Here is a 72089-nt window from a genome sequence, read left to right on the forward strand (position 1 = left end):
GAAACTATGGGAAAAACAGAAGAGAAATACATACAATCAATGTATGACACAAACAATGAAATAACTAAGTTGCAGATGGCAATAAGTCCATGCTAACCAGCGATGCTGCTTGTAGGGGATGTAAGTTTAGTCCATCAACACGTGCTGCCAATATGATAGCTGGTTTCCTCTCTCTCAGAATTAAGATGAAGTTTGAAATCCCAGGATGCACCTGTTTCCTTTTCTTAGAATGCTTAGAATGAGGGATGATGGGAGTTCCTAAAGTCAAAGTCTCTGACTTCTGCAAACAGAAAATTTATTCTGGACTCCATGTAAAATTTAATATTGCAGGCAGGACAACATGATGAATTTCCCTGCTGAGGGCAGAACAATTACAGAAGTTGGGGTGCTAAATCTGAACTCCACTGAAGTCAATAGGAGCTGAATGTTAAAAATCAGTTCTGATAATTTTCTAGGTTTATAGGCAAGAAATTGTGAAACACATGACCGGGGGGGGGGGGGGGGTGTTGGGGCTGCCCTGGGCAACATGTACTACAGAAAAAAAATTGTAAAAGAGTTATGTTTGGCAGGGAGCCGCAATTTTAATAATGCTGAAAGTGAAAAATTGAAAGGACAATGTGGCAAAGTGGCGCATCTGTACAATGTATACAGCTTACTGCAGAAAAATAAAAAAAAATGCTGCTTAAATTGCCTGGGGTTGACTGCTCAGCTCCTTTATGTATACTTATCATTAATATTAACAACCCCCAAAAAAGCCAACAGTGTAAATTCATCGTCAATCATGTCTTCCAGTGATTCAAATCAATGTCACTCAAGATAAACAAGACTTGATGGCACCCAAAGAAAAAACAAAGAGTTTGTAGAGTATGTTCATGTGATGTCACCCAGGAGACCACCAAGAGGCCCCTATTCTCATCAATGTGGGAACAAGATTCTTTAATGGGGGGGTCTCCCCTGACAAGGTAACCCCCCATGTTATTTTTTACATGGGGGCTTATTATGAATTATGAGGGTAACCCCTCACTGAGTTTTCTTAACTATGCCAGCCGATTTGTTTACATGGCCGAGGATTTCATTCCAGTAAATAAATGCTAAGGACATGGCAGGAGCTGCCACCTACTGCTTCCTTACCAACCTTGACCGAGGAGAAAGGAAGCTGTCATGTAAAGCAACGGTACGCAAAATCCATTACTATATATGATGTTCAGCTCCTGTGGAATGGGCTGAAAGTGTGGCGCATGGACAAACATTCAAAGAAGCAACCATATCTGCCTGAAACTGGTGTGTTAGCTAACCACTGCAATTCTGCAATCTGGTTGCAAGATTCAGCCGATTGACAATTGTTCTTGTAAAAAAATGTCTGAACATGTCAATTTTTCTATGTAACAAAAATATACAGCATAGGTTTATCTTGCTTTTAGAGATTCATCTACAGTATATTCTCATTATCTTCTTCTGCTGATCTACTCTACCACCCTCCAACATCAAAAGGAATATTAACTTTCTACTCCTTCAGTTATAGGGTACTTATACAATAATATTTTTGATTTCCACCCAAAGATCATTGGCTTGGCTGCAATTGGCTGCAATGACAAAATAGAATACTGTTGCACCAAGAGGCCCCTAAAAAAAGCCTAATAACATATCTATAATAGATATTTCAATTAAAGAGACAAAATACATTTCCGGTATATTGAATTTTATATTATTGCAATAAATTATGTGTTAGTATTCATAATTGCTGACAAAAATGAATGCAATTTAAGGCATATAGAAGAATCCAGAGTTATTGGCAGAAATATAGTTTAATGAAGGCATATCCTTTTTCTTTTTGGTTACAGAGACGCTGAGACTTTATAATGTTATTTGTGTGCAATTGTGACTTTGGATTTGTACTAATGACAGAGATGATAAATATCCTGATTTTATCACATATGAGTAAACCATTGAAGATACTCTGAATAAAATAATTCAATCTGAAAAAATCGAAAAATTGGGTATTTCTAACATATTTGTTATATTTCATATATTTTTATACTAGTGTGTATGTGTGTGACATAAAGCTATGCTCATCCTTCTTATCGGTAGCTGTTATCTTTGAACTTTATCAAAAGGCAAATCTTTTTTTTTTACATTTTGGATAGAGAAGGGTTAAACTCTTGTTGGGTTTATTTTTGCCATCTGTGCCTCATTAAAGTGGAACTTTACTCAGATAAGTAAGTCCTGCTCCATCACTTTATGCTGAACCTTTTTCAGGTATAGCTCAGAGATGGTAGAAAAAAATTAAGACCTACTCTCATGGAGAAACTGCAGCTTAAAAGAGAACCCCTGCCTGCAGTGAATACCAAGTGCCTGGAGTATTTTCATAATGGGTTTGAATTACCTTAGTACACATGTTCCTGGAAATCCAGAGAGGACTTGTTCCTTTCAGTCTGCAGGAGGCATTCCTTGTAGTAGACATGCAACTGCACAAAACCTTCCTGTGTAAGCCCATAAAGGTTGCATTTTGAGAGAGCCCTATGGATCCTGTCAAATTCAAGTCTCTCAATATTCAACCCAGTAGCTAACTCCTGAAACAGTGCTGTTACAGAGTACTGCAAGTCCACAATAGTTTCTTGTAGCCCCGCAAATGCAGATTGGATCTGTGGTCACTGTTTTCAGAGTCCTCAAGCTGAAAAAGTAGGGATATGTTAATTTGGTGCAGTCTATCTATTTCATCCTCATGGCCATCTATAACTGTATTTATATCATTACAGTGATGTTCAAATAACAATGTCCTTTTAACAACATCATAAATTTCATTAATAAGCTGAGAAGTGCTTGGTATGGAGACCTTGTCTAGAGCCTGGTTCAGGGTACTTTCAAACTGTGCCATGAGAGCAGCCAAATCTACTGATTCAGGTTGTGAGGGAGAGACGTCATCACCTAGAGTAGTGGTCTCCAAACTGCAGCCTGGGGGCCAGATGCAGCCCTTTGCTTGCCTCTATTTGACCCTTGGGGCACTAGTCCTCCCACTGGTAGGAGACATTATTCCTCCCACTGACACCAAATGTCAGGGCTCCCGGGTGTGACCAGAGGTATGTGACTGACGCAGGGAAACGCAGACTTCAGATATGTTATAAACAATATAATTTATTAACACTAACAATACAAACATAAACGCAGTGCAAACAAACCAAACCAACCACCCACAGATAACAGTACATACAATGCAAGCGTCGTCAGGCAGGCCGGGTCAATATCAATTGGGCAGGTAGGTACAGGGGGAGCAAGTGGAGAATGGTCGGGGTCACAGGCCAGGTTCAGCAGGTAGCGGGCAGCGTGGTACAGAGGGTCAGGCAGAGGGATGGTCACGGTCACAAGCCAGGGATCAGAACAGGAGAAGTCAGCAGAGGTCAGAATCAAGCAGGGTCAGCAACAAGACAGGAACAGGAACAGGAACGCAGGTTTACAAGATACAGGGCCCAGGAAAAACACACCAAGGCAGAGTCTGCAGGTCTGAATGTCCCTTAAATACACCAGTATAATTAGTTCCAGGTGTTTGACTGGCTGCAAGGTTGAGTCTCTGATTGCTGGGAGCACCCGCTGGCCAGCCCTGGTACTGCAGCTCATAAGGCAGGTGAGTCCCACTATTGCTGGCCAGTCCATTCCTGACAGTACCCCCCCTCCTCAAGGAGCGGCCTCAGGACGCTCCAAACCGTCCTAGCTGGGCAAAATGTTCCACCGCCCGGGTCTGGTAACTGGCGGGATATCAAAGACTGGCACACTGGGCAGGACTCCGGGCAGCGGCACACCGGGCAGGACTCCAGGCAGCGGCACACCGGGCAGGGGCACACCGGGCAGAGGCACACCGGGAAGAGGCACACCGGGCAGAGGCACATCGGACTGGACTCCGGGCAGAGGCACATCGGGCTGGACTCCGGGCAGAGGCACATCGGGCTGGACTCCGGGCAGAGGCACATCGGGCTGGACTCCGGGCAGAGGCACTCTGGGCAGCGGCACACCGGGCAGAGGCACTCCGGGCAGAGGCACATCGGGCTGGACTCCGGGCAGAGGCACATCGGGCTGGACTCCGGGCAGAGGCACATCGGGCTGGACTCCGGGCAGAGGCACATCGGGCTGGACTCCGGGCAGAGGCACATCGGGCTGGACTCCGGGCAGAGGCACATCGGATTACCAGGCGAAGCAGCAGGCACCGGGCCACCGGGCGGAGCAGCAGGCACCGGGCCATTGGGCGGAGCAGCAGGCACCGGGCCACCGGGCGGAGCAGCAGGCACCGGGCCACCGGGCGGAGCAGCAGGCACCGGGCCACCGGGCGGAGCAGCAGGAAGCGGGCCACCAGGCGGAGCAGCAGGCAGCGGGCCCCCCGGCGGGGTGACAGGCATCGGGCCCCCAGGCGGGGCGACAGGCACCGGGCCCCCCGGCGGGGCGACAGGCACCGGGCCCCCCGGCGGGGCGACAGGCATCGGGCCCCCAAGCGGAGCGGCGGGCGCCGGGCCCCCAGGAGGGGCGACAGGCATCGGGCCCCCAGGCGGGGTGACAGGCATCGGGCCCCCCGGCGGGGTGACGGGCATCGGGCCCCCAAGCGGAGCGGTGGGCGCCGGGCCCCCAAGCAGAGCGGCGGGCGCCGGGCCCCCAAGCGGAGGGGCGACAGGCATCGGGCCCCCAAGCGGAGGGGCGACAGGCATCGGGCCCCCAGGCGGGGCGACAGGCATCGGGCCCCCAGGAGGGGCGACAGGCATCGGGCCCCCAGGAGGGGTGACAGGCATCGGGCCCCCAGGCGGGGCGACAGGCATCGGGCCCCCAGGCGGGGCAACAGGCATCGGGCCCCCAGGCGGAGTGACAGGTCTTGGGCCCCCAGGCGGAGCGGCGGCGCCGGACCCCCAGGCGGAGCGACAGGTCTTGGGCCCCCAGGCGGAGCGGCGGGCGCCGGACCCCCAGGTGGAGCGACAGGTCTCGGGCCCCCAGGTGGAGCGGCGGACGCCGGACCCCCAGGCGGAGCGACGGGCACCGAGTCACCAGGCACGACAGTGGGCTCCGAGTCAACTGGCAAGACTGCGGGCACCGAGCCAACTGGCGGAACAGCGGGCTTCGAGTCGTCTGGCAAGACTGCGGGCACCGAGTCGTCTGGCAAGACTGCGGGCACCGAGTCGTCTGGCAAGACTGCGGGCACCGAGTCAACTGGCGGAACAGCGGGCATCGAGTCAACTGGCGGAACAGCGGGCTTCGAGTCGTCTGGCAAGACTGCGGGCATCGAGTCGTCTGGCAAGACTGCGGGCACCGAGTCGTCTGGCAAGACTGCGGGCACCGAGTCGTCTGGCGGAACAGCGGGCTTCAAGTCGTCTGGCAAGACTGCGGGCACCGAGTCGTCTGGCAAGACTGCGGGCACCGAGTCGTCTGGCAAGACTGCGGGCACCGAGTCGTCTGGCAAGACTGCGGGCACCGAGTCGTCTGGCGGAACAGCGGGCATCGAGTCAACTGGCAGAACAGCGGGCACCGAGTCGTCTGGCAAGACTGCGGGCACCGAGTCATCTGGCAAGACTGCGGGCACCGAGTCGTCTGGCAAGACTGTGGGCACCGAGTCGTCTGGCAAGACTGCGGGCACCGAGTCACCTGGCGGAACAGCGGGCATCGAGTCAACTGGCGGAACAGCGGGCACCGAGTCGTCTGGCAAGACTGCGGGCACCGAATCACCAGGCACGACAGTGGGCTCTGACTCAATTGGCACGACAGCGGGCACCGGGTCATCAGGTACCGGATTGTCTGGCTCGACAGCGGGCATCGGGTCACCAGGTATGACAGCGGGCACTGGGTCACCAGGCATCAGGTCATTTGGCTTGCCAGCGGGCACCGCGTCATCTGGCAAGGCAGTGGGCAACGGATCATCAGGTACCGGATTGTCTGGCTCGACAGCGGGCATCGGGTCACCAGGCCTAATAGGATCGTCAGGCTGGATCAGTTCATCATGCTGGGTAGAGGCATCAGGCTGAATGCAGGCATCCGGCTGAGTAAAGGCATCAGGCTGAGTAGAGGCATCAGGCTGAGTAGAGGCATCAGGCTGAGCAGAGGCATCAGGCTGAGTAGAGGCTTCAGGCTGAGTAGAGGCTTCAGGCTGACTAGAGGCTTCAGGCTGAGTAGAGGCATCAGGCTGAGTAGAGGCTTCAGGCTGAGTAGAGGCTTCAGGCTGAGTAGAGGCATCAGGCTGAATAGAGGCATCAGGCTGAATAGAGGCATCAGGCCGAGTAGAGGCTTCAGGCCGAGAAGAGGCTTCAGGCCGAGTAGAGGCATCAGGCTGAGTAGAGGCATCAGGCTGAGTAGAGGCTTCAGGCTGAGTAGAGGCTTCAGGCTGAGTAGAGGCATCAGGCTGAATAGAGGCATCAGGCTGAATAGAGGCATCAGGCTGAGTAGAGGCATCAGGCTGAAGAGAGGCATCAGGCTGAGTAGAGGATTCAGGCTGAGTAGAGGATTCAGGCTGAGTAGAGGATTCAGGCTGAGCCACGGAAGGCAGGTTCACCGGTTTGGATACTGGCAGGATGGTATTGGTTGGAAAGAATTTTCGCTTTTTTCTGGTTTTAACTACTGGAGCACTGCAAGTAAACTCAGGTCTGCAAACGAATGGAGCAGCTGGAGACAGAGAAGAGCTGGAGGATGGAACAGAGGAGGGAGCAGTTGCTACAGAGGGCTTTTTTACAGGGTTAAAGGCAGGATAGGTGCAGCGAGTGGGAACAGGGTACTGACATGCGGTAGATAGCAGGGCAGGAGGAGCTGTTGGGAATGCAGGAATAGAGCTTTGAGGAAATAGATTAGAAGCAGGACTGGGTTTTTGTAAGCTGACTGAGGCTGGGTGCAACAAGTCTGTCCATGTCTGCAGTATGGGTTGAACAAAGCTGAGCTTACACAAAGCCTGTCTGGTCAATGACTGCACTGCGTTTATACAATCTCTTAGTATCTGTGGTGAACATGCAGAATAACGCTCCAAGAAGCAATCCACATCATCCTCTAATAACCATACCAGGGACTCTACCTGGTCGGCACTAAATGGCGGCAAAAATTCATCCCTGCATTCGGGGGTACCAGATGAAACCAACTCCGCACAAACCTGAATCAATGGCTGCACCTCAGAGAATTCTGTGCCCTGATCTACTAGAACATGAGCGAGCCGTATACATTCTAGCAGTTCATCCCGGGGATACTCCTTCAGAGTTTGATAAGCATACTCTCTGTCATCAAACACTAGCAGATATAAATACACAACCTCATCAAGATCCATCCTTCCCATCAACAAACCAAGATGGCTTCCCTGTGCAGCCACTTCTGGTCAGGATTGGCCTTGGTGTAATGTCAGGGCTCCCGGGTATGACCAGAGGTGTGTGACTGACGCAGGGAAACGCAGACTTCAGATATGTTATAAACAATATAATTTATTAACACTAACAATACAAACATAAACGCAGTGCAATACTAAAACATAACACAGTGCAAACAAACCAAACCAACCACCCACAGATAACAGTACATACAATGCAAGCGTCGTCAGGCAGGCCGGGTCAATATCAATCGGGCAGGTAGGTACAGGGGGAGCAAGCGGAGAATGGTCGGGGTCACAGGCTAGGTTCAGCAGGTAGCGGGCAGCGTGGTACAGAGGGTCAGGCAGAGGGATGGTCAGGGTCACAAGCCAGGGATCAGAACAGGAGAAGTCAGCAGAGGTCAGAATCAAGCAGGGTCAGCAACAAGACAGGAACAGGAACAGGAACAGGAACGCAGGTTTACAAGATACAGGGCCCAGGAAAAACACACCAAGGCAGAGTCTGCAGGTCTGAATGTCCCTTAAATACACCAGTATAATTAGTTCCAGGTGTTTGACTGGCTGCAAGGTTGAGTCTCTGATTGCTGGGAGCACCCGCTGGCCAGCCCTGGTACTGCAGCTCATAAGGCAGGTGAGTCCCACTATTGCTGGCCAGTCCATTCCTGACACCAACAATGAGATATAATTCCTACCAATGGCACCAACAATAGGGCACTATTCCTTCCCCTAATATCAAAGGACCATTATTACCCCCACTGGCCACAGTCCAGCCCTCCTAAAGTCTGAAGGACAGTAAATTGGCCCTTTGTTTAGAAAGTTAGGACCCTTGACCTATAGGAATAAAGACATTCTTTGCTTCCAGGATGTCTTCTTGTGTCGAGGCAGCTACCTTTGCCATCTTGTGAGATGCTCTGCCCAGGGCTCCCCTTAGTGTGGACTGGCTGGATTTGGACTTTTCCACAGTGTCGGATGCACCATGATTGCCCCAGGGGGATCCTGGAGTGTTAGCAGTTCTGATCCAGATGCAAAGTGGGAGCAAGACTTTCTGTTAGAGGACAGTAAGACTATTCATATCCCGATCTGGTCCGGAGCTGCCCAGGAAGTGTCTATACTCTGTAGCTGTATGCATGAGCCTCACAATCCAGGCTTTCAAAATATCACATGGTCACTAAATTGTATCCAAACTCAAAATAAAAAAGTAACATATTACAGTTTACCAGTTGTTAGATTTGGTGGTTTCAATATTTTTCATTTTTCAAGATCTTTGTCCCTTTATTTTCACCTAGTGATCCGGCCAGTAAAATATTAGAAAGCTACAATGAATCAAAACTGACTTGTTATGTTATTTTTACTGTCACACAAAACATATGAAAAGCTAAAACTCTAAACTCCAAAAATCCAAACACAATACATTTTGATTATTTTAATAACTAAAAAGCAATGTGAATAATCTATGCAGAATTAAATTTATGTTTCTTTGACTAAAGCATTTGCTGTAGTTGATAACAGGTTTCATGCTGTAGGCTAAACTATTTGATTTGCAAATCAGCCTAATATTTTTATTTTAATAAGAAGAACCCTCAGGTAATGTGAAAAATATCCTTTGATCGTCATTTTTAAACCTTTACCTTTGATAGTGTGAGGAAACGTAGCTATACTGCGGCATTACTGTTTTCATACGAAAGCTAAACCCAAAACAGATGTTTCAGGAATGTTCATATTTTAAACAACTGGATTCTTTGTACAGCATTCCGGACATTATTCTTATTGACACAACTTCACTTTTTGTTATACTAAAATTACTTTTAAAATCTTTGGCTTCTTTTATATTTTGCCTGTTTTCAGTTAGACTATTATTTACTAACCATTCATTCCTATATTACATTGCATATACTCAGTACTAGGTTAGGGTGTTTGATCAGAAGTTAGTCCAACAGATGTATTGATAGTTTGAATTAAATTAAACAAATTGACTAAATTAATTTGGTAACTGAAGATGTTATTTGGATGGAGTTTCAGAATTAATTATTCTCATCTGGCAACAGATCAGCTTTTTTTTTTAAAACCAAGCTTTCGTATAGTCTTGCGGTGGTATGAATGATGTCAGATGGGTGATTTTAGTTCCTGATCAACATCAGTTCACTAATTTCTAACTGTTTCTCCTTGTAAAACATTGAATCTGCCAAAATGGGATCATGTGATATTTTGTTTACTCGGTGTTAAAGTATTGTGTTTCACTATAGTGATAGCCTTAAACTGCCCATACACTGTGACAAGGCCATGCAAAATGCCACCTAAGGGGTATGTGTAGTTTGGAATGAAATTGCAGCACGGACCCCTGCTGCTCTACTGCTGCAAAATAACAGATCTCTGCCTGGCTGCTGTTTGTAAACAAGCCAGCCAGGGATCCTGAGCGATGTTATTAGCGAAATGTGATCATGACCATGCTTGGTCAATGACATTACTCGGGATCTTGGTCCAGTTTGTTTACAAACAGGATCTGTCATTTGATTGTAATGCACCAGAGGTCTGTGCTGTGGGAATTGCAGCAGGACAACATAATCAGGTGGGGGGATTGTCATGGCAGAGGGTCATTGTTATTTTGCTTGATGATGTATATCCATCATGGACATTATGTACTTTTTTAATAAGGGAATTTCCTATGGTGTGTTGTGTGCCTGTGTGGTTTTCAACTTGGGTCCTTCTGCTTCTGTGATGCAGCTATTTTCACTCTGCCACTGGAGGATCTGAATCTTTGCAGCACATACAGTATCCTGCTTAGTGCTTCTGTCCCTGGGTTTCTCTGGTTTCCAGCTGCAGTCAATCTGCAATCAGCTCAGCTTGTAAATTGGAAGACTTCTGGAGCTTTGGACTTTTGCCTGATGATTCTGCATTACTCTGCCAGTCTCTGTATGACTCTTGCCTGCCTCTGACTACTCTTTTGGATTCTGATTTTATACAGTGCAGCTAAGACTTGTTGCTGACCTGGCCTGCCTGACTACGTTGATGCCTCAACCCTCAGTCAAAGCTCCACTTTGGACTAAACCTTACAATAGGTACCTTACATCGTGTGTGCTATTTACATTTTCAAATTTGGGGGGAATAAGATAGAAGGAGGGGCAGATATCTAGGAGGCCCTTTTTTATAAAATGGAAGCTTTCAGATTTCCCCCTACAAGATGGCCAAAATGCCCACATTATTTTTGGAGGGCAGAATGTGTGGATAAGCTCTTTGTACTGTTAACATGGGGACAAGGTGCCCTCCACGGGGGAAGCTTTGCTGTCCCCCTTCCAAGTACCATTCCAATGTTGAAAGACTTGTGGCTTGGTAGATTAAAAAAAGTAGGGAAGGGTAAATTAAATATTTAATAATAATAATAATAATAATTATTCATTATCATTGAATTTCACATTCGGCAAAATAAAAACAACTATCAAGAAGGAAAACAAGGGGTCTGCTACTGTTGAAATGCTGGTTGCCTGTTTGTCATGCTCATCTACTGGGTTTACTGTTTTCTGTGGCAAGTATCACCAAAACAGTATGCAAATGGCACGTTATACCTTCACTGGCATGTTTGTTCCAAATCTTTTATCTCATGTTAAAACCTACTGATACTTAGCATTTAGATCAATGACAACCCCTGCATTGCTCTTGGGATAAGTTTACTTTCAATTCATGGAACGAATATGAGGAAAGATATATATTTTTTCTATGTTCAGAAAAAATGGGTTCTATTCAATTAGGACTTTAATAAAGCTATCCATAATAAAATGTTGTTTTGGGTAATTTGCACTGTTGACTTTCTGGTGTGTTTTCTCTGTGTTCAGTTGAACGATGAGTTACTTTTATATAATTTTCTAACAAATGTTTAGTGGTTCCTTAGAAACCTCAAGGCTTTCTAGTTCTGTATCAAGAAAATGCCAGAAGATATATGCTATAAAAAGCAATCAGAGGTTCTCCACTTAATAATCCTGAAACAATCCCAGTAAAAAGTACTTCTCAGTTTACAGAGTACTCTTCCAGAAGTTGTGACAGACACCAATACATTCTGGGGAGCTGTCGTGTTCTAGTCCAGCACCTGTGTGATCAGATGTTTGTATGAAGCTGTCTGGTTAAGTATACCCTTTCAAGCCTGATGGCTTGGTGGGAGGGGGGGATGCAGCAAGTGATGCAAACTATTGCTATTGTGTCCTTTAAGTGCTGTTGCTGAGCTAGCTTCATGTATTTTTTATGCTTCTTTCCCCCCAGTTTTATAAATAGCTTACTTGAAATCAAAAATATAGTCCTATTTTAATTGTCATTTTTAAATGTTATAATACAGAGGACTTCTAGTACTTTTCTTACACGGAAGAATCTATTTGAATATGGAAGCTTTCATTGCTGCGGTAGTTGGACAGAGAAGCTTTGACTCCAGTTTCCACCTGGAATGGAAAACTAAGGATACCTTAATTTTGGGAAGCCAAAAGATGGAAAATATTGTAACAATGGAAGTCAGCAGAAAATATTGCTATTTGCGTTTCTAACAAAAATATGATGATAGAGCAGAAAGCTACATAGCACTCATGACATTACTCTGCACCTGGACACTACTGGCTAGTTCTCACTTGGGATGTATGGACAAAACCCAGGTCCGAACTGAACATTCTGGGTTCAGATGATTTGGATTCCATCTGAACCTTTGGGACGTTAGGCAGGAATTGCCCAGTCACATTTCCCATAAAGCTTAGCAAAAAGAAATCATTGGTCAAAGACTTGTACCTGACCTTTGGTCATGGCCATATCCCAGCCCGCACACTAAAAGATGTTATTTTCAGCAGCCCTTTGTCAATGTGTTGGAGTTTGGTGTGAGAGAAGAACAGCTGACAGTATTGCAGGAAGAGAGAAGTTTATAGTGCAGTGTGCTACCACAGAGCTATATATGGAGAGTGTGCTCTATACAGTGCTTTATTCATATGTTTGTGGGGCTAGGGAGAGTGGAGTGTAAGCCAGTCCTTTGTAGAACTACTTTTTTTTTTTTTTTGTTTTGCGACAACTTCTGTTGCTGTTCCCATCTTTTTTCTTTAGAGGTCTTTTTGTTGGTTTTCTTTTTAAAAACAGTTTACTTTGCATGTTTTTTTGCCTAAGTTTTACGCTTATTGAAAAAAGAAGGTGGGGGATTTATTTTGCCTTTATTGTTTTAGGGTTGATTTTTTTTTTAGTTATGTAATTTATTTTGGGTTATTTTTACTCTTTTTTTTCTTATTTTGTTAGCATCCTTCAATTTTTTTATGGGGTCAACAGCATAAGCCTAAAGGCACTACACAGACAAAATTTGTTTTTTTAACAACATAAATGGTGCACCTCCGCATCATGGTTGCAGGGCAATTGCTCCATGGCATAGTATTGTGGCCATGGCATGTGTACACCCCTCATAAAGTAATACAATACAAATAATAAAAATGTGAAAAATTATATATTAAAGTTCAACAAAAGTCCCAATTTAAAGTTTAATGTCTCAAAAATGTGTGAAAAAAATTAAATAGAACTGTAACTCAAACTTCATAAATTTTCCAGCATGCTCATATCTTCAGTGAAAAAAAAATTTGATCCACACCCACCAAATACTGTGAATTCTTGAGCTAATATAGCTTTAAGAGACAAAAAGACAAGCCTGCAGGTGGGGTGTGGTATCCTCAGACGTTGTAATACTCTTAAGCGATCTCTCACTGACTCTCCTTCCCAGATATTTCCACATATAGTGATATAAAACATAAAAGAAAATATGCCAATGGTATATTACTGTATACCGATAAAAAAAAAAAAAAAAAAAAAATATATATATATATATATATATATAAAGTGCCAAGAAAAAAGCTTCCTTACACTCACTAAACACCAATTTTCATGAAATCATGCCTCCCAAATAACAGATGATGATCCATCCTTAATCCATGAGAATGAATTCGGGGTAAAGTAAGGAGGAATCATTAGCGAAGGCTTGAGAGTTGCAAGCTGGTCACAAATTACCCTTATCCATCCATCCGTCCATCCATGAGTGAGAGCTGGGAGGAAGTTAAGGATGGATCATCTGTTATTTGGGAGGCATATGATTCCATGAAAATTGGTGTTTAACCACCTTATGTGAGTGTAAAGAAACTTTTTTGTTGGCACTTTTTATATATATATATATATATATATATATATACTGTATATATATATTTTATCGGTATACAGTAATATACCATTGGCATCTTTTCTTTTATGTTTTATATCGCTATATGTGGAAATATCTGGGAATGAGAGTCAGTGAGAAATTGCTTAAGAGTATTACAACTTCTGAGGATACCACACCCCACCTGCAGGCTTGTCTTTTTATCTCCTAAAGCTATATTAGCTCAAGATTTCACAGTATTTGGTGAGTGTGGATCAAATGTTTTTTTTTCACTTCAGATGTGAACATGCTGGAAAATTTATGAAGTTTGAGTTACAGTTCTATTTAATTTTTTTCACAAATTTTGGGGACATTGGACTTTAAATTGGGACTTTTGTTCAACTTTAATATAAAATATTTCACATTTTTATTATTTGTATTATCTGCGCTGTATTACTTTATGAGTATATTTTGATGTTTAGTCAATTTCTGAACAGCAGCATTTATTTTAATTTGTCTATTCCTTTGGCGCGAGTTTTCTATAGTTTCCTAGATTGTAAGCTCCAAGGAGCAGGGCCCTCAAATCCCTCTTGTATTGACCTGTATTGTTGCTGTATTGTCTCCCGTTATATTGTAAAGTGCTGAGCAAACTGTTGGCGCTATATAAATCCTGTGTAATAATAATAATATATTTTTTATGTGTACACCCCTGTCTACTGCCTTTGCAGCTTATGGGGGAGCTGTTTAGTGGGGTGTAAAAACATGGCTCAAGCACATGTTTTTACTGCCCCCCAGCCGGAAGTGTAATGAGCTCTAATAGTGGTGTACAGTCCCTCCGTTCTCCTCTTTAAGCAGAATGTGGATCAAATTCCCAGGATGGTCAGGCCTCCCTAGGCCCTCCTGCTGACCAGTTAGGGTCTGGATCCACTAGACCTGCATTGAACATGATTATAAAAAAAATGCAACTGCCAGCGATCTGAAGAGAAGGGCCTTTAGGGGACAGCATGTGGGAAGCCTGCTGGAGAGAGGAATTATATTGTAAAGCACTTTGCAAACTGTTGGGACTGTATAAATCTTGTATAAGAACAATAATGAGGTAAATAATCCCTGTTACTCCTCTACCCCTAGAATTATTGAGCATTTTACTCTTGCAATGCATTGCCTCTCTGCAATTTTTTTTTTAACAGAGTTCAGCTTTAAGGCAGCCCCTTTCATTTACATTAATCTCTGTAAGTCTTCTCCATCAAATAATGTGTTTTTCTCATTTAAATATAGCAGATGATCATCTATGTATTTTCTCCTTTTTGCCATGCAAAAAGAATATCCCGGTGTACATGTATCAACATTCTAGTTGTGTTTGTTAGCACTTGTTAACATGTTTGCTCACAAATGTCATTTTGATAGCATAATCATCCATAAAAATGGAAAACCAAATGACTCAGATCAAAAATGTGCAGTCCCAGCTTTTCTACTGTGCAGCGTGTTATGAGTCTCATAAATTACTATGTGACTTGATGTTAAAATATATCAATCACTTTGTGATTGGATGATGCAGGCAGCATTTAAGAAACCATAGGTTAGGTGATCTATGGGTAAGAGCTGAATGAAAACATTACTTGAACCAAATCTGGATTTCGTCTCTTCTGAAGACGGTTGTTTTATCCATTCCAACCCAGAAATAGCTTCCAGGTGGTGCAACAATCCTGTAAAAACAACATCCATGATTTGCATTGCCAGCAGTAGGATTTGTGTTTACTTTAGATGTGGTTGATGTTTCTAGATTATAAAATTTAATATAATATTATAGATTGATTCAGGGAGGAGAACACGCTGATGGGTCAAGTATTGTTAAAGCAAGCAGGTATTGAAAGTAATCTAGAAATGACAAGGGAACACATGTTTTTGCGTATCATAAATGATTACCCATAACATAATTTCTTTTTAGCCATGTCTACGGTATCGAGTGTCTCTGTGATACATATCTGGAAATCAAAGCAATGTATGATTTGTTTTTTGATTTACAGTACAGATTATTACAGTAAGAACCATATTGTTATTTGTTGAGGTTTAGTAATACATTTTCTACAAAATGATTTTGATACCTAGAAGGAACAGATGTAATGCTGTCAATTCAAAACTACTACTAGTACTACTAGGCCAAGTACTGATTGACAAATGACTGGCTCTTGAATCAGCAATGTCAATGCTGATAGCAGGGGTGGACTGACAACTCATGGGGCCCCCGGGCAATAGGGGATCATGGGGCCCCCGTGTCCTTGCCCAAAGCCTATGAAAAAGGTACCAGGGGCATCTCATGGGGCCCCCTACGGACCCCGGGCCCTCGGGCAGTGCCCGAGTTTCCAAATCGTCAGTCCGCCCCTGGCTGATAGCCACACCCACCTGTAATGCAAGGGGGGCAAAGCCTTTATAAAGGTGGCAATGCTGCTCTAAATATGTGAACAGTGCAATAGTGTCACCCAGCCACTAGAAACTTCATGATGTGGACTTCACTGGCTGGGTCAACAAATATTTTGCATATTGAGGTTTTGCAGGTTGATCAAGAAAAAATTGTAAGTGCAAATACAGTTACAATTAGGTGATTCAGCCTATATTTTGTAATGGAAGACCAGAGTTCTGCCTTCATTAAACCAAAATATTGCATATGTGTTTTAATCTAGTAACCTTAAAGCAAAATTGTCATGTCCTTAGCAAATTGCTGTTAGGGATAAAATATGCTTGCAGCAGCTGCTCAATTCCTTGTGCTTAGGTTTGAATCCCTGGTAAGTTGAAGCTTGCCCACTTCACGCCCATTCCTATAGGCCAGTGATGCAGTCCATCACAGGCATGCGTGAGAGGTAAAAGGCAGAGAGAAGACAAGCAACAGCACTATTAGGGTGTGTGTAATCTGGCTTTTGTTTGCTTCAAATGGGTTATAGGTTTTGTATTCCTTTACAAGTCTATGGGAAGGCGAAAAACACTTCAAGCAAGTTAACCACCTCAATACTGTTATTTTTATATATATATATATATATATATATATATATATAGCTCAGCATAAATGAGTAAACCACAACAGATTAGATTTGTCAGAATACCTTTACTTTCCTCTCAGAATCAATATTTTCTAGGAGACACTATACTACAAAATACTTCCACAAATGCCGGCAATTGATTGTGAACAAGATTTGATCATTTGCACACATAAAAAAGTATTTTTCCTAACAAATTCTTTCAAGACCATGTTGCAAAAATGAATACACCCCAATGAAAGTCTTGGGAGCAAAACTACATTTTATACATCAAAAACCTAATCAACAAGAATTCAACTACAGGTAAGTCTAATTATTCATTAAACAGGTGTCTAATTATTCATTAAACAGGTGTCCAGCATACAGCTGATTATAAAAGGGCATTACTTAACAAAGAAAACTCCTTCCAATTTCATGCTGTCAGCAATGTCACCACATGGAAGAGAAATGTCACAAGGCCTGAGAAAGAACATAATTTCTTTATACAAGAAAGGTGAAGGCTACAAGAAGATCAGCAAATATTTACTTATCAGTCAGAATACTGTAGCAAAAGTGATACAAAAATGTAATAAACTGCAACCATCTCACAGAGACGTCCAGTCCATCCATGGTAGTTAACACCTCTACAGGAGCATCTTCTGATGAGAAGGGTTGAAGAAAATAGCTGTGCAAGTTCACTGCAGTTAGTTAAAGAAATAGAAAGCCAAACTGGGATGATTGTTTCCCATGACACAATATGGCATACACTGTAGAGGAATGGCATGCATGAGTGTCATCTACAAAGAAAGCCTCTTCTAAGGCCCATGCACAAAGAAAGCCCACCTAGAATTTGCCAGGACCCATGCTGAAAAAGAAGACTACTGGGACTCTGTACTCTGGAGTGATGAGACCAAGATAAATGTTTTTGGAACTGGTGGCTTCAAAACTGTATGGGGGCAAAGGTGAGGAGTACAAAGAAAAATGCAAGGTGCCTACAGTGAAACATTGTGGTGGCAGTGTCCTTCTGTAAGGCTGTATTAGTGCTGCTGGTGTCATGGATCTGCATTTCATTGATGGTATCATGAATTCATGGATGTACTGCCCTATATTGAAAGAGAAGATGCTACCATCACTCTATGCCCTTGGTCGCCGTGCACTTTTCCAACATGGCAATGATCCCAAACACACATCTAAGGCCACTGTTACATTTCTGAAGAAGAACAGGGTGAAAGTGATTCAGTGGCCAAGTATGTCTCCTGATTTTGTCAAAATGTTTTGTGAAATTGTTGGAAATTGTTCTTGTGATCATTGAGATATTGATTCAAATCTTACTTTTCAAAAGGGGTGAAGTGCGTGCTGAGCAGTGTGTGTGTATGTGTGTATATATATATATATATATAATGGGCAGCACAGTGGCTAAATGGTTAGCACTTCCGCCTGGCAGTACTAGAGTCGTTGGTTTGAATCACAGCCATGGCACCACCTGCCTGGAGTTTGCATGTTCTCCCTGTGCCTGCGTGTGTTTCCTCCGGGTACTCTGGTTTCCTCCCAAACTCCAAAGACATGCTGGTATAGGTTAATTGGATCCTGTCTAAATTGACCCTAGTATGTGTATGTATGAATGTAAGTTAGGGACCTTAGATTGTACACCTCTTGAGGGTTAGGGACTGATGTGAATGTACAATATATATGTGTAAAGCCCTGCGTAAAATTGACGGCGCTATATAAGTACCTGAAATAAATAAATAATAGAAAAAAGAAAGAAAAGAAAGTTCATGTTCAACTTGCCAGCCAGCTTGCCAACAACTGAATTAACCTGTCTAACAGTATGCATTAAGAACAAGGGTTTAGTTAGCACACATTTTCAAATACATACGTAAGACACAGAGCCACGTCACGGCACCAAGATATTCTGCAGTCGTAACTTTACAAATTTTGAGAGCCCCCATAGTAGAGACACATGTATTTAATGGATACATCAAGGGCAGGTGGACCTGAGGGAGCCCATCCCTCTTAAAGGCACAGGACCGCACTGGACACCCAGCATGTAGCTTTTCTATTCTTCAGGCTTATGAATGGTTTGCACCTTGTGGTGAACCCTCTGTATTTGTTCTTGTGAAGTCTTCTCTTGATTGTAGACTTTGACAATGATAAGCCCACATCCTGGAGAGTGTCCTTCACTTGTCTGGATGTTGTGAATGGGTTTTTCTTTACCATAGAGAGGATCCTGCGATCATCCACCACTGTTGTCTTCCGTGGACATCCATGCCTCGTTATGTTGCTGAGCTCACCAGTGCGATCTTCTTTCCTCAGAATATACCAAACTGTTGATTTGACCACTCCTAATGTTGCTGCTATCTCTCTGATGGATTTGTTTAGTTTTTGAAGCCTTACAATAGCCTGTTTCACTTGCATGGACAGCTCCTTTGAACGTATGATGTAGGTTCACAGCAATAGATTCCAAATGCAAATACCACACTTAGAATCAACTCTAGACCTTTTACCTGCTTAATTAGTGAAGAAACATTGAAGTAGCCCACACCTGGCCATGAAACAGCTTTTGATTCAATTGTCCAATTACTTTTGGTCCCTTGAAAGAGGGGGGATGGCTACTCTTAAGAGCTGTAATTCCTAAACCCTTCCTCCAATTTGGATGTACATAGCCTCAAATAAAACCTGAGAGTGTGCACTTTCAGCCCATATCCATTATAGAACTATAGCTTGAATATGTTTTGGTAAATACCTGAAAAAAAAACTAAAATTATGCCTGTGTTTAAATATATATGGACCTAACTGTATACACAGTATAGCCTCATATTGAGATGGCTTTATCAGGATTATGGTTGAGACTACAACCATGATCATAGTCCCATTTTTCTCTTTTGAGTAAAATTGAGCCGAGTGGCTATACAGCTGCTCAATCATTTTTACAGGGAGTGAAAGGGGCCGCCGCTTCTGTCACCTCTGCCTTTCCTGGACTCTCCCTTCCCACTGGGAAGCCCTGGACAGATCCACCCAGTGGCATCGGCTTCCCTGCACACAGTGAGAGGAACTTCTGATTTCGTCACTTCTGATTTCAGTTTGTTTACAAGCTGTTACTGGCTTGTAAAGCATTTGATCAAACCAATGGACCTGTTGCTGCCCATGTTATCACAAGAGATTTTGCTCATCCCTTGTGATAGCAATAAAGTTGACCAAAAAAATGAAGGGTGCAGTGTAAAAAAAATACATTTAAATAAAATAAATAATATAATTTAAAAAAATGTGACCCTTCTCCACCATGCTCACGCCCGTGTAGGCCCCACACGCATATGTAAATGTAGATGGCACAACTTGCATGTGAGATATCACCATGCATCTCAGAGAAAGAGCAATAATTCTAGCACCAGACCTCTGGTGTAACTCTAAACTGGTAACCTGTTAAGCCTCGCATATGGAGATTTTTAGGTTATGTCGTTTGTTGCCATTCCATAGACGTATGCAAAAAAAAGTGTATTATATTGTGTTTGTGCAATAAAAGTCATTAAAGTGTAATTTTCAAAAAACAAAATGTACTTGATAAACTGCAACAACCATTGTATTCTCCAGGACCTTTGCTTAAAAATATGTAATGTTTAGGGTTTCTAAGTAATTTCCTAGCAAAAAATGCTGATTTTTACATGTATGTGAAAAATGTCAGAATTGGCCTGGGATTCAAGTGGTTAAACGCTGGTCAGAAGGGTTTCAACTGCAATCTGTCAATGAATTATGAATGGTCTTAGAAGTATCCATGTATGGCTTTTTTTAGACCAAAAGGCAGATAGATAAGCCTTTTTGAGGTCAGTTGCATAACCATTCTCCTTCAGAAAACACAGACTTCCTTTTCTTCTTTATATAAGAAATGTCAGACTTTTGTCAGTAGATGTAAACCAGTGTGGGCATATGCACATGCTCATAATGCTATCCATACCCATACCTCTTTGCATAAGATCAATGCTGAATGTGCATTAGTGAGTAGACGCACTCTTTAAAGTATGTGCTTAGCACTGGTATTGGGGCACAGTGGCCTGTATAAACTGAAGCACTGCATAAAGAAGTTGCTCAGTGGTCTTTAGTTTGTCCTTGTTCACCTGAGACCTGACCTACTAGTTCTGCCTCACTGTGTAGGACCTGAATTGCCTCTCAACCTACCTTTGGATTTTCTCCTCTCTGTGACCTCAGACTGCTTTCTGACTCTACCTTTGCCTCCTGATTTGATACCATGCTGCCCGGCTGTTACTGATCTGGGTTTGTTTTCTGGACCCTGTCTTTGCCTACTCGTTTGATACCACACTGTTCTTGTGCCTAGATCTTGCTTTGTAATCCAACTCTACATATCTGACAACAAAGCAGCTCTGGTTCGGCTTGCAAACTCTCACGCTCGGGCCACTCTGTACATGCCATCACACTCTGTAAAGCACACCTTCAGGACTGTTGGGCAGAAGGTAAAAGAGCAGCCTCCTCATCCACTCAGTTTCCATCAAGTTTGTGATTTATTTTGTGATTTAATAATTTTTTCTTAATCTATGTCTAGCTAAGTAATTGTAGACTGTTGGCAACTGGACTGTGGCCTATCAGTGGTCTGTGATGTAATGGTTTAGAAACACTTGTAAGAAAATCCTAGCTACACAACCTAAAACACACAATGTACACTTGGCATACAATCTAATTCCCATGTCATATGATATGTAAAGTGAAAAATGTTTAGTTACAAACAAACAACTGCAATTCAATCCCGGTTTAAAAATATCTTAACACAATTTATTTATTTATTTATTTTTAGTGCTATATTAAACCATTTGCAGGAAGAACTAATTAGTGTAGCTTTTTTATTGTACATTTGTAGAACATACTATGAAATAGAAGAGCCGAAACAAAGTCTTTGAGACTGCATACTATAAACATCCATGAATTTACAATTAAGGATAATTTTGTCCAGAATGGTGAATTAAGTGTTCATTTTGGTTATATGCAGCTCTCATAATTGATAACATTCACAAATATTGTTTAGAACATATTCTTATATTTAATAGTAAAAGAATAGGCAAGAACGTTATGTGCCATCTGAAGAAATTGTTTTCCATTTTTAGAACCTACCATTTATAAATGCTGCTCAGATTTTTTTTAAACTAAAAAATGTTAAATTAAAAAAGTTAGGTTGGTGCATTTATTCGGGCAAATAGGAACCTAAAAATAGATTGTGTGTACTGCCAAAAGAGCATATCTTCTAATATTTTCTCATCACTGCCAAAAGGACATTGTAAGCTCCTCTGGAGAGATTGGTTTGAATGGCTTTATCTATTCCATAAACATACTTTAATATATCAGAAGAAATAAATATAAGCATACTACTATATATGTCACAACTTATGATGACTAAGTCGTAAAACAGGTCACATAATGAGGCCAAGGTTTACCTACATAGCTGTAATGCTCCAGACACGTCCACCTTAGGACATGATGTCTGACAAAAGATCGGCTTCAGATAATTTATAGTTGATGGTTTTTAGGGCCGACTGCATAGTAATGGGAAGGAGGCCCAACATAGACTACAATCTTCCTCTATATATTCTTCCTATTTTACTTGTTCACGCAAGCTATTCTGGCTGATAACTATCCTGAGACTTGTACTCCTTAGAGGTCAATGTTCTAGTTTTAACTTGATAGCAGTTTGTAAACTTTGCTTTCAGTCTGTGGGTTGTACAAAAAAATCCTTCACAGATTCCTTCATTAATACTATACAGCACAGGTGGACAAATTTCCACTGTGCCACAGCAAGTGGCTGTCAGAATACACAGTGGTTGAAGCCTCTGTTCGACCAAAATTCTTTCAGGCAGCTCCTTCAGTTTGTTAAAAGATGTGTCACATCAGCCCCCAGTTCCTCCTAGCAGGCTCTTGTCATTCCCAGGATGCACAGAAGCTCATTTTCCTCTTCCTCTGTGATCCTGGGTGGTGGGTGGGGCTTACCACTTGCTGTCCAGGCCAATTTTGACATTTATCATGTATACAGTATTTTAAAATCTTTCTTTGCTTAAAAATGACTTATAATCCCCAAACATTAGATATCTTCTAAAAGCAAAGGCCCTGGAGAATAACATGCTGGTTGTTGCAATTTATGTCGTACAGAATTTGCACAGCCCTGCAAATAAAAATTATACTTAAATGTTTTAGTGCATACAAAACACAATATAGTACCCAATTTTTAATAAAATATAAAAGATGATGTTACGCTAAGTAAATAGGCACCAAGCATGTCAAGATTTAAAATTATACCCACCACTGAAATGGTGTCAAACTACAGTACCTAAAAATCACTATAGGCGATGTTTAAAAGCCTTTACAGGTTACTCGTTTAGAGTTGAACATAAACTCTGGCACTAGAATTATTGCTTTCAATCTGATGCTTGCATTAATACCTCACGTGTGGTACAACCACTGTTTACATGTGCATGTGGGACCTACATACATGCTTGCATTTGCATTTACACAAGGGGATGGGGGAACTTATTCTTTTTCTATGTAACTTTATTGCTATCACAAAAGTTGAACGACATCCCATGTGATAGCTGGGGCAGTGGGAGGCACTTTTATGAGCGATCCAGGGTCTATTAGACCCAAAAGTATTGGGACAACCCTCCAAATCATTGGATTCAGGTGTTCCAATCACCTCCATGGCCACAGGTGTATACAATCAAGCACTTAGGGATGCAGACTGATTCTACAAACACTTGTGAAAGAATGGGTCACTCTCTGGAGCTCAGTGAATTCAAGCATGGTACCGTGATGGGTTGCCACCCAGGGGCGGACTGACCATTCGGGCACTCGGGCACTGCCTGAGGGCTCAGGGTCAGTAGGGGGCCTCATGAAATGCCCCTGGTACCTTTTTTTATAGGCTTTTTTGAGCATGGGCAAGGACACAGAGGCCCCATGATCCCCTATTGCCCAGGGGCCCCATGAGTTGTCAGTCCGCCCCTGTTGCCACCTGTGCAATAAGTCCATCCATGAAATTTCCTTGCTATTAAATATTCCATGGTCAACGGTTAGTGGTATTATAACAAAGTGGAAGGAACTGGGAACAACAGCAACTCAGCCACAAAGTGGTAGGCCAAGTAAAATGACAGAGCAGGGTCAGTGCATGCTAAAGTGCACAGTGCGCAGAAGTCACCAACTGTCTGCACATGTCTGCACAATCAATAGCTAAAGACCTCCAAACTTTGTGTGGCCTTCAGATTAGCACAACAGTGTATAGAGAGCTTTATGGAATGGGTTTCCATGGCTGAGCATCTGCATCCAAGCCTTACATAACCAAGTGCAATGAAAAGTGTCAGATGCAGTGGTGTAAAGCACACCGCCACTGGACTCTAGAGCAGTGGAGTTGTGTTCTCCACTTACCTGTGTTAAGTGTAACGTTTGGTGGAGGGGGATTATGGTGTGGGGTTGTTTTTCAGGGGTTGGGGTTGGCTCCTTAGTTCCAGAGAAAAGAACTCTTAAGGCATCAGCATACCAAGACATTTTGGACAATTTCATGCTCCTAACTTTGTGGAAATAGTTTGGGGATGGCCCCTTCCTGTTCCAACATGACTGCGCACCAATGCACAAAGCAAGGTCCATAAAGACATGGATGAGCGAGTTTGGGGTGGAGGAACTTGACTGGCCTGCACAACCCAATCAACCCGCTCAGAACCCCGAGTCCTGACCTCCACCCGATTACAACACTTTTGAGATGAATTAGCGGGAGACTGTGAGCCAGGCCTTCTCGTCCGACATCAGTGCCTGACCTCACAAATGCGCTTCTTGAAGAATGGTCAAACATTCTCATAGACACACTCCTAAATCTTGTGGACAGCCTTCCCAGAAGAGTTGAAGCTGTTATAGCTGCAAAGGGTGGGCCAACTCAATATTGAACCCTACGGACTAAGACTGGGATGTCATTAAAGTTCATTTGCATGTAAAGGCAGACATCCCAATACTTTTGACAATATAGTGTATAAGAGTGGAAAAGACAATGAATAACATACGTTACCTAATGGCAACAGACGACAATACGTTGCCCAATGCAAATTCTTTTGACAATCTTGAATAAGAATTAAACAGTCTATGTTGACTGAAAAATGACAATAGAAGACCTTCAACAGGGAAAAAAATCTATTGGCTAGGTTAGAAATGTTTAGCCAGTTTGGTCAGCAGACTTGTTTTTTTCTATCAGATAAAATACATCAGATCACAGCATTTCACAGCATATTTATACATACCAAGCGTGCATACGTGTATAATGATTATTGTAGTTTTTTTTTATGTTGCTGACTGTATCTCATTGGGTTGATTTCTGATCCTTTCTTGTCCCATAGATCCAACAGAAAGAGGAAATTTCCCCAAAGTGAGGAGAAATCACCTATTAGACAGTTGTCACTTGAACTTATTGAAAAATGTCCCTTCTTCTCCTGTTTTGACAATTTTTTCTAATTCTGGATTTTCCTCCAATTTCAATCCTATTGACAGTGGAAAAATTGATAGGGTGGATCTCTCCAATGGGGAAAACCTGCAACAGGGTTTTTTAATTCTCTACACTATTTAGTACTAGACAAAAAAGACGTTTAAAGTATATGTAAACCCAATATTTCATGTTCCTGATATGTGCCTACTGTACCATGTACTTGTATGAAAAAGAATTCTGTTCTCTTTGTGTTGCATCCTTTGTGTGAAATCCCTGGTGTTCCTGCCAGTCCCTCTGTTTTTCTAATAATAACTAACCACAATAGACATGAGAGTACAGCGTGTTCAGCTCCCTAGCTATGCTGGAACTCAGCCTGCTCTTCTCCAATGATTAGACTTCTACTGACATGTCCCCATGCAAAGCCATTCACTGGTTCAGTGCAATGCTGTTTCTCCTCCCCCCATCTCCTTATGCAGCTGAGAACAAAGGGTATGTGATCACTTATAAAACAGGGGAAAAAGGTATTTATATAGTTTTTTTATATCTATGTACAAACGTTTTGCCTTTTGTTTCTATTTTAAACTGAATGGGTTGTTTTACAAAGTGAGGGTTTCCATATACTTTAACTATAGATACACTTTATGTGACTTGATCTGTGCTCAATCTAGAGAAAACAGTAGACAATACTTGTACTATGGTGATTTTGTCCATTGTGATTTAGCTTTTTTTTCTCATCTGGATTAGCAAAAGACAGCTGTCATTTGACTGGTTGCTATAGACAACACATATACTTTTGTTTCTAATAATTTCAAAAAAATGTCTTCAAATCTAAATGAATCCCTCCAGTTATAAGAAAGAAAAATAGAGTAAAAGAATTTGCCAAATGTGAGATTATGGAACTGATACCACTGAGACTGCAGTATGATAAGCCAAGAAGGTGTTTAAGATTGGCTTGCTATTTGTGATTAAACAAATGTTTGGAGCCATAACAATTCCTTTCTTTAGTTTCTCCAGTCTATATAAACCTTCCCAAGCCTTACTTGGACCATTTCTGTTAAAAAAAAAAATAGGAAGTTTCTTTTTTTTGCAAGACAGCTAAAAAAGCTACATTCCAAGGCATCGAATGAAGGGAATAGACAGGATGGCCTTTTCAGTAAGGCTAATATGATATAGCATAAAAGTGATTACTAATGTATGTCACGTCATGACAACTTCAGAATCTTAGACTAACTTGGGATTTTCTCTTGTTTTCTTAACATTAGTGGACTTGAGCACAGTACTGTAAGTATTTTGCGGTCACAATTCCTTATGCAAACAATGAGATAGCAGCAATTAGGAATGGGACAGTAAAAAAGAGACTAGGCTGTCCTAATAACAGTTAGCTGACAGCTAGCTAACAAAACTGACAGAAGCTGCATTGTGTTTCATTTCAAAACTGAATTTATTTCTGTGAATAGTTCTGTAAAGCTGCAATACTTTCACATAAACTGAAACTACAATATTTTTGTAAACATCTATTACAAATGCATACAAAGAACACATTTCTTCTCCAAGTCAGAGGCGGTCATGGCTGTGCGGGGTTGGTAAGCAGTGCTCCTGCCCGTGTTCAGGTCTCATTTATTTCTATCTTTCCCTGGTGCTAGTGGGTGCCTGGAGAGCAATGCTGCCCTCCAGGCTGCTGTTTTCTGGTCTGAATTAGTCTCTGGAATACAGCTTTGGCAGCAAATTTAAACAGCTATCAGAGCTGTTTTCTTTGGTAAATCCTGTGGGCTGAATGAGGCACCTTCCCCAAGAGCTGTGGTCCACTGTGAGGGTCAGTACCTGTCCCTCCTGCCCCCCCCCCCCCGGTGGTCTCCTGGGATTTTGCATGTCGTTTTTTTTTTGGTTGCCTTCGCAGCTGACCCAGCATGGATGTGTCACCGCCTCCTTGTGGCTAACCCTGTAGGTACGGACAGAGGGCTGTAGCCCCCTTGATCCCCCACTGGCGCTTTTCTCTGGTTTTTAACTATCCCTCATTCTGTGTCTTTTTATTTCCCTCTCTCTCAGTCCTTCTAGGTCTGATTGCCACTATACAGTACACATTGACGGAAGTGCATCTGGGTCTTGGTGCCATCACTTGTCTTCTAAATCCAGACACAGGTCTCCTTCCAGCTCCAGGCGTCATAGGAGAAGGGGGTGCAATTCTCAGGTTCCTGATGACAGGTCATTATGTGACTCCTGTTTTGCATGGGCAATCAACAAGAGAGAAAGTGCCAACCAACAGGTAGAGGCTTTGGTCAGACAGGTCGTCCAAGAGTCCCTGAAAGAAATTGGGACTAGTCGCACCCAAAAACCATTGGTCGGGGTGTGCTCCCCTCCTAAAGATCCCCAAGAGGGATTGGAACCTTCACAACCTAGCCACCTGTCACCCGGAGCCTTTGACAGTGAGCTTCGATTTCGCCTTGGTCTCGCCCCTAGTCACAGCGGTCAAAGAGGCCCTGAAGTGGGAAGAAGCCGTGGAGTCTCCCCCCTAAACACAGGAAATTCTTTAAACTTCTAAGGAAGGATCATCCAAACTTTCTGTTCCTGGAGGAAACTTTCACAGAGGAGTAGAGCAATGTCGGTAAGAGGGCCTCCTTGCTGAATAAAGCAGCCAAGCTTTATCCGTTGAAATCAGAGGTCGTCAAACATCTAGAATTGGCCTCTCTGGTGGATGCGGACTTGATGAGACTAGCCAAGCATGTTACTCTCCCTCTCGAAGATTCGATGTCCTTCAAGGAAAACCTGGAAAGGAGAATCAATTCTGATCTCAAGTTGAATCTACACTATGGCTGGGATGTCTTGCAAAAGCTATGGAAGTGTGGATGTATAATGTGGATGTGGCCCTCAGAGGAGTTCCGGAAGAGGTGGCCATGAATTCAGGTATTCGGGAGCTGAGGTTGGCATCTGCCTTTCTGGGGGAGGCCTCGATCAACCTTACCCATTTGCTGGTTCGGGTTATGCTGTCCTCGGTGACAGCCAAGCTTGCGTTGTGGCTTTGGGCCTGGTTGGCTGATCCAGCATCTAAGCAGACATGGTGCAAGACCTCCTTTGAGGGTTCCCCCCTGTTTGAAACAAACTGGACAGTGCTATAGCCTTGGCTACAGGCGGGAAGTCTGGTTTCCTGCCCCAAGATCAGCGTCTCCTAGGCCAGAAGAGGGCTCAGCCCAAAAGTCAAGGCTCAGACGAGCTAGGGATGCATGCCTCTACAAGTCGAGCCACAAATTCAAGAGAAGCTGGAGGAGAAGCCGATCATCTTTTCAGAAATCTTCCAAGGACTATACCTCTGGAGGTCATGAGGCCACAAAGTCCTTTTGAGATGGGGCCTGCTCAGGCAGGCCAGGTGGGGGCACACCTTCGCCACTTTCGGCATGTCTGGGTGGCTTCAATCCAGGACACCTGGACCATCAACATGGTATCTTTAGGGCATGCTTGGGCGTTCAACAGCCCTCCTCATCTCAGGTTTACCCCTATGGCCCTTCCACATTTTGAAGAAGGGAGGGAAATCCTGCTGTCCTACATGGACTCTCTACTGGTGCAGGGTGTTATTATGCTGGTTCTGGAGGGCAAAGAATTTCAGAGCATGTACTCGCCCCTCTTTTTGGTCCAGAAAATAAACAGGGCCTGGAGGCCGGTCATAGATCTCACCCATCTAAATTCAATTATCAGGAAGTTAAAATTCAAGATGGAGACACTGTTCACAATTCAACAAGCAATTCAGCCAGGTGACTGGCTCCTGTCTATAGAGTTGAAGGACACCTACTTTTATGTGCCCATTGCAAGAGATTTTCAGAGATTCCTCCGGTTCGCTGTGGACCAACGGCATCTCCAGTCCATGTGTCTCCCCTTTGGGCTTTCGATGTCGCCTTGGGTGTTTTCAAAAGTCTTGTTGGCGGTCGTGACCCTGATCAGAACCAGAGGCATTCACCTGCATTCACTACATAGACGACCAGCTCCTACTATTCCAGGACAGAGTTCAGCTACTACAGGACAGGGCCCACATGATCTCAACCCTTCTCGAGTTCAGGTGGTTGCTGAATATGGAGAAGAGCCAGTTGGAGCCCACGCAGTCTCCAATATTCCTCGGGGCTCATTTCGACACAATCGGTGCCACCATCTCCCTGCCCGTGGAGAAGATTCCAGTGATCCAGAGCCGAATACTACCTGCCCTGTTTTCCTCATGCCTCCGGGCCCTGCAATGCCTGAAGAACACTGGCACCATGGTGTCCACAGCGCCGATGGTGAAGTCGGCACAGTGGAGAATATGACCCTTCTTCAACAGTGGATTCCAGGCAGGATGGGCCAGGTCATTTACATATCTCCCTCCATGAAGGAGAGCCTTCCTTGGTGGCTGCAGCGGAAGAACCTGCTCAATTGCCATTCGATTGCCCCCATCTCCTGAATCACAATCACTAGGGATGCCAGCAATTCTGGATGGGGTGCTCCCTGCCAGTCAGAGATAGCTCAGGGCAGATGGTGCTTTCCCTCTCACAGGTTGGGGTCGAATGTCCTGGAATTACAAATGGCGCTATGTGCCCTACAGGCCTTCCAGCACCTAACATAGGGGAAGTCCTCCTGAGGTCTGACAATACAATGGCAGTGTCCTACAAAAGGAGGCAAGAAGGGACCCACAGCCTGTCCCCCTTGCGAGAGGTAGAGCCAATCATGACTTCGGCTCAGAGAAACCTGTCCAACATATCGGCAGTATACGTCCAGAACTCACAAGTAGACTTCCTTTTCAGGCTTCAATTGGACAACGAGTGGTCTCTCAACACAGACGTTTTCAAGTGGATACTGAATCTCGGGATCAGTCCGGAAGTTGACCTGTATGCCTCCCTGTGCAACAGCAAACTGGGGATGTTCTACACCAGGAATCGCTTGGCCTATGTGTTTCCCTGGGTCCCTGTCATCTTCAGGTTTCTTCGGAGGCTCAGAGCAGAAGCAGTGGAGGTAGTGGCTGTAATTCCATACTGGCCAAACAGACCATGGTTTCCCTTACTGGAGCAACTCAGCTTTCGGGATCTGGTTTCTCTCCCTCTCAGGCCAGACCTGCTGTCACAGGGGGCCATTCTTCACCCTTGCCCAGCCCAGCTTAATCTAATGGCTTGGTTCTTGAGAGGTGGGAGGCCTTAGGCTGGCCTGCTGAAGTCATCCCTACCCTGATGAATGCTAGAAGACCAAGTACCAACAGGGTCTATGGAAGAGCCTGGTCTACGTTCGTAGCCTATATCTCGACCGTGGATGGGTCTTTTAGTAATCCGAAGGTTCAGGATGTCCTGGGATTTCTGCAGTCAGGCCTGGACCTGCCCCTGTCAATCAGCACCCTCAGGGTTTAAGTGACACCATCTCGGCCTTCACTGGAGTGCCATGAGCCAACCACTCTTTGGTTCTGCAATTCTTCAAAGGGGCAGTAAAGTCAAGGCCTCAAAGGAAACCGAGGTTCCCAAAATGGGACCTGCCACTTGTCCTCGAGTTCTTTTCAGGAGGCTTGCCAGAATCAGCTGGGCCTAGTGAGAGAGCTCTCCATCAAGAGACCAAGAGAATTCCCTGCCAACATTTAGAGCCTCGGGAGTCGATGACCCTCACCTCCTGGATGTAGGGGAGACCTTAAGGCTGTACTTGCGGGTCACAGCATCCTTCAGCAGGTCGGACCGTCTATTCATCCTTTTCCATGGGAAGAGTAAAGGAGACCAGGCGTCTCCTAGGTCAATCGTGGCCTGGATCGTCCAGGCCATTCAAATAGCCTACAGAGCTAAGAGCTTAGCACCTCCAGAGGCGGTGACCACACACTCAACCCAGAAGTGTGGCTACGTCCTGGGCTGCTTCCCAGCATGTCACCCCTGAGATGATCTGCAGAGCGGTCTCATGGTCCTCAATCAGCACTTTTATGGCTCATTTCTGTGTACAGCCTGCCTCCATATCCTCTGTTAATTTTGGTTTGAAAGTCCTGCCGGTTGACGGGGCAAATTTAAAGTCTTTGAGTATCTTCCCACCCATGTGTGTATGGCTAGTTATTTCCCATACATATGCGGCCATGGAGTCTGTCAGGAAAACTGAAAATTTCCTATCAAATACTTACCATTATTTTCCTTTCCTGATGGACTCCATGGCAGCAGGAGTACACTCCCAATACCATGTATAGGCTAGTTATGGAACACAGCCTCTGGCGAGGAGCAAAGTTTTTTGGGAGTGAGGTCCTATAGGAGAAGGCAGGGCAGGACTAACCCATACTTATGCTGCCATGGAGTCCATCAGGAAAGTAAAATTATGGTAAGTATTTGATGGAAATTTTCCATTTTTAACAAAGAGACACTTCCTGTTAATTATTGATAAGAATTTAATAACAGTGAACACCCAATAGATGGCTCCCTACTGCACACAATGATGATATACAATATACAGAACAGAGACATTAATGAAAATGAAAAGATTGGGAAAAGAAACATTAATGAAAGAAAAAGAGAGAAAATGTGGCACCAGACACCTCATTAGACTAGAAGCCCATTCAAAAATGTAAAAATATACACATTTTATTAAACATTAATTTGTATACAAAAGAATGCATACACCCAAATCCCCGCCTGTAAGAATAAGAACAACCACACTATATTTCCAGACCCCTAGATGTAACCTAGCATTATGTAAAGTAAAGCAATCTGTGAGAGAAAGCCAAATGCATATTTTCCTGCTATGCAACCATCTACCCCACTTTAAATGTCAATGGTCCACAGTTTAGTTCATTCCACCTCATGTAATAACAGGACAAAGGCATGATCCCATAGCAGACAACCATAGATGTATATTAAATGCAGCATATTCACAATTCAACAATAATTCTTGCACTAGATCTCCTCTGTTACTCTAAACTGGTAACCTGTAGAAATTTTTACAGCTTCATCTTTGGAGATTTTTAAGTACCATAGTTTGGCGCCATTTCACGAACATTCACAATTTTAAAGCATGACATGTTGGGTCTCTAGTTACTCGGCATAACATCATATTTTACAAAACATTTTGTTAAATATTGTGTTTTGTTTTTTTAACTTCATTAACCACTTGACTACAGGGCACTTACTGTATACCCCCTTCCTGCCCAGGCCAAATTTCAGCTTTCAGTGCTGTCGCACTTTGACAAATGCGTGATCATGCAACACTGTACTCATATGAAATGTTTTATAATTTTTTTTGAGACAGATAGAGCTTTCTTTTGGTGGTATTTAATCACCTCTGGGTTTTTTATTTTTTGCTAAACAAACCAAAAACAACTGAAAATTTGGAAAAAAAAACTTTTTTTCTTAGTTTCTGTTATACAATCTTGTAAATAAGTGATTTTTCTCCTTCACTGATGTGCACTAATGAGGTTGCAGTGATGGGCACTGATAGGTGGCGCTGATGGGTACTGGTGAGGAGGCACTGGTAGGTGGCACTAATGGGCATTGACAGGCATCACTGATGGGCACTGAAAAACAGCACTCATATATGGCACTGATAGGCGGCACTGATAGGCGGCACTGACTGGCATTGATAGATGGCACTGACTGGCACTGATAAGTGGCACTGAAAGGCAGCTCAGATGGGCACTGATATGTGGCATTGATGTGCACTGGTAGGCACTGATATGTGGCATTGATGTGCACTGGTAGGCACTGATATGTGGCATTGATGTGGCACTGATGGGCACTGGCAGGTGGCATTGATGGGCACTGACAGGTGGTACTGCTGGAGCTACACTGATCATCAGGACACACTGATCATCAGTGCCCTGATGATTAGTGTACATTTCCCCTCTGAGGAAAGCCAATTACCGACTCTCCTCTCCTCACGAGCTGTCAGCGCAACAGCTCATGAGGACAGAAATGCCGATAACCGTCATTTCCTTATTTAAATGCAATCAGCTGTGATTGGACACAGCTGATCACAAGACAGAGCCAACGTCTTCGGGTCTTTCCGTTGACAGGGGATTGCACATGCGGTTAGAGTGGGAGGACGTCATATGACGTCCTCCCAGAACGAGAGAACCGCCTTGCGCCCGTCATTTCCTTGTATGGCAGACGGGAGGCGGTTAAAGCATATTATTTCCAAAAAAATTGCATTTGAAAAATCGCTGTGCAAATACTGTGTTACATAAAAAATTGCAGCGACCACTTTTTTTATTCTCTAGGGCAGCAATGGGCAAACTATGGGGGATGAATTACTATAGGGGGGATGAATTACTATATGGGGGATGAATTACTATAGGGGGGATGAATTACTATAGGGGGGATGAATTACTATATGGGGGAGGAATTACTATATGGGGGATGAATTACTATATGGGGGATGAATTACTATGGGGGATGAATTACTATGGGGGATGAATTACTATATGGGGGATGAATTACTATGGGGGATGAATTACTATATGGGGGATGAATTACTCTATGGGGGATGAATTACTATGCTTACTATGGGGGAATATTACTATACTTACTATGGATGACACATAAACATCATTCATCTACTCTTGGTCCGGCCCCCGGGTCCAATATATGAACCCATTGCGGCCCTCAAGTCAAAAAGTTTGCCCACCCCTGCTCTAGGGCTTCTAGGGCTACAAAAAATATATAACATTTGGGGGTTCTAAGTAATTTTCTATGAATGATTTCAGAAATAGAAATGTTAAAAGTTTATTTTTATCAATAAACTCAGCAGGTAGGTTGTACTAAATATCTTGAACTAACCACATACTGTATCTTCTGTGAATGTAGGCTGCCTCAAATCCTTCTGTCTCTGTAATCCCAGACCAGATTGATGTTGTTGAGATCAGATCTGTGGTGACCAAACCATGACTTCCAGGACTCCTTATTCTTCTTTACACTGAAGATAGTTCATAATGACATTGACAGTATGTTTGGGGTCGTTGTCCTGCTGCAGAATACATTTTGGGCCAATCACACACCTCCTTGACGGTATGACATGATGGATAAGTATCTGTCTGTATCTCTCAGCAATGAGGACACCATTGATCCTGACCAAATCTCTAAAATATTTGCAGAAATGCAGCCGCAAACTTGCGGAACCTCCACCATGCTTCACTGTTGCCTGTAGACATTCATTATTGTGTCGCTCTCCATCCCTTCAAAAACAAACTGCCTCGTGCTACAGCCAAATATTTAAAATTTTGACTCATCAGTCCAGAGCATCTGCTGCCATTTTTCTGCATCCCAGTTCTTATGTTTTCATGCATAAGATATGGAAACAAGGCTAAGCAACTCAACTAAGAACAAAAAAAAAAAAATACAGCCAGGAGCAGTGATTTTGATTAAAGTGAAACATTAAAATTGTCCAATTCCTCTAAATAACATGCCTTGAGGGTGTCTTAATCCTGCCTGTGAAGAGGCACATCTCTGTGATTTAGAGAAAGTGCTGCCGCAGAACTGACTTATAACTTTGACAATTGTCATTGCTGGCTCCTTTTGTATTAAAAAAAAAAAACAGTACTCAGACCCATCCAAAGTTCTGCTATGTGTTTTGGAGGACCTTTGGAGGGCTTTGTATGCTGTTTTTTGGCAATACTGTAAGATTCACCATCATAACAAAAGCTCTGTCATACATTTGTTCCACCTCCAAGCCACCCTAACTTTGTCCCTTAAATACCTGTCCAAAAACATTCTCGGACACCCACACATCGCATAGTCCCACCATGATGATGTCATGCCTCATGGTGGTGGGTGGATCATTAAGGTGCTTCACCCACTGTCTGTCACCCACCATCATACGCAAGCCAAAAATAAGTGTGCAGTATGCAGGCAGAGGAAGTGGGCTGGACAAGTTCAGGACACCTTCCCCTCAGGCAGAGGTCTAGAGCAATGGTGTCAGGGCTCCGGGTATGACCAGAGGTATGTGAACTGACGCAGGGCAACGCAGGCTTCAGATATGTTATAATAATAATATTTATTATCAGCTGCACAAATAAACAAACACAGTGCAAGCAAGCTAACCTTAAGCTAATAGGTACACAGAGCAAACAAACAAACAAACCAATAGGTACACAGTGCAGTAAGGGCTGGAGAGGTGGAATGGTCAGGCAGGCCAAGCCCACAGCACGGATTTCCTCAGGGCGTGGGGTCTAAGTCCCAACTTGCTATTCACCAGGGCCCCTGATGGTGGGGATGGACTTGGTGCAGACTGGAACCAGGTCGCGACCCCTGAGTGCGTCCGGCTGTGGTAGAGAGTGCTGGCAGGTCCAGGTCCGAGCGGGATGGATGGATGACAGTCAGGAGTGACGTGGTCAGACTAGCCGGGTCAGTAATGGTGGGGACAGGCACGGTACAAGCAGCAGACAAGGGTAGTCAGGTCACACGCCGGGTTCAGTAACTCACGGGCAGCACGGTACAGAGGATCAGGCAGAAGGATGGTCAGGGACGAGCCGGGGGTCAGAGCAGGAGAATGTCAGCATGGATCAGAACAGGCAGGGTCGGCAACAAGGAACGCACTACAGGAACACAGGAATCAGGAACAGGAACACAGGTTTACAAGGTACAGGGGCCCATGGAAAACACACACCAAGGTGCAGACTGCAGGTCTGGCCATCCCTTAAATACACCTGTATAATCAGCTTCAGGTGTTTGGCTGGCAGCAGGGTTGAGTCTCTGATTGCTGAGAGCACCTGCTGGCCAGCCCTGGTACTGCAGCCCACAAGGCAGGTGAGTCCCACCATTACTGGCAAGTCCATTCCTGACAAATGGCCCCAATATTTTAGAACAAGAAGTGTGCTTGCATAGCTCCGTTTCAGAGATGATGGCAATTATATTGATCTAGAAACATAGTGACACCCAACTTATATATCCATTTCATTTCACATCGTAAAATCTTTTGATCCAAGTCACCCCCTAGTGGACCCTGGTGTATAAAGTCCAATGCTTCATTTTTAATAGCATAGACATGATCATAGATTCTGTGCCAAAATGGACGTCTTATCTTCTCCACATAATATGTTCTGAAACATTATGAGTTTTTTTACATGGTTTCCCTAGCTGATTGCCTGTATAATTACTGCAATTAGCCTAACCTGTAATGAAGCAGCGTGTCTAAACACTATTTCAGGGGTGTTCTTAACTGCTTCAGCCCCAGCCACTGCATAAAAATGGTTGCAGGGCGGCACGGCTGGGCAAAACCACGTTTTAAAACGTGGTCTTGCAAAACAGGTAGGGGGCGCGCGCCCGCCCTACCTGTCCCGCGGGTGTCAGCAGCGGGTCTCAGCTGGTCATTACCAGCTGTTTCCCCCCGATTAGCGGTGATCGCTGACAGAGAGCAGGGCTGCATTGTTTACACACATCCCTGCTATCTGTCAGTTGCCTGTCAGCTCCTGACAAGCTGAAGAGGGAGAGAAGAGTTTCTCTCTCCCAATCAGCCTGCCCCCGTCCAGCACACCCCCCCGCCCCCTAGTAAAACACTCCCCTAACCCTTTCAGTGAAAAAAAAATGTTAACCCCTCCTCCCCAGTGCCATTAGTACAGTGTCAGTGGGTTTTTTTTTCACTGATCACTGTATTGGTGTCACTGGGGATGTCAGTGACCCCAAGTCAGTTCCCCCCCAGTGTCAAAATGTCCGCCGCAGTCCTGCCATAAGTCGTTGATCGCCGCCATAAGTCGCTGATCGCCGCCATATGTCGCTGATCGCCGCCATTATTAGTATAAAAAAAAATAAAAATCCCAGTATCTTTCCCGCCATTTGTAAACGCTATAACTTTCATGTAAACCAATTAATTTACACGTATTGGGATTTTATTTTTTTTTAGCAGAGACATGTCGCAGAATGCATTTTGGATGAAATTTGTGACAAAATTAGATTTTTAAATTTTTTTTTTCTCAAAATTGTCAGCCTTTTTTTTTTATAGCACAAAAAATTAAAAATGCACAGGTGATCAAATACCACCGAAAGAAAGAAAGCTAAATTTGTGGGAAAAAAAGGATGTAAATTTAATTTGGGTGCAGTGTTGCATGACCGCGCAATTGTCAGTTAAAGTAACGCAGCGCCGTAACACAAACCTCTTCTGTAACCGCTTCCTGACCACCCTACAGCAGAAATACTGCTACAGGGCGGCATGGGTACGCAAAATCACACACATATATATATATATATATATATATATATATATTGTGGGAACTCGCTTCAAAGTGGTAGAGCTTTTAAACGCACACAGCTACTCGCTTTCTTTAAGAGCCTTTTTGCCCAATTTTATTTACAGAAAATGACAGTTCAATAACATAAGAGGTTCCCACGCAGGGGTATCCACCATCACACAAAACACCGATTCAGCCTCCTGGCTTATACTCAACTTGATGTCTGTCTCCTGCAGACTTCTTCAAGACACGGCTCTTGCACGCCGCTAGCACACAGCTAGACTCTAGCAGCCCCTTGCTGCTTTTGGCTTCCACCTCTCCTAGGTGAAGCCCACCTGACTTCCAATTGGAGCCCTCCTGACTCCTAGCTGCTGGGGTGGAGCCCTGCTGACTCCTAGCTGCCGGGGTGGAGCCCAGAACCCTGGTCCTGGCTCTCTCTAAAGGCCTGCACACACCTGTGCAATCAGTCTCCTGGCCTATCCCAAAACCTGGTCCCAGGATTGGAGATTTCATCCCTCCCAAATCGCTTTGAAATCTCCAGGCTCCAGCTCCCAAAATGGACCTTACAAACAAAGGAGGAAAGTGAAAAACCACTTTCCTCCATATAAAACCTTTACCCTGGAGCCCCTCAACCTGCCTTGTTGAGAATCCAGGGTGACAGATCGCCACACTGTCACAATATATATATATATATATATATATACATGATTTGCGCTCCCATGGTTTTCACACCCCTCCCAGATAGCGTCAGATTCCCCGTCAGTACACCAGTCATCACATTTAACCCCTTGATTGCCAGGAGCACGCTCATGTACAATAAGCCTCCATTGCTAGTATAGTGTCTGAACGGGTCAATATCTTTGATCAGGTCAGCACTATACCAGCGTTCACATTAGTATAGCGTCCCCAAAAACTCAGCGTTAGCAGGATCAGCCCCGGCACCTGCCAACACCTGTGTTTAGCCCCTACGCTTACCCCCCCTTCTCCCCCAGCAAGTGCAGTGTCAGTAGGTCACTTGATACATTGCACACAAAACCGCAGTGTTTGCAGAATCAGGCCTGATCTCTGTTAGCACTTGCCGGTAAATTTTGGTGACTCTCATATGCAGCAGAGTGCCAGTACTAGTGCCGCTCTACGTTTTGGTGAACTGGCGAGTACCAGCGGTCTAGTACATCCTGGTCTTTCACATACCTCCTTGATTTTTGGAGCTGTTTTTCACGGAATATCGGTATGCATTGATTGTGGATCAAAGCAGTTTATATGCACAACAATTTATTGCCGCCAACCCAAATTCCAGACGAGCTTGCAAATACCAATTGGCAGCCCACAATTTCTGCAGCACCCGTACATCCCCCATTCACTGCCCAACCCAGAATTCAGGTGGAAACAGCAAATTTAACTACTACCCTTGATTTGCACGCAAGATCTGTATGCATTGATTGTGGATCAAAGCAATTTATATGCACAACAGTTTATCGCCGCCAACCCAAATTCAAACCTTGCCAGACCATTCGCATGGAAAATCATTACGGTTTTTAAATTTACATTTTTTTGGGCCTAACCCTCAACATGGGCATTACTAAAAGAAATGAATTGCGGTTGTATTGGTCCGGAGACCCGATTCATCATATGCTGTGTTCTCTGCTGCCATGGCCAGGAATAGATATGAGAGTATAATGTGTTACGCATTTCAGCGACAATACACTCTGTTATCCTCGGGGTAACCCTGAATTTCACCGGCTCCACAAAATTCAGCCCCTCGCAAATCACCTTAACCTAAAATTTGCAGATGTCTATACTCCCCAGCAAAACATCTGCGTTGAGGAGTCCCTTATTAATTTTTCTGGCCGCCTTGCATTCAAACAATTTCTCCCCAGCAAGCGTGCCAGATATGGGGTCAAGATGTAGAAGACCTGTGAGAGGACAACAGGCTATATTTATAAGTTTCAGATTTACGAGGGAAAAGATAGTCACGTGGAACCCGCCCGGATGCCCAGACTACATGGGGAGCAGTGGCAAGATAGTTTGGGACTTGGTGTCATCATTTCTCCATATGGGGTACCACTTATACGTGGACAATTTTTATTCAAGCGTGCCACTATTTAGACATTTATTCAATCTTGGAACTGGCACTTGTGGCAAAGTGTGACCCACCCTTGGAAGTGGGTGGATGCAGGGCGGTATATTCTAATGGTGAGCATCCCACACACTTTTCTGGCAGAGATTTCTTCTAATTTTTTCATTCAGTCCACTGGCTGCATACAAAAAAAAAAAGAACATAGTATATATAACCAACAAGGACCAGCGACGTACTGGTACACCACTGGATTTGAATGGTTATACCAGGATGATGCCTACAGCTGCAGGCATCATCCTGGTATCGTTTTTTTCAGCCGGTGATCGGCTTTCATGTATAAGCAATCCTAGTGGCTAATTAGCTGCAAGATTGCTTTTACAAGCAGTGGGAGATGATGTCCCCCCTCCCCCGCTGCCTTCCACGGCCTTCTCAGGCAGTCCCGTGCCATCAGGGGAACCTGAGAATGCAGCCGGTGTTTCTGCCAGCTGACCATAGAGCTGATTGGAGACCAGAATGGTGCCAATCATCTCTATAGTCTAAGAATTCGGAAGTTACAAGCATTTCATCACTTCAGTTTTGCAGGATATAAACAGCACCATTTGTAAATTGGGAAAGCATCTGATCACACTGATTTTGGTTTGATTAGATAATGTAAGGGCAGAGGAGATATCTAGAGTCTGATAGACCCCAGATTTCTCAAAAAAGAATATGACAATGCCCATTGAAGTTATAGGGGTTATTTGTAGAGATGAGCGAAGTATTCAAAAATTCGATTCGACTGATTCGGCGAATTCGTGGAAAAATTTCGATTCGAGTCGAATATATTCGCTGCGAATTTAACTTATAAAAGGGTGTTTCTAGGCTTCAGAGAGCCTTTATATTAGTGCAGAACACTGTACCTTTAATTTAAATGCCCTTGGAGTCTGCTGGGGAAGAGAAATAATACTGACAGTCAGTATGACATGCAGATGAGTGCCGTCGATCTTAGAATCACCGCACACTTCACTCATTTGGGCAGTCACGGGGCCAAAACCAGAGTGTGGAGCCACAGTGTGGCGGTGGAGGCAGCAGCAATGGGAGGCCATACAGCACCCTATGACAAAAATGGAAACCACCAGCAGTGTGAGGAGACCTGAAAGTGGTACATGGCAGAGTGTGGCGATGGAGACAGCAGCAATGGGAGGCCGTACAGGGACCCATGACACACTCTGGACCTGGCAGCAGCATGAGGAGGCGGTACAGGGGCCCATGACAGATTACGGGCCTGGCAGCAGCATGAGGAGTAGGTACGGGGGCCCATGGCAGATTACGGGCCTGGCAGCAGCAATGGGAGGCCGTACAGGGACCCATGACACACTCTGGACCTGGCAGCAGCATGAGGAGGCGGTACAGGGGCCCATGACAGATTACGGGCCTGGCAGCAGCATGAGGAGTCGGTACGAGGGCCCATGACACACTCTGGACCTGGCAGCAGCATGAGGAGGCGGTACAGGGGCGCATGACAGATTACGAGCCTGGCAGCAGCAACTTGGACAGGAGGACGTTCAGCTTCTGCACCGTCGGGTGCGTGCTCGCAAACTGTTGTCTCTTGGAAACGTATTCCAAGAAAGACTGCTGACGGAATCCGTGAAGAGGAGTAGCAGGAGAAGGAGCATCTGAACGAGCGGAATATGCCAACAAGCGACAACAGGGGCCCATGACAGATTACGGGCCTGGCAGCAGCATGAGGAGTCGGTACGGGGGCCCATGGCAGATTACGGGCCTGGCAGCAGCAATGGGAGGCCCGTAATCTGCCAGCACCCTATGACAAAAAATGGAACACACCAGCAGTGTGTGAGGAGACCTGAAAGTGGCACATGGCAGAGTGTGGCGATGGAGACAGCAGCAATGGGAGGCCGTACAGGGACCCATGAGAGACTCTGGACCTGGCAGCAGCATGAGGAGGCGGTACAGGGGCCCATGGCAGATTACGGGCCTGGCAGCAGCAATGGGAGGCCCGTAATCTGCCAGCACCCTATGACAAAAAATGGAACACAACAGCAGTGTGAGGAGACCTGAAAGTGGCACATGGCATGAGACACTGTGGACCTGGCAGCAGCATGAGGAGGCGGTACAGGGGCCCATGGCAGATTAGGGGCCTGGCAGCAGCTATGGGAGGCCCGTAATCTGCCAGCACCCTATGACAAAAAATGGAACACACCAGCAGTGTGTGAGGAGACCTGAAAGTGGCACATGGCAGAGTGTGGCGATGGAGACAGCAGCAATGGGAGGCCGTACAGGGACCCATGAGAGACTCTGGACCTGGCAGCAGCATGAGGAGGCGGTACAAGGGCCCATGGCAGATTACGGGCCTGGCAGCAGCAATGGGAGGCCCGTAATCTGCCAGCACCCTATGACAAAAAATGGAACACACCAGCAGTGTGAGGAGACCTGAAAGTGGCACATATTTGGGGCATGATTCATGGCGGATTTAGTCAGTTGTGTCAGGAACTGGTGGTTTGAAATCCAGACTAATCCATGCCTGATTCATTTTCACAAACGTGAGTCTCTCCACACTTTGGGTGGACAGTCGTGTCCTCCGCGGAGTTACAATACCTCCTGCCGCACTAAACACGCGCTCCGATGCCACGCTACTGGCCGGGCATGACAACCTTTCAAGGGCAAATTCAGCTAGTTGGGGCCAAAGGTCAAGTTTCATTGCCCAGTAGTCAAGGGGATTGTCTACCTCGGTTGGCAGGGTGCTGTCCAAGTAGGCCTAAGCCTGTTGTTTGAGGTCCTGCTCCAGGTCCACCTGATGCTGCTGCTGCTGCGGCTGGTTAGTAGTTTCCTCACTGCGCTGGTGAAGAAAGCTACTCATCATCGACTGCAGACTGAGGCAGCCACTGCTGGTGGAGCTGCCACTGCTCCTACCACCCCACCCCTCCCCTGCTGCCATGGCAGCGGAACGCGAGCGCACAGGGCCCACAGTGTCTGAGGATGGACGTTGGCGCAGAAAGGCAGAGACCAGCTGACTACATAGGTGGTTTTTATAGTACGTTATTTTGGCCTCCCTCTCAGCAGGTGTGAAAAAGGCCACCATTTTTGAACGGTAGCGAGGGTCCAACAAGGTGGACAGCCAAAAGTCATCCCTCTGTCTGATGGTTATTATTCGGCTGTCGCTACGCAAGCAAGCGAGCATGCTATGGGCCATTTGTGCCAAGGAATGCGAGGGACTCCCTGACTCCATCTCCACAGCATACTGCCACGGTGCGTCTGGGTCCTCTGTCTCCTCCTCCTCCTCCTCTACCAGATGCTCCTGCTCCTCCACTCCTGTCCGCTGAGTGGAAAAACCACCCATTTCACTCAATAATTCCTGAGCACCAATGTCCTCCTCTACCTCCTCCTCTTCTTCCTGTCCTGCCCCCACAGGGGTCATGTGGCGTTGAGATCTGTGCGCCACGTCTACCGCACCCTGACCAGCCATTGTTAAAAGCATTTGTTCCAGGACGTGCAACAGAGGAATGACGTCGTTCATCCCATAGTCCTGCCGACTCACGAATAGCGTGGCCTCCTCAAAGGGCCTGAGCAAGCGAAGGTGTCACGCATGAGCTGCCAATGGCTGACATCTAAGTTACACAGGGAGTACCTTTATCCGCTTGTAACATCAGGAAATCTGTGATGGCCTTTCGCTGTTCGTAAAGGCGGTCTAACATATGTAGGGTTGAATTCCACCTTGTTGCAATGTCACAGCATGAGGAGTCGGTACGGGGGCCCATGGCAGATTACGGGCCTGGCAGCAGCAATGGGAGGCCCGTAATCTGCCAGCACCCTATGACAAAAAATGTAACACACCAGCAGTGTGAGGAGACCTGAAAGTGGCACATGGCAGAGTGTGGCGATGGAGACAACAGCAATGGGAGGCCGTACAGGGACCCATGAGAGACTCTGGACTTGGCAGCAGCATGAGGAGGCGGTATAGGGGCCCATGGCAGATTAGGGGCCTGGCAGCAGCTATAGGAGGCCCGTAATCTGCCAGCACCCTATGACAAAAAATGGAACACACCAGCAGTGTGAGGAGACCTGAAAGTGGCACATGGCATGAGAGACTGTGGACCTGGCAGCAGCATGAGGAGGCGGTACAGGGGCCCATGGCAGATTAGGGGCCTGGCAGCAGCTATGGGAGGCCCGTAATCTGCCAGCACCCTATGTCAAAAAATTGAACACACCAGCAGTGTGAGGAGACCTGAAAGTGACACATGGCATGAGACACTGTGGACCAGGCAGCAGCATGAGGAGGCGGTACAGGGGCCCATGGCAGATTAGGGGCATGGCAGCAGCTATGGGAGGCCCGTAATCTGCCAGCACCCTATGACAAAAAATGGAACACACCAGCAGTGTGAGGAGACCTGAAAGTGGCACATGGCAGAGTGTGGCGATGGAGACAGCAGAAATGGGAGGCCGTACAGGGACCCATGAGAGACTCTGGACCTGGCAGCAGCATGAGGAGGCGGTATAGGGGCCCATGGCAGATTAGGGGCCTGGCAGCAGCTATGGGAGGCCCGTAATCTGCCAGCACCCTATGACAAAAAATGTAACACACCAGCAGTGTGAGGAGACCTGAAAGTGGCACATGGCAGAGTGTGGCGATGGAGACAGCAGCAATGGGAGGCCGTACAGGGACCCATGAGAGACTCTGGACTTGGCAGCAGCATGAGGAGGCGGTATAGGGGCCCATGGCAGATTAGGGGCCTGGCAGCAGCTATAGGAGGCCCGTAATCTGCCAGCACCCTATGACAAAAAATGGAACACACCAGCAGTGTGAGGAGACCTGAAAGTGGCACATGGCATGAGAGACTGTGGACCTGGCAGCAGCATGAGGAGGCGGTACAGGGGCCCATGGCAGATTAGGGGCCTGGCAGCAGCTATGGGAGGCCCGTAATCTGCCAGCACCCTATGTCAAAAAATGGAACACACCAGCAGTGTGAGGAGACCTGAAAGTGACACATGGCATGAGAGACTGTGGACCTGGCAGCAGCATGAGGAGGCGGTACAGGGGCCCATGGCAGATTAGGGGCCTGGCAGCAGCTATGGGAGGCCCGTAATCTGCCAGCACCCTATGACAAAAAATGGAACACACCAGCAGTGTGAGGAGACCTGAAAGTGGCACATGGCAGAGTGTGGCGATGGAGACAGCAGCAATGGGAGGCCGTACAGGGACCCATGAGAGACTCTGGACTTGGCAGCAGCATGAGGAGGCGGTATAGGGGCCCATGGCAGATTAGGGGCATGGCAGCAGCTATAGTAGGCCCGTAATCTGCCAGCACCCTATGACAAAAAATGGAACACACCAGCAGTGTGAGGAGACCTGAAAGTGGCACATGGCATGAGAGACTGTGGACCTGGCAGCAGCATGAGGAGGCGGTACAGGGGCCCATGGCAGATTAGGGGCCTGGCAGCAGCTATGGGAGGCCCGTAATCTGCCAGCACCCTATGTCAAAAAATTGAACACACCAGCAGTGTGAGGAGACCTGAAAGTGGCACATGGCATGAGACACTGTGGACCTGGCAGCAGCATGAGGAGGCGGTACAGGGGCCCATGGCAGATTAGGGGCCTGGCAGCAGCTATGGGAGGCCCGTAATCTGCCAGCACCCTATGACAAAAAATGTAACACACCAGCAGTGTGAGGAGACCTGAAAGTGGCACATGGCAGAGTGTGGCGATGGAGACAACAGCAATGGGAGGCCGTACAGGGACCCATGAGAGACTGTGGACTTGGCAGCAGCATGAGGAGGCGGTATAGGGGCCCATGGCAGATTAGGGGCCTGGCAGCAGCTATAGGAGGCCCGTAATCTGCCAGCACCCTATGACAAAAAATGGAACACACCAGCAGTGTGAGGAGACCTGAAAGTGGCACATGGCATGAGAGACTGTGGACCTGGCAGCAGCATGAGGAGGCGGTACAGGGGCCCATGGCAGATTAGGGGCCTGGCAGCAGCTATGGGAGGCCCGTAATCTGCCAGCACCCTATGTCAAAAAATTGAACACACCAGCAGTGTGAGGAGACCTGAAAGTGACACATGGCATGAGACATTGTGGACCAGGCAGCAGCATGAGGAGGCGGTACAGGGGCCCATGGCAGATTAGGGGCCTGGCAGCAGCTATGGGAGGCCCGTAATCTGCCAGCACTCTATGACAAAAAATGGAACACACCAGCAGTGTGAGGAGACCTGAAAGTGGCACATGGCAGAGTGTGGCGATGGAGACAGCAGAAATGGGAGGCCGTACAGGGACCCATGAGAGACTCTGGACCTGGCAGCAGCATGAGGAGGCGGTATAGGGGCCCATGGCAGATTAGGGGCCTGGCAGCAGCTATGGGAGGCCCGTAATCTGCCAGCACCCTATGACAAAAAATGGAACACACCAGCAGTGTGAGGAGACCTGAAAGTGGCACATGGCATGAGAGACTGTGGACCTGGCAGCAGCATGAGGAGGCGGTACAGGGGCCCATGGCAGATTAGGGGCCTGGCAGCAGCTATGGGAGGCCCGTAATCTGCCTGCACCCTATGTCAAAAAATTGAACACACCAGCAGTGTGAGGAGACCTGAAAGTGACACATGGCATGAGACATTGTGGACCAGGCAGCAGCATGAGGAGGCGGTACAGGGGCCCATGGCAGATTAGGGGCCTGGCAGCAGCTATGGGAGGCCCGTAATGTGCCAGCACCCTATGACAAAAAATGGAACACACCAGCAGTGTGAGGAGACCTGAAAGTGGCACATGGCAGAGTGTGGCGATGGAGACAGCAGAAATGGGAGGCCGTACAGGGACCCATGAGAGACTCTGGACCTGGCAGCAGCATGAGGAGGCGGTATAGGGGCCCATGGCAGATTAGGGGCCTGGCAGCAGCTATGGGAGGCCCGTAATCTGCCAGCACCCTATGACAAAAAATGTAACACACCAGCAGTGTGAGGAGACCTGAAAGTGGCACATGGCAGAGTGTGGCGATGGAGACAGCAGCAATGGGAGGCGGTACAGGGACCCATGAGAGACTCTGGACTTGGCAGCAGCATGAGGAGGCGGTACAGGGGCCCATGGCAGATTAGGGGCCTGGCAGCAGCTATGGGAGGCCCGTAATCTGCCAGCACCCTATGTCAAAAAATTTAACACACCAGCAGTGTGTGAGGAGACCTGAAAGTGGCACATGGCAGAGTGTGGCGATGGAGACAGCAGCAATGGGAGGCCGTACAGGGACCCATGAGACACTCTGGACCTGGCAGCAGCATGAGGAGGCGGTACAGGGGCCCATGGCAGATTAGGGGCCTGGCAGCAGCTATGGGAGGCCCGTAATCTGCCAGCACCCTATGTCAAAAAATTGAACACACCAGCAGTGTGTGAGGAGACCTGAAAGTGGCACATGGCAGAGTGTGGCGATGGAGACAGCAGCAATGGTAGGCCGTACAGGGACCCATGAGACACTCTGGACCTGGCAGCAGCATGAGGAGGCGGTACAGGGGCCCATGGCAGATTAGGGGCCTGGCAGCATCTATGGGAGGCCCGTATTCTGCCAGCACCCTATGACAAAAAATGGAACACACCAGCAGTGTGAGGAGACCTGAAAGTGGCACATGGCATGAGACACTGTGGACCTGGCAGCAGCATGAGGAGGCGGTACAGGGGCCCATGGCAGATTAGGGGCCTGGCAGCAGCTATGGGAGGCCCGTAATCTGCCAGCACCCTATGACAAAAAATGGAACACACCAGCAGTGTGTGAGGAGACCTGAAAGTGGCACATGGCAGAGTGTGGCGATGGAGACAGCAGCAATGGGAGGCCGTACAGGGACCCATGAGACACTCTGGACCTGGCAGCAGCATGAGGAGGCGGTACAGGGGCCCATGGCAGATTAGAGGCCTGGCAGCAGCTATGGGAGGCCCGTAATCTGCCAGCACCCTATGACAAAAAATGGAACACACCAGCAGTGTGTGAGGAGACCTGAAAGTGGCACATGGCAGAGTGTGGCGATGGAGACAACCCACCGACCGTTTTGCTCGCTGCCAAGCTGCCACCCTCTTCTCCTGATGATGCGGAAGCAATAGCCTGATGACGACGAGGCTGCCAAGTGCGATCAGCCTCATCATCATCAATTAGGGTCTCCGCGTCACTACTAGCCCCCTCGGCTGCGTGTGGGTCAGGAGACAGACCTGTCTCTAGACCGGCTACCGAGCCACTCTCCTCGCCACTACTTCTTCGCCTGGCTGCTGAAGAGGCGGATGTCTCCCCCCGTTCCTGACCACCCTCTGTTAGCTCTTCCTCACTGTACTGCATGACACCGGGAGCACTGGCCTCTGGCTGCGAATAGTGCTGCCTTGACCCCTTCCTCTGCTGCCACGTCTGCTCGCTCCTAAAACATTGCCTCCTCTGCCACTCCTCTGCATGTTGTCTGACATACTCTTTAATTCAACGATTCTGTGTCCCTGAGTAACAATTCTGTGTCTGTCCCTGAGTAACAATTCTGTGTCCCTGAGTAACGTTTCTGTGGCCCTAAGTAACAGTTCTGTGGCCCTCAGTAACAATTCTGTGTCCCTCAGTAACACTTCTGTGTCCCTCAGTAACAATTCTGTGTCTGTCCCTGAGTAACAATTCTGTGTCTGTCCCTGAGTAACAATTCTGTGTCCCTGAGTAACGTTTCTGTGGCCCTAAGTAACAGTTCTGTGGCCCTCAGTAACAATTCTTTGTCCCTCAGTAACAATTCTGTGTCTGTCCCTGAGTAACAATTCTGTGTCCCTGAGTAACAATTCTGTGTCCCTCAGTAACAATTCTGTGTCCCTCAGTAACAATTCTGTGTCCCTCAGTAACAATTCTGTGTCTGTCCCTGAGTAACAATTCTGTGTCTGTCCCTGAGTAACAATTCTGTGTCCCTGAGTAACGTTTCTGTGGCCTAAGTAACAGTTCTGTGGCCCTCAGTAACAATTTTGTGTCCCTCAGTAACAATTCTGTGTCTGTCCCTGAGTAACAATTCTGTGTCTGTCCCTGAGTAACAATTCTGTGTCCCTCAGTAACAATTCTGTGTCCCTCAGTAACAATTCTGTGTCCCTCAGTAACAATTCTGTGTCTGTCCCTGAGTAACAATTCTGTGTCCCTAAGTAACGTTTCTGTGTCCCTAAGTAACGTTTCTGTGTCCCTAAGTAACGATTCTGTGGCCCTAAGTAGCGTTTCTGTAGCCCTAAGTAACGTTTCTGTGGCCCTAAGTAACGTTTCTGTAGCCCTAAGTAACGTTTCTGTGGCCCTAAGTAACGTTTCTGTGGCCCTAAGTAACGTTTCTGTGGCCCTAAGTAACGGTTCTGTGTCCCTCAGTAACAATTCTGTATCCCTCAGTAACAATTCTGTGTCTGTCCCTGAGTAACAATTCTGTGTCCCTAAGTAACGTTTCTGTGGCCCTAAATAACGGTTCTGTGGCCCTCAGTAACAATTCTGTGTCCCTCAGTAACAATTCTGTGTCTGTCCCTAAGTAACAATTCTGTGGCCCTAAGTAAAGTTTCTGTGGCCCTAAGTAATGTTTCTGTGTCCCTAAGTAACGATTCTGTGGCCCTAAGTAACGATTCTGTGGCCCTAAGTAACGTTTCTGTAGCCCTAAGTAACGTTTCTGTGGCCCTAAGTAACGTTTCTGTAGCCCTAAGTAACGTTTCTGTGGCCCTAAGTAACGTTTCTGTGGCCCTAAGTAACGTTTCTGTGGCCCTAAGTAACGGTTCTGTGGCCCTCAGTAACAATTCTGTGTCCCTCAGTAACAATTCTGTGTCTGTCCCTAAGTAACAATTCTGTGGCCCTAAGTAACGTTTCTGTGGCCCTAAGTAATGTTTCTGTGTCCCTAAGTAACGATTCTGTGGCCCTAAGTAACGTTTCTGTGGCCCTAAGTAACGTTTCTGTGGCCCTCAGTAACAAATCTGTGTCCCTCAGTAACAATTCTGTGTCTGTCCCTAAGTAACAATTCTGTGGCCCTAAGTAACGTTTCTGTGGCCCTAAGTAACGGTTCTGTGGCCCTCAGTAACAATTCTGTGTCCCTCAATAACAATTCTGTGTCTGTCCCTAAGTAACAATTCTGTGGCCCTAAGTAACGTTTCTGTGGCCCTAAGTAACGATTCTGTGGCCCTAACTAACGATTCTGTGGCCCTAAGTAACGTTTCTGTGGCCCTAAGTAACGTTTCTGTGGCCCTCAGTAACAAATCTGTGTCCCTCCATAACAATTCTGTGTCTGTCCCTAAGTAACAATTCTGTGGCCCTAAGTAACGTTTCTGTGGCCCTAAGTAACGGTTCTGTGGCCCTCAGTAACAATTCTGTGTCCCTCAATAACAATTCTGTGTCTGTCCCTAAGTAACAATTCTGTGGCCCTAAGTAACGTTTCTGTGGCCCTAAGTAACGGTTCTGTGGCCCTCAGTAACAATTCTGTGTCCCTCAATAACAATTCTGTGTCTGTCCCTAAGTAACAATTCTGTGGCCCTAAGTAACGTTTCTGTGGCCCTAAGTAACGATTCTGTGGCCCTAAGTAATGAAATTTTCCTAATATTCGAAACGAATTCCACTTCGCCTACTTCGATTCGCTCATCTCTAGTTATTTGCATTTCCTGTTATAGCATTAAAAGTGATAAAAAAAATGAAAGGTACAATGTAAAAATAATAAAAAAAAAATCAAAATAACTAAAAAAAAAAAAAAAAAATTGCCCCTCCCATGCGCGCACACCTGTGTGCACAAGCCTTGACCCTGTGCCGTTATGTAAACAGCGGTTGCACCATGCAAGTGAGGTATTGCCGTGAACGTCAGATCAAGGGCAGTAATTCTAACACTAGACCTCCTCTGTAAATCTAAAATGGTGGCTTTTAAAGGCTTTTAAAGCGCTGCCTATGGATATTAAAAATGTTTGCAGTTTGTCGCCATTGCACGGGGCATGCGCAGTTTTAAAGCATGTCATGTTTGGTATCTATTTACTCGGCATACCATTATCTTTTATATTTTACCAAACAATTGCCCAATATATTGTGTTTTTGTGCATTAAAAGTAAAAAAAGTGTATTTTTTTTTAAAAAATTGCTTTTGAAAAATCGCTGCGCGAGTACTATGTGCCATAAAAAATTGTAGTACCCACCATTTTATTCACTATGTTGTCTGCTTTAAAAAAATATACAATGTTTGGGGGTTTAAATTAATTTCCTAGCAAAAAATACTGATTTTTTTCATGTGAACAAAAAGGCTTGGTCTTCAGGTGGTTAGAAGAGTGAATGATGTGTGGCATAAACTTCTAATGCTGGGTATAAAACGCCCCCACCCCCCAAAATGATCCCTTTTTGGAAAGTAGTCACCCCAAACTATTTGCTGAGAGGAATGTTGAATCAATAGAAGAATTTGTTTTTTTACCACAAGTTTTTGGAAAATGACAAAAATAAATATATTTTTTTTGTTTACACAAAATTGTCAATTAAATGATTTACTGCTCACACATGCCATGGTTATATGTGGAATTACTCCCCACAATACATTTTGCTACTTCTCCCGAGTATGGGGGTACCACATGTGAGAGACTTTTTGGCAGTCTAGCCAAGTACAGGACCCCAAAATCCAATAAGCACCTTCAGGCTTTTAAAGGGCTTTACTTCCTCATTACACTTCCAGACTACCTATCACAGTTTCGGAGGCCCTGAAATGCCAGTATAGCACCTAACCCCCCCAAATTACACCTTTTTGAAAAGTAGACGCTCCAAGGAATTTGATAAAAAGCACGGTAAGTATTTTGCAGATCTCATTTGTTGCCACAAGTTTTTGGAAAATTAAGAAAAAAAACAAAAACATATTTTTTCAATTTTTTTTATATTTCAAAACCTTGTGAGAAAAAATGAGATCTAAAAAATACTCACCATGCCTTTTTTTAAATTCCTTGGGGTGTCTAATTTCCAGAAAGAGGTCATTTGGGGGGGTTTGGGGCTATCCTGGCATGTCAGGGCCTTCGAAACTGTGATAGGTAGTGAGGAAGTGTAATGAGGAAGTTACGCACCTTCAGGCTTTCAAAGTGGTCATTGGATTTCAGGCTCCTGTATGTGGCTAGGCTCCCAAAAAGTCTCACACATGTGGTATCCCCATACTCAGTAGAAGTATCAGAATGTATTTTGGGATGTAATTCCACATATATCCATGGCTTGTGTGAGAAATAAATCATTTAAATGACAACTTCGTGTAAAAAAAAAAAAAGTTTTTGTCATTTTCCAGAAACTTGTGGAAAAAAAATAAATCTTTCATGGACTCAATATACCTCTCATCAGATAGCTTAGGGTGTATAATTTCCAAAAAGGGGTCATTTGAGGGTGTTTGTACTATCCTGGTATTTTAGCACCTCAAGAAATGTGAAGGGCAGTCAGAAAGAAAAAGCTATGTAAATTCCATTATCTATACTAGAGATGAGCGAAGTATTCAAAAATTCGATTCGACTGATTCGGCGAATTCGTGGAAAAATTTTGATTCGAGTCGAATATATTCGCTGCGAATTTAACTTATAAAAGGGTGTTTCTAGGCTTCAGAGAGCCTTTTTATTAGTGCAGGACACTGTACCTTTAATTTAAATGCCCTTGGAGTCTGCTGGGGAAGAGAAATAATACTGACAGTCAGTATGACATGCAGATGAGTGCCGTCGATCTTAGAATCACCACACACTTCACTCATTTGGGCAGTCACGGGGCCAAAACCAGAGTGTGGAGCCACAGTGTGGCGGTGGAGGCAGCAGCAATGGGAGGCCATACAGCACCCTATGACAAAAATGGAAACCACCAGCAGTGTGAGGAGACCTGAAAGTGGCACATGGCAGAGTGTGGCGATGGAGACAGCAGCAATGGGAGGCCGTACAGGGACCCATGACACACTCTGGACCTGGCAGCAGCATGAGGCGGCGGTACAGGGGCCCATGACAGATTACGGGCCTGGCAGCAGCATGAGGAGTAGGTACGGGGGCCCATGGCAGATTACGGGCCTGGCAGCAGCAATGGGAGGCCGTACAGGGACCCATGACACACTCTGCACCTGGCAGCAGCATGAGGAGGCGGTACAGGGGCGCATGACAGATTACGAGCCTGGCAGCAGCAACTTGGACAGGAGGACGTTCAGCTTCTGCACCGTCGGGTGCGTGCTCGCAAACTGTTGTCTCTTGGAAACGGATTCCAAGAAAGACTGCTGACGGAATCCGTGAAGAGGAGTAGCAGGAGAAGGAGCATCTGAACGAGCGGAATATGCCAACAAGCGACAACAGGGGCCCATGACAGATTACGGGCCTGGCAGCAGCATGAGGAGTCGGTACGGGGGCCCATGGCAGATTAGGGGCCTGGCAGCAGCTATGGGAGGCCCGTAATCTGCCAGCACCCTATGACAAAAAATGGAACCCACCAGCAGTGTGAGGAGACCTGAAAGTGGCACATGGCAGAGTGTGGCGATGGAGACAGCAGCAATGGGAGGCCGTACAGGGACCCATGAGAGACTCTGGACTTGGCAGCAGCATGAGGAGGCGGTATAGGGGCCCATGGTAGATTAGGGGCCTGGCAGCAGCTATGGGAGGCCCGTAATCTGCCAGCACCCTATGTCAAAAAATTCAACACACCAGCAGTGTGAGGAGACCTGAAAGTGGCACATGGCAGAGTGTGGCGATAGAGACAGCAGCAATGGGAGGCCGTACAGGGACCCATGACAGACTCTGGACTTGGCAGCAGCATGAGGAGGCGGTATAGGGGCCCATGGCAGATTAGGGGCCTGGCAGCAGCTATGGGAGGCCCGTAATCTGCCAGCACCCTATGTCAAAAAATGGAACACACCAGCAGTGTGAGGAGACCTGAAAGTGGCACATGGCATGAGACACTGTGGACCTGGCAGCAGCATGAGGAGGCGGTACAAGGGCCCATGGCAGATTAGGGGCCTGGCAGCAGCTATGGGAGGCCCATAATCTGCCAGCACCCTATGTCAAAAAATTCAACACACCAGCAGTGTGAGGAGACCTGAAAGTGGCACATGGCAGAGTGTGGCGATGGAGACAGCAGCAATGGGAGGCCGTACAGGGACCCATGACAGACTCTGGACCTGGCAGCAGCATGAGGAGGCGGTATAGGGGTCCATGGCAGATTAGGGGCCTGGCAGCAGCTATGGGAGGCCCGTAATCTGCCAGCACCCTATGTCAAAAAATTCAACACACCAGCAGTGTGAGGAGACCTGAAAGTGGCACACGGCATGAGACACTGTGGACCTGGCAGCAGCATGAGGAGGCGGTACAGGGGCCCATGGCAGATTAGGGGCCTGGCAGCAGCTATAGGAGGCCCGTAATCTGCCAGCACCCTATGTCAAAAAATTGAACACACCAGCAGTGTGAGGAGACCTGAAAGTTGCGCACGGCATGAGACACTGTGGACCTGGCAGCAGCATGAGGAGGCGGTACAGGGGCCCATGGCAGATTAGGGGCCTGGCAGCAGCTATAGGAGGCCCGTAATCTGCCAGCACCCTATGACAAAAAATGGAACACACCAGCAGTGTGAGGAGACCTGAAAGTGGCACATGGCAGGGGCCTGATTCATGGCGGATTTAGTCAGTTGTGTCAGGAACTGGTGGTTTGAAATCCAGACTAATCCACGCCTGATTAATTTTCACAAACGTGAGTCTCTCCACACTTTGGGTGGACAGTCGTGTCCTCCGCGGAGTTACAATACCTCCTGCCGCACTAAACATGCGCTCCGATGCCACGCTACTGGCCGGGCATGACAGCCTTTCAAGGGCAAATTCAGCTAGTTGGGGCCAAAGGTCAAGTTTCGTTGCCCAGTAGTCAAGGGGATTGTCTACCTCGGTTGGCAGGGTGCTGTCCAAGTAGGCCCAAGCCTGTTGTTTGAGGTCCTGCTCCAGGTCCACCTGATGCTGCTGCTGCTGCGGCTGGTTACTAGTTTCCTCACTGCGCTGGTGAAGAAAGCTACTCATCATCGACTGCAGACTGAGTCAGCCGCTGCTGGTGGAGCTGCCACTGCTCCTACCACCCCACCCCTCCTTTGCTGCCATGGCAGCGGAACGCGAGCACACAGGGCCCACAGTTTCTGAGGATGGACGTTGGCGCACAAAGGCAGAGACCAACTGACTACATAGGTGGTTTTTATAGTACGTTATTTTGGCCTCCCTCTCAGCAGGTGTGAAAAAGGCCACCATTTTTGAACGGTAGCGAGGGTCCAACAAGGTGGACAGCCAAAAGTCATCCCTCTGTCTGATGGTTCTTATTCGGCTGTCGCTACGCAAGCAACCGAGCATGCTATGGGCCATTTGTGCCAAGGAATGCGAGGGACTCCCTGACTCCATCTCCACAGCATACTGCCACGGTGCGTCTGGGTCCTCTGTCTCCTCCTCCTCTACCAGATGCTCCTGCTCCTCCACTCCTGTCCGCTGAGTGGAAAAAACACCCATTTCACTCAATAATTCCTGAGCACAAATGTCCTCCTCTACCTCCTCCTCTTCTTCCTGTCCTGCCCCCACAGGGGTCATGTGGCGTTGAGATCTGTGCGCCACGTCTACCGCACCCTGACCAGCCATTGTTAACAGCATTTGTTCCAGGACGTGCAACAGAGGAATGACGTCGTTCATCCCATAGTCCTGCCGACTCACGAATAGCGTGGCCTCCTCAAAGGGCCTGAGCAAGTGGCAGGTGTCATACATGAGCTGCCAATGGCTGACATCGAAGTTACACAGGGGAGTACCTTTATCCGCTTGTAACATCATGAAATCGGTGATGGCCTTTCGCTGTTCGTAAAGGCGGTCTACCATGTGTAGGGTTGAATTCCACCTTGTTGCAACGTCGCAGATCAGGCGATGCTGTGGAATTCCGTTCTGCCGCTGCAGCTCAAGGAGGGTGTGCTTTGCGGTGTAGGAATGGCTGAAATGCATGCAAGGTTTACGTGACATTTTAAGGATGTCTTGCAGTGGGATGGTGGATTTTAGGAACCGCTTGACAACCAGATTGAACACGTGAGCCATGCATGGCGCATGGCACAACCTTCCTTGATGCAGAGCAGACACCATGTTCTTTCCGTTGTCGGTCAACATGGTTCCGATTTTCAGTTTGCGCGGAGACAGCCATCTGTCGATTTCTCTGTTCATTACACTGAGAAGTTCCTCCCCTGTGTGACTACGTTCGCCTGGACCTGGCAGCAGCATGAGGAGGCGCTATAGGGGCCCATGGCAGATTAGGGGCTTGGCAGCAGCTATGGGAGGCCCGTAATCTGCCAGCACCCTATGTCAAAAAATGGAACACACCAGCAGTGTGTGAGGAGACCTGAAAGTGGCACATGGCAGAGTGTGGCGATGGAGACAGCAGCAATGGGAGGCCGTACAGGGACCCATGAGACACTCTGGACCTGGCAGCAGCATGAGGAGGCGCTATAGGGGCCCATGGCAGATTAGGGGCCTGGCAGCAGCTATGGGAGGCCCGTAATCTGCCAGCACCCTATGTCAAAAAATGGATCACACCAGCAGTGTGTGAGGAGACCTGAAAGTGGCACATGGCAGAGTGTGGCGATGGAGACAGCAGCAATGGGAGGCCGTACAGGGACCCATGAGAGACTCTGGACTTCGCAGCAGCATGAGGAGGCGGTATAGGGGCCCATGGCAGATTAGGGGCCTGGCAGCAGCTATGGGAGGCCCGTAATCTGCCAGCACCCTATGACAAAAAATGGAACACACCAGCAGTGTGTGAGGAGACCTGAAAGTGGCAAATGGCATGAGACACTGTGGACCTGGCAGCAGCATGAGGAGGCGGTACAGGGGCCCATGGCAGATTAGGGGCCTGGCAGCAGCTATGGGAGGCCCGTAATCTGCCAGCACCCTATGACAAAAAATGGAACACACCAGCAGTGTGAGGAGACCTGAAAGTGGCACATGGCAGAGTGTGGCGATGGAGACAGCAGCAATGGGAGGCCGTACAGGGACCCATGAGACACTCTGGACCTGGCAGCAGCATGAGGAGGCGCTATAGGGGCCCATGGCAGATTAGGGGCCTGGCAGCAGCTATGGGAGGCCCGTAATCTGCCAGCACCCTATGTCAAAAAATGGAACACACCAGCAGTGTGTGAGGAGACCTGAAAGTGGCACATGGCAGAGTGTGGTGATGGAGACAGCAGCAATGGGAGGCCGTACAGGGACCCATGAGAGACTCTGGACTTCGCAGCAGCATGAGGAGGCGGTATAGGGGCCCATGGCAGATTAGGGGCCTGGCAGCAGCTATGGGAGGCCCGTAATCTGCCAGCACCCTATGTCAAAAAAATTGAACACACCAGCAGTGTGTGAGGAGACCTGAAAGTGGCACATGGCAGAGTGTGGCGATGGAGACAGCAGCAATGGGAGGCCGTACAGGGACCCATGAGAGACTCTGGACTTCGCAGCAGCATGAGGAGGCGGTATAGGTTCCCATGGCAGATTAGGGGCCTGGCAGCAGCTATGGGAGCCCCGTAATCTGCCAGCACCCTATGACAAAAAATGGAACACACCAGCAGTGTGAGGAGACCTGAAAGTGGCACATGGCAGAGTGTGGCGATGGAGACAGCAGCAATGGGAGGCCGTACAGGGACCCATGAGACACTCTGGACCTGGCAGCAGCATGAGGAGGCGCTATAGGGGCCCATGGCAGATTAGGGGCCTGGCAGCAGCTATGGGAGGCCCGTAATCTGCCAGCACCCTATGTCAAAAAATGGAACACACCAGCAGTGTGTGAGGAGACCTGAAAGTGGCACATGGCAGAGTGTGGCGATGGAGACAGCAGCAATGGGAGGCCGTACAGGGACCCATGAGAGACTCTGGACTTCGCAGCAGCATGAGGAGGCGGTATAGGGGCCCATGGCAGATTAGGGGCCTGGCAGCAGCTATGGGAGGCCCGTAATCTGCCAGCACCCTATGACAAAAAATGGAACACACCAGCAGTGTGAGGAGACCTGAAAGTGGCACATGGCAGAGTGTGGCGATGGAGACAGCAGCAATGGGAGGCCGTACAGGGACCCATGAGACACTCTGGACATGGCAGCAGCATGAGGAGGCGCTATAGGGGCCCATGGCAGATTAGGGGCCTGGCAGCAGCTATGGGAGGCCCGTAATCTGCCAGCACCCTATGTCAAAAAATGGAACACACCAGCAGTGTGTGAGGAGACCTGAAAGTGGCACATGGCAGAGTGTGGCGATGGAGACAGCAGCAATGGGAGGCCGTACAGGGACCCATGAGAGACTCTGGACTTCGCAGCAGCATGAGGAGGCGGTATAGGGGCCCATGGCAGATTAGGGGCCTGGCAGCAGCTATGGGAGGCCCGTAATCTGCCAGCACCCTATGTCAAAAAAATTTAACACACCAGCAGTGTGTGAGGAGACCTGAAAGTGGCACATGGCAGAGTGTGGCGATGGAGACAGCAGCAATGGGAGGCCGTACAGGGACCCATGAGAGACTCTGGACTTCGCAGCAGCATGAGGAGGCGGTATAGGGGCCCATAGCAGATTAGGGGCCTGGCAGCAGCTATGGGAGGCCCGTAATCTGCCAGCACCCTATGACAAAAAATGGAACACACCAGCAGTTTGAGGAGACCTGAAAGTGGCACATGGCATGAGACACTGTGGACCTGGCAGCAGCATGAGGAGGCGGTACAGGGGCCCTTGGCAGATTAGGGGCCTGGCAGCAGCTATGGGAGGCCCGTAATCTGCCAGCACCCTATGACAAAAAATGGAACACACCAGCAGTGTGTGAGGAGACCTGAAAGTGGCACATGGCAGAGTGTGGCGATGGAGACAACCCACCGACTGTTTTGCTCGCTGCCAAGCTGCCACCCTCTTCTCCTGATGATGCGGAAGCAATAGCCTGATGACGACGAGGCTGCCAAGTGCGATCAGCCTCATCATCATCAATTAGGGTCTCCTCCTCACTACTAGCCCCCTCGGCTGCGTGTGGGTCAGGAGACAGACCTGTCTCTAGACCGGCTACCGAGCCACTCTCCTCGCCACTACTTCTTCGCCTGGCTGCTGAAGAGGCGGATGTCTCCCCCCGTTCCTGACCGCCCTCTGTTAGCTCTTCCTCACTGTACCGGATGACACCGGGAGCACTGGCCTCTGGCTGCGAATAGTGCTGCCTCGACCCCTTCCTCTGCTGCCACGTCTGCTCGCTCCTAAAACATTGCCTCCTCTGCCACTCCTCTGCATGTTGTCTGACATACTCTTTAATTCAACGATTCTGTGTCCCTGAGTAACAATTCTGTGTCTGTCCCTGAGTAACAATTCTGTGTCCCTGAGTAACGTTTCTGTGGCCCTAAGTAACAGTTCTGTGGCCCTCAGTAACAATTCTGTGTCCCTCAGTAACAATTCTGTGTCCCTCAGTAACAATTCTGTGTCTGTCCCTGAGTAACAATTCTGTGTCTGTCCCTGAGTAACAATTCTGTGTCCCTCAGTAACAATTCTGTGTCCCTCAGTAACAATTCTGTGTCCCTGAGTAACAATTCTGTGTCCCTGAGTACCAATTCTGTGTCTGTCCCTGAGTAACAATTCTGTGTCTGTCCCTGAGTAACAATTCTGTGTCCCTAAGTAACGTTTCTGTTGCCCTAAGTAACGTTTCTGTTGCCCTAAGTAACGTTTCTGTGGCCCTAAGTAACGATTCTGTGGCCCTCAGTAACAATTCTGTGTCCCTGATTAACAATTCTGTGTCCCTGAGTAATGTTTCTGTGGCCCTAAGTAACAGTTCTGTGGCCCTCAGTAACAATTCTGTGTCCCTCAGTAACAATTCTGTGTCCCTCAGTAACAATTCTGTGTCCCTTAGTAACAATTCTGTGTCTGTCCCTGAGTAACAAACCTGTGTCTGTCCCTGAGTAACAATTCTGTGTCCCTGAGTAATGTTTCTGTGGCCCTAAGTAACAGTTCTGTGGCCCTCAGTAACAATTCTGTGTCCCTCAGTAACAATTCTGTGTCTGTCCCTGAGTAACAATTCTGTGTCTGTCCCTGAGTAACAATTCTGTGTCCCTCAGTAACAATTCTGTGTCCCTCAGTAACAATTCTGTGTCCCTCAGTAACAATTCTGTGTCCCTGAGTAAGAATTCTGTGTCTGTCCCTGATTAACAATTCTGTGTCCCTGAGTAACGTTTCTGTGGCCCTAAGTAACAGTTCTGTGGCCCTCAGTAACAATTCTGTGTCCCTCAGTAACAATTCTGTGTCCCTCAGTAACAATTCTGTGTCCCTCAGTAACAATTCTGTGTCTGTCCCTGAGTAACAATTCTGTGTCTGTCCCTGAGTAACAATTCTGTGTCCCTGAGTAACGTTTCTGTGGCCCTAAGTAACAGTTCTGTGGACCTCAGTAACAATTCTGTGTCCCTCAGTAACAATTCTGTGTCTGTCCCTGAGTAACAATTCTGTGTCTGTCCCTGAGTAACAATTCTGTGTCCCTCAGTAACAATTCTGTGTCCCTCAGTAACAATTCTGTGTCCCTGAGTAACAATTCTGTGTCTGTCCCTGAGTAACAATTCTGTGTCTGTCCCTGAGTAACAATTCTGTGGCCCTAAGTAACGTTTCTGTGGCCCTAAGTAACGATTCTCTGGCCCTAAGTAACGTTTCTGTTGCCCTAAGTAACGATTCTCTGGCCCTAAGTAACGTTTCTGTGGCCCTAAGTAACGTTTCTGTGGCCCTAAGTAACGGTTCTGTGTCCCTCAGTAACAATTCTGTATCCCTCAGTAACAATTCTGTGTCTGTCCCTAAGTAACAATTCTGTGGCCCTAAGTAAAGTTTCTGTGGCCCTAAGTAACGTTTCTGTGTCCCTAAGTAACGATTCTGTGGCCCTAAGTAACGATTCTGTGGCCCTAAGAATCGAAATTTTCCTAATATTCGAAACGAATTCCACTTCGCCTACTTCGATTCGCTCATTTCTAATCTATACCATAGTTTGTAGACGCTATAACTTTCACAAAAAGCAATCAATATACACTTATTGGGATTTTTTTAACCAAAAACATGTAGCAGAATACATTTTGGCCTAAATTTATGACAAAATTTTAGTTTTTTTAGATATTTTTTATGACCAAAATTAGAAAATATTGTTTTTTTCAAAAAATTTTTTTTTTCTTCAAAGATTTTTCTGGTTATAGCGCCAAAAATAAAAAGTGCACAGGTGATCAAATACCACCAAAAGAATGCTCTATTTGTATTAAAAAAGGACATAAATTTCATTTATGTACCGTATTGCATGACCGCGCAATTGTCCATTAAACTAAACTGTTGTCCATTAAACTAAATTGCAGTATCTATACCATAGTTTGTAGATGCTATAACTTTCACACAAAGCAATCAATATACACTTATTGGGATTTTATTTTACCAAAAACATGTAGCAGAATACATTTTGGCCTAAATTTATAACTAACTTTGAGTTTACTATATATTTTTTACAGCTGAAAGTAAAAAATATTGTTTTTCTTCAAAATATTTGGTCTTTTTTTGTTTATAGTGTGAAAAATAAAAAACGCACGGGTGATCAAATACCACTGAAAGAAAGCTCTATTTGTGTGAAAAAAAGGACGTAAATTTTGTTTAGGTGCAGCGTTGCATGACCACGCAATTATCAGTTGAATTAGTGCAGTGCCGAGTAGCAAAAAGAGGCCTGGTCATTAAGGGGGGTAAATCCTCAGGAGCTCAAGTGGTTAATAAACATTGCCATCCTTAGATTCCTAGCTCTTGAAATCCATCAATATTTGTTCATCATGTTCCAAAGCTGACTGTTGATGTGTGTAGCTAGCAATTAACTTGGAGGTATTCATTTCTTTTGGGTTCCTCTTGTTAAACAGCAGGGATCCCTGAGGTTGTTGCTCCTTCTGTTAAATGCTTTATTTAGCATACTCTTGTTTTGCTTTGCGTCGTTTAAGGTTTTTTGCGGTAAACCCAAGGAAACATAAAAACTTCAGTAGTATGTATGAATTTATATTACTAAACAAAAATGCTGTACTCATTTGTAGGAAAAAACAATTCATGGCATACAAAGCATCACAAAATATGCCTACAACATGCACAAATTACCTATCCCTCCTAATAAAGAATCATGTACAACTTGCGTGATAGGAATACATCAAATACATTCTTAAGTTTGGTGATGGAGTCTTCTTCCTTTTATTCAGGATCTCTTTCTAGACTGCTTCTTGCTTCTTGGAGCCCTCCAGCACCACTCATTTCTTTTTCTGCTCAGCACATGGCTATGCCAAAGTCCTTTCCCCTCCCCCTATTTCCTATAGCATCATTTTCTGTCCCAAGTTCATGAACCAGTCCAACAGCTTTGTTAGCCCCTAAATAGGGGGATTTTAGCTTCTAAACAATACATGGTGTTAAAACATTATTCCAGATTTCTACCATAGAAATCACTAAAATAGCCATAGCAATACAACTTTGGATGTAGCCACATTGTATTAGTCTATCACTTAGGAGATTTGATTCTTTTTATTGTTTTTTAAGTTGTTTTCAGTAACAGGCAAGCCCTTTAACAATATATCCAGAACAGAAGTAGGTAAGCACCTACAATTTAATTTTCTAAAATCCTAACAGTATTGAAAGGAGATTGTTTGTTTTTACTCCACAACAAAACTAGAATTTTACTTTGAAGAAACACTGTTTTTATATGAATTATTAAAATTGCAAAACACAAAACATTCTGTGATTTGCCAGAGAGTTTTATAAATTACTATCTGCCATGGGACTAATCAAAGAGACTGGCGTTGTCGCCAATACCCAGCTTGGCCACAGGCTGCATGCTCCCTTATGCATTGCTGCATGTATGGCACGTGCGGGTGCTCGAATCGGCGGGTGTCCATGGTGGTGCATGTAGGGCATGATAGCACTATTTCAACTGGTAATTGCGCAGTCATGCAATGCTATACCCAAACAAAATTTATGTCCTTTTGTTTGCACTATAAACAAAAAAAGACCAAAAATTTTGAAAAAAAAACCAATATTTTTTACTTTCAGCTATAAAAAATATATAGTAAACTCAAAGTTCATTATAAATTTAGGCCAAAATGTATTCTGCTACATGTTTTTGGTAAAAAAATCCCAATAAGTGTATATTGATTGCTTTGTATGAAAGTTATAGCATCTACAATCTATGGTATAGATACTGCAATTTACGCCATTTTTTGCTATACAGCGCTGTGCTAGTTTAACTGACAATTGCGAGGCATGCAACGCTGTACCCAAACGAAATGTATGTCCTTTCACACAAATAAAGTTTTCTTTTGGTGGTATTTGATCACCTGTGCGCTTTTTTTTTTTTGCGCTATAAACAAAAAAAGACCAAAAATTTTGCAAAAAAACTACATTTTTTACTTTCGGCTACAAAAAATATATAGTAAACTCAAAGTTAGTCATAGTGCTAGTTTAACTGACAATTGCACAAATGCAATGCTGTACATAAATGAAATTTATGTCCTTTTTTTCACACAAATAGAGCTTTGATTTGGTGGTATTTGATCACCTCTGGATTTTTTTTTGCACTATAAGCGAAAAAAAAAAAGATTTCTAATTTCTGTCATAAAAATATCCAAAAAACTCAAATTTCATAATAAATTTAGGCCAAAATGTATTTTGCTACATGTCTTTGGTAAAAAAAAATCCCAATAACTGCATATTAATTGGTTTGTGTGAAAGTTATAGCATCTACAAACTATGGTATAGATCAGTGGTTCTTAACCTTGTTGGAGGTACTGAACCCCACCAGTTTCATATGCGCATTCACCAAACCCTTCTTAATTGGAAAAATAAAATATGATTTTTAAAATTCAAAACATAGGTATATATTTATATATAGGTGCACAAAATGAACAAAACCATTAAGAACAAAGAACAAAACCATTAAAACATGATTTTCACACAAAAACAAAAACATAATAATGAATATTTACTGCACGAATCATATGAGTTGGGTGTGGGTCTTCACCTCTGCCGAACCCGCGAGACTGACTCACTGAACCCCTGGGGTTCGATCGAACCCAGGTTAAGAACCACTGGTATAGATAATGGAATATACACAGCTTTTACTTTCTGACTGCCTATCACATTTCTTGAGGTGCTAAAATAGCAGGACAGTACAAACACTCCCAAATGACTCCTTTTCAGAAAGTAGACACTCTAAGCTATCTACAGAGAGACATGTTGAGTCCATGGAAGATTTCTTTTTTTTCCGCAAGTTTTTGGAATATGACAAAAACATATTTTTTCTTTACACACAGTTGTCACTTAAACGATATATTGCTCACACAAGCCATGGGTATATGTGGGATTACAACCTAAAATACATTTTGCTACTTCTACAGAGTATGGGGATACCACATGTGTGAGATTTTTGGCTGTCTAACCAAGTACAGGACCCCAAAATCCAATAAGCACCTTCAGGCTTTTAAAGGGCTTTATTTCCTCATTACACTTCCTGACTACCTATCACAGTTTCGGAGGCCCTGAAATGCCAGGATAGCACCAAACTCCCCTGCTTATATTTTTTTAAAGCAGACACCCTAGTGAATAAAATTTTTCATGTCACATAGTACTCACACAGTGATTTTTCAGACGCAATTTTTCTTTAAAAAATACACTTTTTTAATGCACAAAAATATAATATATTGGCCAATTATTTGGTAAAATATAAAAGATGATGGTATGGCGAGTAAATAGATACCAAACATGACATGTTTTAAAACTGTGGAGTGCGACAAACTGTATACATTTTTAATATCCATAGGCAACAATTTAAAAGCCTTTACAAGCTACCATTTTAGATTTACAGAGGAGATTTAGTGCTCGAATTACTGCCCTTGATCTGACATTTGCAGCGATACCTCACATGAATAGTGCAAGCGATGTTTACATACTGGCACAGGGTCAAAGCTCAAGCACACAGGTGAGTGCACGCGGGGGGGTGAGGGTGATTTTGTTTTATTTCAGTTATTTTGATTTTTTAAAATAATTTTTACATTGTCCGTTTCATTTTTTTTTTCACTTTTAATGCTATCACAGGGAATGCAAATATCCCCTATAACTTCAATGGGTATTGACATATATTCTTTTTTGAGAAATCTGGGGTCTATCAGAGTCTAGATATCTCCTCTGCCCTTACATTATCTAATCAAACCAAGATCGTTGTGATCAGATGCTTTCCCAGTTTAAAGGATGACATCAAGTCCCAAACTATCTTGTCACTGCTCCCCATGTAGTCTGGGCATCCAGGGGGGCTCCATGTGACTATCTTTTTCCCTCGTAAATCCAAAACTTATATGTATAGCCTGTTGCCTTTTCACATGTCTTATACATCTTGACCCTATATCTGGCACACTTGCTGGGGAGAAATTGTTTGAATGCAAGGCGGCCAGAAAAATTAATAAGGGACTCATTAACACAGATCTTTTGCTGGGGAGTATAGACATCTGCAAATTTTTGGTTAAGGTGGTTTATGAGGGGTTGAATTTTGTGGAGCCGGTCAAATTGAGGGTCACCCCGAGGACGACAGAGTGTATTGTCCTTGAAATGCATAAAACGCATTATTCATATCTATGCCTGGTCATGGCAGCAGAGAACATGGGCATATGATGAATCGGATCTGTGGACCAATACAACCGCAATTAATTTTTTTTAGTAATGCCCATGTTGAGGGTTAGGCCCCCCAAAAAATGTAAATTTGGAAACTGTAATGGGTTTCCATGTGAATGGTCTGGCAAGGTTTGAATTTGGGTTGGCGGCGATAAACTGTTGTGCATATAAATTGCTTTGATCCACAATCAATGCATACAGATCTTGCGTGCAAATCAAGGGGAGTAGTTAAATTTGCTGTTTCCACCTGAATTCTGGGTTGGGCAGTGAATGGAGGATGTACGGGTGCTGCAGAAATTGTGGGCTGCCAATCGATATTTGCAAGCTCGTCTGGAAGCATACTAGAGGCTCTACGAGCCTGTGTGCAAATTCTTGGTGGGTGCGGAACACTAATTGTGCTTGCCACCACACCAGCTTGTACTGAACTTATGGGACTCACCACGTCACCAAGTGACACTGCAGTGCTGGTATGTATAAGACCAGGATGTACTAGGCTGCTGGTGCTCGCCAGCTCACCAAAAGGTAGAGCAGCACTAGTACTGGCACTCTGCTGCATATGAGAATCATCATGTGATTGTAACATGTCAGCAACCTGGGAACTGAGTCGGGTATGCCAAACCTTAGCATGGGCCTCTTCTCCATCGTCTGAAATATCTGTCAGGGTGCCGCTGCTGTCTACAGGTTCGTATTCTGAGGCTGATTTGTCAGTGAGTCTTCCCCTTCGCTCGCATCTGAAATGCTCAGAATCCTGTAGGCCTCTTCACTAGAGTACCTTTTGATTGACATTTTGGCCACTGAATTTAGAGGTACCAATTGCGACTCATGGGAAAAAAATCACCTGGCTGTCGGGGACTGCTTGAACCGCTACAAAAGAATTTACCAGCAAGTGCTAACAGAGATCAGGCCTGAATCTGCGAACACTGCGGTTTTGTGTGCAATGTATCCAGTGACAGTGTTCTACTGACACTGCACTTGCTGGGGGAGAGGGGAGGTAAGCGTAGAGGCTAAACGCAGGTGCTGGCAGGTGCCGGGGCTGATCCCGCTAACGCTGCATTTTTGGGGACACTATACTAATGTGAACGATGGTATAGTGCTGATCTGATCAAAGATATTGATCTGTTCAGACACTATACTAGCAATGGAGGTTTATTATGTATGTGAGTGTGTTTCTGGCAATCAAGGGGTTAAATGTGATGACTGGTGTACTGACGGGCAATCTGACGTTATCTGGGAGGGATACTAACTGAAGCTAACTGATGCTAACGCTATCTGAAGTCGCCGGCAACACTAATACAGTGATCAGCAAAAAATCTGTACACTGTACTAACGACACTGGTGACAGGGCAGTGAAGGGATCAATTGGGGAGGCAATCAAGGGGTTAAATGTGTCCTAAAATGTGTTCTAACTGTGAAAGTGTGCTTCTTGTACTCACTGTGTCTTCTTTCTTCTCTCTCTGGGACACAATGTGCCCAGTGAGAGAAGATGTCATTATTTCCTGTACCTGTGTAAGTGTAAACACAGGTAGAGGAAGATCTATGATAGGGCATGGATCAATCATCTGATTTCGGCTGAAAATCACTGGCCTAAATCGGATGATTGATCCCTTGGAGATCAAATCACGGCACCTGTGGGTCGAACACCGCCGGAGAGCGAATCATGTATATATATACGTGAATTTGCACTCCCGTGCCGCTCTGTAGCAGCATTTTTGTTATAGGGTGGTTGGGAAGTGATTAAATATGCTAAACATACTGAAGCCAAACTCTAGCTCACACTTTATAATCAGTTATAGAAAACATTTTTTTTCCTTTTGGGATAAAGGTTTTGCATAAATAAAAGGTGATTATTTTAATCACCCTTGCCAGTGTTAAGTGGTTTGTCTCATCCAAAAAGTAAACTGATACATTTTGCTGGAGAGCTTGTGCTTCTGAAGAGCAACAGAGTTGCTGCCCTGCCAGTGTTAGGTGGTTTGTCTCATTTGTAATGGTAATTCGTACTGGGCACACAAAAGGCCGGTGGCAGATAGCTTCTGCTGTGAACTGTCACTACAGAAGCCGACCTGCGAGTCCCGGTGAACAGATGTTCGCCGGCACCTGCAGATCATCGAGCAGGGAGGAAGAACAGAGCTATAGCTACTTTTACATAGGCGCAGGGTTTGCCGTGACAGGAGGAAGTGATCGATTGTGTGTCCCTGCAGTGCTGGGAACACGATCCATCACTTCCTCTTGTCCTAGCACCACTTAGTGAATACCAAGCACATAGCTAGGCACACACTTAACCCTTTGATCACCCTAGATGTTAAGGTAAGTTACTGTACATTCCTACAAGGGTCTGAAATTTCAAAGGACCTGTTATCTCCACTTAACTAATAACCAGAACACTGGAACATGTCAGAGTTTGTTTACCCTCTCCCTGTCTGCTAACAATAAACATCTTGCCTCATCATTGGAATTGGAAATGACCCTTTGTAAAACTATAACACAATTTTTTAGTTCTGTCACACATGGTTTGCATGGTAGTTAAACCTATTAGAGGCACATGGCTGCAGTAAAGTGTCTTACCAGGGCTAAGTGATATTGTAAAAGCAGATATTCTCTCAAATAACCCTCCATCTTAAATAGTGTAGATGGAGTAATTAGTGAATCCACCTTTCTGTCTTCCTCATCCTGAAGAACCCAAAATGTTAGTGTATTTTATAACTCATGATAACAGTGCAGCCAGAATATGGACATATTTACTTCTATCAGTTGATTGGCAGCATTTTGAGCACAAACCCCCCCCCCCTGTTAGGAGGTACAAGAGCGGATTAGGCCCCCACACCCCTCCTAGGAGAAATAGATATCTGACACCCTTTATATTTATATCCATTCCAAAGGAAATTCAATGTTGGACAATAACATTTGCAAGCTATCAGACTGTAGGTATTCAAAGATATTAATACCTATAGAAAACTAGATCTGTGGCCTAATCATACACACAGTGACATTCCAGCAGCCACACCTTAGACCCGGTGATAGTTCCAATCATTTCTGTCAACACCCATCAAGCTAAGGAAGACCTGTCAAATCTTATGAGAGCCACTGTACCATCTTGCTTGTTGATTGAACTCTGCTGAACCAGGACATTGTTTAGCATTCTCACTCTCAACTCCTTGTTATTTCTCTGTTGCACTCTTTGTTTTCTTTGTACTACCTTTTTTTTGTAAATATTTTATTTGCACCATTTGTGACCTTTTCATTATTAAACTAAATTTTGAAAAGTGTTAAAACTTTCTGTAAGAATTTTTCACTCTTCAACCCTTTTGTTTTGCTGTTAGATTGTTGTCTCATTGTTACATTTGTAGTACCCCTTTTCTGTACATATTTTATTTTCACCTTTTTTACCTTTTCATTTATTAAACAATTTTTTGAAAAATGTTCAAATTGCCTCTAAAGCCCTAAAGCAGAACTTAAAGAATCCCAATCTCTTAGGGCTAATTCACAGTTGACTTTTTTATAACTCTTGCCAAATGCCCCTATAGCGTTTGACAAGCGTTAGACAGGCGTTTGGGAAGCATTTTTAACACTCTGCAAATGCTCCCAAAATGCCCTATGTGCAGTTTTAAGGCAATTGATAGGCATTTGCCAAGCATTAAAACCACACCCCAAACACCTATAATGAAGTTTAAATGGTATTAACACTCTGCAAACACCTCGCCGGCCAGGCGTTTGTGGAGCGGCACCATAGACTTGAATGGGAGGCTTCAACTCCTCCTGACTGGACCAGAGGCATCCGTTTTGCTGGGACGCAACGCTAACGCTTCCTTGTGAACAGCACTGTGTGCTGCCAGGTGCAGAATTTTCAGAGGCGTTTGAGAAGCATTAAAAATGCTTCCCAAACGCCTGTCTTATGCCTGCTGACAGAGCTAGTATGAACGTAGCCTTAAAGAGCTCTGCTATAGTGTAAATCTCTAGATATACCTGCCTGTGGTGACAGTGTGTGTTACAGAAATGTATTCTAAGTCACAAGTGTAATCGCTAATATTGTGAACAGTTGGTGGCATTGTTGCTTAGTCAACGAAATCCAGTGGCGGTCGCTCCAAGTCTGTTGGCACTTAGATTGTGGTCCTGCAAATTCGAAAATCCTTGTGCATGATGAGGCTGAGAGTGTCATTGTTGCGTATTAGTGACAGTGTGGTGTGGGTTGACCAGCCATTTATCACAAGTGGGTGAAGAGGGAGTGGTCTAACACCACGTTTGTCACATCATCCATGTAAACTGATACATTCTGCTGGAGAGCTTGTGCTGCTGAAAAACAGCAGACTTGCTGGCTGGATTGCCAGATGGAAATAGAAGAAAGAAACCCTAAATCAGAAAATGAATGCAGCCATCACACCTAAGAATTGGTAAGCTACAATATAATAAATGTTTGGTTTTTGGGTTTAATGCTGCTTTAACTACTTTAAATATGCCAGCAGAAGTACTACACTAACATCAGATTAAGCCTTGCTCATGGATGGTCATCAGCCATAGAGATGACTGGGATACCTGTCTTGTATGTATGTATACAGTACAATTCATTAATAGTCACTGACTAATCAGAAAATTAATTCCATTAATTGGTAAGATCTTCTGTTAAAGCAAGTGGGAAATGCATTCAATTGCTCTCTATGAGTTTAATCATATTACATTTAAAACAACAGTGATATTGTTTAATAATGCGTGTTTAAGAGCTTGTTATTTAGAATGATAACAGTTGTTTTATATTATGTTTCTCCATCAAAAGAAAACATAGCTTTGAAAACAGCCAAGTAAAACAAGGATGCTTCTGCTCTTTACAAATATATAAGCTACATACCAAGGCAGACAATCACTTTGAGAATACAATAATCTTTTGGATAATATTTCATTTGGCTACAACAGACCAAGCAAATATAAAAGTTAGTATTCAGATTTAGCAATTAAATTACATAAAACAAATGAAAGTATACCAAAGATTAAATCAGCCCATGAGTATCAGTGTGTCATTATTGTTTAATTATATTTCACACTGAAATGTACAAGGGTAATAAGTGTGATACAAGATTCAGCAGGTTATAAATATAATTTTGATTATTTTTTAAAGATAAGATTAACCTGATCACCCTATTACCTTGAAACTATCAATGAAGGCTGCATGTAAGAAATTAGTTTCTGTGTGTTTGCTTTAGTCCCCATGAAATCCTTTTAATGACATTAGGCAAAGTGTTGTATGTTGAGCAGGAGTAAGAGTAGACTAAAAAGGAAAAAGAGGATAAAAAAGATAAATACAAGGACAGGGAAGAGAATGACGAGTTCACCAGCAGGGGATGTCTGAATGGAAATGTTGGAAAATATAAAAATTCAGGAAAGGCTCAATTAGGTGTTTTCTGGAACTGAATGCACTCCTGAGAGTCACCTTAAACCACTTTATGACCAGAGGTCATTAATTCCAGGATGCCAAGACCACATTTACCTGCATTAGTTTGCATCAATTAATTTTATTATAACTGTATGACCAATTTGCCTACATAAATGATTTTTATTTTTTATTGGCTTTTATTGTTTTAAAAAATACCCTTCACATTTTTTTTATTATAGGCTTACAGACAAAATCTGAAAAAAAAAATGTTTTAGTGTTTATTATTATTATTATTATTTGATGTCCTTTTTTTCCCATGAATTGAGCTTTCTTTTGGTGGTACTTGATCGCCTGTGCGTTTTTTTCTTTCTTGCGCTATAAGCAAAAAAAGACTGACAATTTTGAGAAAAAAAAACAATATTTTGGACTTTTTGCTATTGAACATGTGCAGTAAAAAATACAAAAAAATCAAATTGCGTCATAAATTTAGGTCAAAATGTATTCTGCGACATGTCTTTGCTAAAAAAAAATCCCAATATGTGTAAATTAATTGGTTTACGTGAAAGTTATAGCGTTTACAAATGGCAGTATAGATAATAGGATTTATTTTATTTTACTAGTAATGGCGGCGATCAGCGACTTTTAGCGGGACTTCAGGACTGCGGCAGACATTCTGACACTGGGGGGAACTAACTTGGTGTCACTGACACCCCAGTGGCACCAATACAGCACTGACTCCAAAAAAGCACTGACACTGTACTAATGGCACTGGGCAGGAAGGGGTTAATGTGAGGGGCAATCAAAAGGTTAACTGTGTTCTGAGAGTGTTTTACTAATAGGTGGCAGGGGGTGTGTTCTTCACTGTAAGCACACTGATCGGGCTGGCTGTACTGTGCACAGCCATCCCGAGCAGTGTTGCTCAAGCTGACAGGGAAGAAGATTGTTTGTAAACAAAGCAATTTTCCTCCTCGTCAGAGATGCTCAGTAATCACCGGGTGATGGCGGGTAAGGGCCTAGTGATTGACTTCCGCTACCCGGGAGTGCAAAATGACGTGTATATATACATGATTTTGCACACAGGTGCTGCCCTGTAGCAGTATATCTGCTATAGGGCGGTCCTTAAGTGGTTAATAATGTTCTTCAAAAACTGTGTTGTCACCTGGAACTTGTAAAGGTTGTGTACTATGAACCTTATGTGATCATTGTTAAGAAAAGGATGGATCCCATGAAGCCGAACATCGATGCAGACCTGCTGGCAATGGGATGACCGGCAGTCTTAGCTTGGGCTCCCGCTAGGCCATGCCTCCAACGCATTTCACTCTGCCCCTCGGAGCTTATTCATGGAGAGCTTGGAGTTGAGACAAGCTCCTTCTCTGGCCTGCACCGATAGTGGTAGACACAGGATTGCTTACCCTTGTAGCTCGAGTGGCACACATTTTCTATTACCTTATGTGATCATGTCAGCTGATAAGACAATTGCAGTGCTCAGCATAAATGAGTAAACCCATTTTGAAAATTAGGATTTGAATCAATATCTCAATGAACACAAGAACAATTTCCAATATTTTGACAAACTGAATTGTATTGAACATTTGTTTAGCTCATTACATGAAAGTAAGGTTATTAATACAACTTAGATTACAAAATCTTCAGTTTTACTCAAATTAGTTGATGCAAAAATGAATACACCCCAAAAAAAAACTACTCCATCTAGTATTTTGTATGACCTTCATGATTTGTAAGGATTGCAACAAGTCTTCTAGGCATGGAATGAACAAGTTGGCGACATATTTCAACATCGATCTTTTTCCTCAAGAACGACCTCTTTTAGAGCCTGATGCTGGATGGAGAGTGATGCTCAACTTGTCTCTTCAGAATTCCCTATAGGTGTTCGATTGGGTTCAGATCAGGAGACATACTAGGCCACTGAATCACTTTCACCATTCTTCTTGCAACAGTGGCCTTAGATGTGTGTTTTGGATCAATGTCATGTTGGAGAAGTACAGAACAACCAAGGGCACGGAGTGATGGTAGTATCTTC

Source organism: Staurois parvus, unplaced genomic scaffold, assembly GCF_062004578.1.
Source record: "Staurois parvus isolate SC_StPar_1 unplaced genomic scaffold, SC_StPar_1.0 ptg000025l, whole genome shotgun sequence".
Classification (NCBI taxonomy): Eukaryota; Metazoa; Chordata; class Amphibia; order Anura; family Ranidae; genus Staurois; species Staurois parvus.